At 37.3% G+C, this 67,467-nt stretch overlaps 1 long non-coding RNA gene across 1 annotated transcript; it reads right to left on the minus strand.

Annotated features, from left to right (window-relative positions):
- Nucleotides 1-17,368: 17,368 nt before the first annotated feature.
- LOC138918535 (uncharacterized) lies at nucleotides 17,369-47,015 on the minus strand. The gene is made up of 4 exons (XR_011428008.1): nucleotides 46,956-47,015; nucleotides 43,880-43,918; nucleotides 30,316-30,419; nucleotides 17,369-29,319 (listed from the first exon to the last, which is right to left on the minus strand). It is a non-coding gene; the product is annotated as an uncharacterized lncRNA (long non-coding RNA).
- Between the last annotated feature and the right edge of the window lie 20,452 nt (nucleotides 47,016-67,467).

Consider the following 67,467-nt stretch of genomic DNA (forward strand, 5'->3'; position numbering starts at 1 on the left):
AAGGGTTTTAATCTTAGGCTCAGGCATAATAGCTGATTTGGATCTGAATGTCAACCTGTGCTGTAATCCGAGACTCCTTTGTGAAAGTCCTTGTGGCTTGAAAAGCCTGTTGTTTATAGTTATATTTACAATCTAATAGTTGCTAATTTAATTATTGTAAAAAGAGCAAACCATTTGAGAGGGGCATCCGGGGTCCTTTCTTAATGTAGAAGATGAGGCAGATAGTAGCTGCAGAACAGAAATACAAGCTTGGTCTGAGTAACGGAAAAGGCAAGGTCCTGCATTATTGTGAAGGGTCAGCCCCACAATTGTCCACGTGGCACAGACCAAAGGTTCCTGAGAGGAAATTGCTGGGGCCTGCAAATCCCAGACTCACTTCCTTTCCCCAGAGGTAGGTAGCCTATAGTGGTGCCAACTGTAGTGCCAAACCTGTGGATGCACACCAGAGCCAAAATATTAAGGGAAGATGCTGGGCCCCAGCTCCTGCCGATGCTGAGGGAAGCCACCATTGCTCGGAGCTCCTGAAAAAGCAATGCTGAACAAGCGTTGCTTCCCAGGTTAGAGTGCTAGCAGTGAACGGGCTGACCTTTCGACCTCTCAGAGTTTCCATAATGATGGGCCTTGAGACTCTGAAACACACATCCTTCCAAGTGTGAGGCTCTCCATGTGGTGTCCTTTATGTTCCCTGTGCTTATGCTAGTACCTGTGCAGGTACCAGACAGCCCTGCATGTTTCTATACCTACTAGATCATGGGGAAAAAAAACCCTGAAGCACAAGGATGGTAGCAATTGAACAGATCTCTGGCTCACATTATTAGGAACGAAATGGAGCTCTCTCTTGCTGCCCCTGGAAGCAAAGGTCTGAAACTCTCCTCACTGTAATTGCTGTTTGCTCTGAGATGTATGAACACAAGGATCTGAAATCTTTGACTTTGGAATAGTTGACCAAAACTAGGTTCTGACCACTTTGGGCTAAAGAATAGGGGTCAGGAAATCATGCTGAATGGCTGACAGTGATTGTTGGAAATGGCAGGCGTGGAAATGAAGGAGTAGATTGAGATAATATGAAAGCAGTAATTGCCACTTCTGTTATTCATCACGGTAGCCATCATGTTGGATCTGTGGGGCTGGACCTCACTGCCCACCTGAGGATATGGTGGGCTCCGGACAGGATGCAAAATCTCCTCCAAATTTCAAAGTTACCTTTCCTCCAGGATGGTTCAAAAAGATCGTCTCTCATTTCAGTCTTGCCACAATAAAGATGGAAGCAGAAATGATGCAATGGAAATAATGATTGATCCAAACTATTGGGGGCCAGGGGAAGGTACAAGTAATATAAACCATATTAATGCTATGTCAGGGTCTCCCTACAGTGTTCAAAATGACCAATATTTGCGTTTGTGTATCTATAAGCATTTTTAACTTGGATTTATTTCAGCACATAAAGAAGACATTTGTAAAAAGGAGCTTGTAAGCATGACCAGAAATGAGCAGAAAAAGAATTATAAAGAAATTAATCACAAATCAAGAGTACAAACTTCCTCATTTTTTTCTAGTCATGTTTAATTGTTTGAGTTTGATTTGCAGGAGAATAGGATTGCCTCCGCTTCAAATGGAGTTATTTTCCATATTTTTCTCATTTGATATGATCCTGGGAAAAAACACAGATATCCCTTAAGAGAAAAAAACAATTCACATCATGAAAATGGGCTGCATAAAACTGTAATAAATACATATTCAAGGGCATAAATATGCAGTAACACATTGCAGCTAAAAATCAAGTATGTGGGAGGGTTTCCCCTAGGGAGAGAAATAGGCTGCATCGAAAGCAATTTACCCTTTCCCTGAAGGCCTTGAGTGTCCCACATTCTCAATTCACACAGCCTGCCTTCTGGACCACTTTTGACATTAAGAATTGGTAATATTTTCATGTATTCTTGTTTTCAAACCTTGGTGTCACTTCTAGGCAGGGAGGCTACAAATTTGTATCCCTTAGAGTAACAGCTATTGCCTCACTTTCTCTAAATGCCCAAGACAGTAATTTACATCTTTCTTCTCAGGATGTACAGAATAGATTTTCATCTCCCACTCCAAATCAAGTTTTATCTTTCTATCTGCAGTGACAATTGGAGGAAAGCTAAGATCACTTTGCTTTTCATGTTTTGCTCAAACATAAATCTTGTCGATACCTTTTAAATTACAACTCATATAACAAAACCATTCTTTTGCCATAACTCCATGATACAAGGTCCAATCTCTCTGTCAGACACCAGTTTCTAAGAAATTGCAGTTAGTTGAGAGCTGGGTGAAGAAACTGAGATGCAGGAAGGGCCAAGACCTTTTTACAAAAAGGGCAGAGAACTTTGGTCCCCATCCCAGTAGGATCATGTGAAGATTCATCCTTTCTGTTGCGTCTGCGTCATTTCCTCTGATACTCTGGCTTCTGCCCTAATCCCTGCTTCCCAGACTCCAGCTAAATGAGATGGTTACGTGTTTCCCTTTCCCAGCCAACAGTGAAGTCCAAGTGAATGCCTGGTTCAGAAGCTCCACCTCCCTTCCTAGGATATAAAGTGTTCTAATAATGGAATGGGTCATTTATGTTAGACTCTTAACATAGGGGTTAGCCTCTGTCATCATCACCACTATTGCTATCGTTATTACTCCATAGGTTTGTTGAGTCATTATAGTGTTTATTTTTTAGCTCCTTCTTTTTTCATTCTATTGCATCTTAATCTTAAAATAATCAACCTAATTTTCCTTTTCTTTCAGATTTCCGAAGGGGAGAAAGGACACTTTAAAAGATAACCTACTCTCCTGTTTCATCAGGTCCAACAAAATCCTGCCCTAATTTCAGTTTCTCAATATCTCGTCATTCCACAAGAAATCAGTCTTATCTCTTCACTTGGGAAATACTCATCAATGTGTTCAAATAATGACAGATGGATGGATGCTACAAACAGCTTTAATTTGATCTTAAACATTTTCTCAAAGAAATGAAGCAGAGAAAAAGTAGTAAAAGTAATCAGTAAGTGTAACAATTATGCCCCCAAATTTTCTGTTGCTTAAGTAACAAAGAAACCTAATCCCACAATTTGTTGAGAACTAGTTGTTGAAGGAATAGTTAACAAGCTGAAGGGAGAGTGATCTAGAAGCCAGAGAAAACTTCACCTCTTAAAGATAGAATGTATTATACTTTTACATTTTCGAAGAAACTAATACCGATGGAGTGAACTGGAGTGTAGTCTGCTCAGTCTTTGTCTTATTTAACTGTTATTTAACATAGAATCATGTGGTTGGGCGCCAGTCTCATGTTCTGGTTAATTGCATCATCTTTCAACCCAAACAGGCATAATTTCTACTAGTTTTACCATTGTCTTCAACATTTACTAGCTAATCTTATACAAGCTATGTAACCTCTCTGAGTCTCAGTCTCCTTTTCTGTAACATAAAGATAATAGTAGAATTTACCTTATAAGTCTAATTTAAGAAGAAAATGGAATGTGTGTGAATCATTGAGGGAGATATCTGTTCCATTATAAAGAGTAAATATCATCTATTATTATACTAAGGCTCTTTTTCCATTTTATGAAAATAATCAGGCTAAAATTTTCTCAAATCTACAAAATAGTGAGGTACATAAACAGAACTACATAAAGTTGTTTTAAAAAGAGTTGATCACAAAGATTTGAACTTAGACTTCTCCTTCATTTTTTTTTCCTTTATTTGGATATCAGGATTGGTGTTGATTTAACCATTCTCTTCAGATCATGGCCCATTAAAACCTTACACAATCCCTGTCTTATCTCATTTTATTTTTGATTTTCCCTCTTTGTTCTCCATCCCACTCTCCTTGCTTCCCTGGCTAGCCAATACACACAAACACAGCTGCCTACTCTGTTTGTATGCATTGCTCTTGAAAAGAAATACTCAGTTATTTTGTATATATATCAATCTTAATTTACGCAAATGATATTATACTACAGATCTGAGTCAGTCATATATACTTTACCCAACACTATGTTTATGAAAGCCACTTGTGTTTCTGTGTATACTTCTAGTTCATCGGCTCTGACTGCTGCATAGTGTTCCACACATCTGGAGCATTTTACACATGCCCTTGCCCAAAGATAGTCACCTAAGTAGTTTTCAGTTCCTGCTGCTATCAATTCAGCTACAGTAAACAGATTGTTCATGCTCTCTTATGGGGCTGTAAATGAGTGCTTCCTGGAAGTGGGATTCCTGGGTAAGGAAAGACCATAACTGATTACACTAATATGGCTACTTTGCTTTTAGAGTGATTGTACTATTCCTCACATCCTCCCCAACCACGCCATTACTCAAACATTTCTCATTTTTGCCAATCTAAGTGTAAAGAGCTTTCACATTGCTGTTTTATTCCACTTTCTTCTGACCACCAGTGAACTTGAGTTTCTGTTTACATACTTATCTGCCATTGCTATAGAGTCTTTCTTCCCATTCTTTGCCTATTTTTCAATAGAATTCTTTCCTCATCTCTTATGGATTTACAAGCTTTGCTTGTATACTTGAAATACTAGTTTAGATTTTGTAAATATCTTGTCTTCATTTGTTATCTGTATGTTGACAATATTTATGTTGTTTCCCATTGAGCAGAAGATTTTATTTTTATGTCTCCAATCTATTATTTTCTCTTATGGTTTATGTTGTTGAGTTACTGTTTAAGAAGTACTCTCCCCACCCACAGCCAAAGTCACAAAAATATTTTTCTACATCTTTTTCCTTTAGCTTGTCCAAGGTGAACAAAGCCGGACGCTAGTTAAAGTGATGAGGACAAGTTTTGTCAGTAATACTATTGTTAACGGGGAATGGAACTCCACTTCACTGAAACAGAATGCTGTGGACTGTTTAAAGCCTGGGGTGTTCGAAGGGAAAGACGCTGAGGAACGTGAAGGGGAGTTAGTCCATGTGACTGGGCCACCTGGATTTGTTAATTGGCACTTATCCAGAGGAGAAACAAACTTCTCCTATCTTTATGACAGGAGGCAGTGGTGCCAACTGAAGCAAGAAGCCCTCGGAAGTTAGGCCCTTAACTTCCCACAAGGAGTGGGAGAGAGCCGATTAGCTCCCTGAATGTTTGCAGTCTAAAGAGATGGCTCACAGGTGCTTGAAGAAACAGTTTGGGGTGGTAGTTTTACATAGACAGATATAGGTACATAGATAGATGGATAGATAGAGAGACAGATACATAGATAGATGTTATAAGGAATTAGCTCACTTGATTGTGGAGGTCGAGAAGCCCAAAGATCTATGATGGGTGAGCTGGAGACCCCGGAAAGCCAGTGTGCCATTCCAGTCCAAGTCTGAAGGCCTGAGAACTGTGGGTGCTGATGATGCAAGTTCCAGTCTGAAAGCTGACACGCTCAAGACCTAAGAAGAGTCGATGCTTCAGTCTGAGTCTGAAGGCTAGGAAAAAGAACGTCCTTGCTCAACCAATCAGGTAAGAGAAGTTCCCTCTTATTGGAGGGAAAGTCAACTTTTTTGTTTTATTCTGGCCTTCAACGGATTGGATGAGGCCCACCCACATTAGGGAGGGCAATCTGTTTTACTCAGTCTACTGATTCCAACGTTAATCTCATCTAAACAACACTCTCACAGATACACCGAGAATAATGTTTGACCAAACATCCAGCACCCTACGGTAAAAAATATATATAAAGTCGACACGCAAAATTAACCATCACAGGATCCTATCTGCCTATCACCAGGTTTGGGCTGGAACACACAGTAAATTCTCCTGGCAATGTTGGGCTTTCTCAGCTATGCATTTTAACGGGGGGTTGGGGTCATCTTAAGGACACAGCCTTAGGATGCTAGAAGCCATGGTAAAGTTTGGTCACCTCTTGGTGCAGAGGCTTGGATGGAGTCATGATGTATGTGTCAAAAGTTCTGCAGTTCTCAAGATTTAGAATTGACCTTTCAGATTAATCCACCTGGAATTAATTTTTGTATATTTTAGAATGTAATAACACAATTATTTTTCTCCATAGAGTAGTCCACTTTTCCTAACATCATCTAATCAATGTTCTCTCCCTTCCTCTATTTTGATGCCATCTCCATCATATACATCTCTCTGTTTCTGAATCTCTCTTCTGACTCTTTTTCTGCTGTATTTACCTGTTGCTACACTAGTGCCATGTTTTGTTGTTACATTGGCTTTTTAACATAACTCTGTGGCTATAGGGCAACTATCTTTGTTCTATTTAAAAATTATCTAGTTATTTGTAGACTTTGTTCTGTGTATGGCTTAAAATCAGTGTGTCAAATGTCTGAAAAAAATCTATTGTAAAAGTAGGCACTAGAATGATATTGAAGGTACAGAGTAATGAGAAAACCTGATAATTTTACAACCTAAAATAATGCCATCCATGAAAATGACATAACTCTATATTTTTTCAGGTCTTCTTTTGCTTTTTAATAAATCATCTCTGCAAGAGTCTTGTGAATTCCTTGTTAGTTCAATTCCTAAATACAACATAATTTTTGTTGCTCATATAATTAGTATCTTATTTTTATTATTTTTTAGGTAACTTACATTGCCATTAGAGAAAGTTGAGGATTTTTAACTTTGTCTTGTATCAGTAACTGCAGAACTTTGGTATTAATTCTGAGAATTTGTTCTTCAGTTGTGTTTTATATAGTAATACTCTCATTTCTAATTAATGACATTTTACCCTTACATCCCAAATCCTATCACTACTCCCTTTATCTGCTCTTTTATGTTTATGCTGGTCAAGATTTTCAGTGGTATCTTGACTGGAGCAGTGGTGGGAGATGTGCTTGCCTTGTTCCCAACTTTGAGAGACTGCACGTAAAATCCAACTATTAAGAATGACATTTGATTTAGTTTAGGGTGGGTTTTTTTGTTAGATTAAAAAAGTATCTGGGTGACGGCCCAGTGGCATGATGGTTAAGTTTGCACGCTCCACTTCAGCGGCCCAGTGTTCGCAGGTTTGGATCCTGGGCGTGGACCTATGCTCCACTTATCAAACCATACTGTGGCAGGCGTTCCACATATAAAGTGGAGGAAGATGGGCACAGGTGTTAGCTCAGGGCCAGTCTTCCTCAGCAAAAAAAGGAGGATTGGTGGCAGATGTCAGTGTACGGCTAATCTTCCTCCAAAAAAAAAAATTAGCTGAACTTAGTGCTTTTTCTTCTTCTATTTTTGATATGCCCCCTATTTGATCATGATGTATTATTAAATAATATTTTCTTTATGATTTCACATTTACATGAATAAGTGAAATGAGCCATTTTCTTTCCTTTACTGCCATTATTCTGTTTTGGTATAGTAAAGTTTATTGTAGCCTCATAAGATAATTATAATGTTATTCCCTTTTTTTCACAAACAACTTGTATAAATAAGAGATTTATTAAGTGTGCTTCAAAATTTTGTATAAAACCTCATGGATCTGGAGTTTTGGTGTATGTTGGAGGGTTTTGAAATTTCAATTACCAACTCAGTTTTCTATTCCTCAAAATTTTGGCATTTCATGTATTTTTAAGAAATGTATTTATTTCATTCATGTTTTCACATTTAGTAGAATATAGCTGTCAATAATACTCTTGTCTTTACATTATGGCTGTTATAAATTATATCTTTTTACTCTATGTTGTTTATTTGAACTTTGAAATTTTTTTCACTGTTCTTGAATTGCCTTCCAAAATCCTTCCTGTCTTATTAAATTTTTTAAAGAACCAGCTTTGTGACTTAAAAATATTCTCTACCTGTTCATTTCTGTTTCATTAATTTTTGCCCTTTATGTTTCATTCATCTTGATTCTTAATGTAAATACTCGATGCAGTTGTCTTCAGTCTCTTTTGCTTTTTGAATGAATGTGTTTCAAGCTGCAGCTTTTTCTATTATTATTTCTTTGCAGGTCCCACAAATTTAACACATTACACTTAAATAACACATAATTGTTATTTAATTCCAAGGATTTGCTGCTTCCTTGGTAAGTACTTCTATAGCTCAAGAATTATTAATTCGCTCTTAAAAACTACTCACAATATGTGGGAGTTTTTAAAGTTATATATTTGTTATTAGCTGTTAATTTTATTTATTCTTTGAACATACGGAGGTTTCTTTTTTTTCCAACAAAGTGTTCTCTGTTTGTTAGATATAAAGTTTCATATGTATCCACTGACACACACAGGGAGGAAGGAAAGGAGGGGGGAAGAAGAGGGTGGGAGAAAGGGAGAGAGGGAGGGAGAAAGGAAGGAGAGAGAGGAAGAGAAAAAGAGGAGGGAGAGAAAGAGGCAGTCTCCTTTTCTCCTACTTCAGTTTAGTTAAATGCCACCAGTCCCTCAAGAACACAGTTCAGTTACCATGGTATATTAACTATGAGAACTTGCATAAAGTACAAACCTCAAGGCTAGCTTCTCAATCCATAAATCACTACGTAAATAACAGACACGCAGATCAGTGACCAATCACGTCGCTTCTTTCAAAGCCTGTCGGCGATTGGTCACTGCTTCTCCGTTAGCTCACTCCCAGACAGCAAAGAGTGTGGTTTTGTTGTTTTCTTGTCTCCAAGTGATAAATCTATGTAATAATTTACAAAAATGGATAATCAGAAGAGAGAATTGGGCAACAAAGATAAAAGCACAGCAAAAAAAATGCAAAGAGACGATGCTGGAAGCGAAGTTCAAATGGAACATAAATGGATTATAGTAGAAGTAGCTCCCCATGAGAATGTTGACACTGCCACTGTTTGAGAGACTCTAGATATGATGTCAAAGGAATTTAGTGAAGGCGAACGTTTGGGCGTAAAGAGAAAGGATGACAAAAAGGATGCGGTTGTCCCAGAGGAAGTGATGCCAGAAAGACAACATTAAAGGAACATTGAAAGTGCCAAAGGTAAACTATTGAAACTTCATTCAAACTTAGAAAAGAGGATGGCAGTTCTCTAAAGCATGAAAAAGATGCTTCATCATATCATCAGCTTATACTTTGAGAGGAAGGCAAGCATTGCTCAAATTCTCAAAGGTTACAGAGGAATCATGATTTTTCCCATTAGTAGAGCACTTCGCATGGTTTCAGTTTGCATGATCATTTTCACAGAAAAGCAAAGACTGGCTGTGTGTTTGTGTGTGCGTGCTCATAATATACATCTACAATGTATGTACACATTCTTTCAGCTTATAAATCACATTATTTAAATCTTTGTTGATATTTTTGTCTGCTTGATCTGTCAATTTCTGAGAGGCATATTAAAATTTTGAATTGAAATTTTTGTTTTGTCTTTTTCTCCCTGTTATTCTATCAGCTACGATTCTATATTCTCTACGACTATATTATTGGTGCCTATCGGGTGGTGATTGTTTTATATTCTTGATCTACTTTTTTTCTTTTTAGCAACATAAAATAGACTTTTTTCTCTTATTTTGCTTTACTCCTTATATTCTAGTTTTTATAATATTACATTGCTACCCTATTTATTTCTCTCTTTCAAGTATTTTCACCAAGAGAATTTTCAAACAGGGTCTTTATTTAAAGTTTTTTTAAAGAATTGGTTAAAGGAATTTAAACATCATGAAATGATAGTTTTGCTAGATATAAAATTATAAGTTCAATATATTTTACAGCAATTTGGAAACGTAATCAGCAAATAGTGTTGGTTGGAAATTTAATGCCTCTTCCTTTAGTTGATTAACTCTTCTGGAAATTTTTAGGATTATCTCTATCTATTCTGTACTTAAATTTGATTATAATTTTTCTATATGTGTCTATCCTGTTGGACATTTTGTGACTCCTTTAAATCTGAGCTCTTCCTTTTAAAGCTCCAAAATTAATTCTTTTTTTTCTTCTTCTGTGACAAATGTTTTAATACAGGTTTTATTCATCTTGTTTACTCCAAATCTCTTATTTTTTTTCTTTTACATTTTCTCTTTGTCCCTTCCTGGTGCCTTCTTTGAGATTCCTTCCACCTGATTTTTTAGCTCACTGATTTTTGGTTGTGCCATACTGTTATTTAATCCTTCCATTGATTGTTTATTTCAATTAATATATACTCATATACCCCATATGTCCAATTGGCTTCTCTCTATAATTGTTTATTCCTGTTTCATATTTCCAATATCTTCCTTCATATTTTTGATAGTATTTATTAAGCTAGTTTCAAATTCTCATTCTGTCTTGTCCTTTTATTCTAATTCAGCTGGTTTGGTAATTCCACTTGTTTTCTCTCTTTTGTAATTCTTGTGAGCATCAAATGTCTATTTTCCCTGGGAAAGTAGTATAGGGATATTGGCTTTTTAAGGCCTTGGGGGGGGGATGCTTGGGCCTTTCCTGGTGAGGGAAGGGGTAGGGTACAATGATCTAGATGTCTGTCCCCCATTGCCACTAGGTGAATCTGAATCTCAGACCTCAGTGAATTCTCTGTACCCACACTGCTCCTTTCTAAGAGCTGCCTTCCTAAATGTAATTTTTTGCCCACAGCCTGAAGTTTGAAGGGCAATGTGGAGGAAAGAGGTTCAGGGTTAGGACTTTTTCACTGGACCTGTGCTCATCCACATTCCTCCTTGTCCAGGCTCCATCATCACCCCAGTGTTACACCATGTCAACACCTCTGACTGGCTCTCGTATGCTTCTGTGGTTTTTCGACATAACATTAGGGGCACAGCACAGCATACTCAACCCAGGGGAATGTTAATATCTCCAACCGATTTCCAAAAATTTCCATTAATTTCCTGGGTGCATCAATGACGTGGAGGAGAGAGGCTTTCTGTTTTGTTTGTTTTTTCAATCTCCATAATAAATAGGATGGCCAATTTTCTATTTTTTTCAGGCTAACTTTAATAATTTATGAAAACCTTTTCTCAAATATCAGTATGAAGAAATTCAAGTTCATATATACAACTGCCTACTTAGTTAACATCTTTGCAGAAGATCTCAACCAAGACCAGCTTCTTGGACATGCGACCTATGCAGTCACGAGGGCCCTGTGCTTGATTGAATGTTCTGCTGTCTTCTTGAAATTTAAACAAGGGCCCCACAAGTGATCTAGCCAGTCTTGGTACTGTAAAATGTAACATGCCACATCAACTTTCTTCCCCAAACTTCTCCTTCTCTAGTGGCCCCTGGCTTAGTAAAGGGCAGCTTTTCACCCAGCTCCCCTTGCCAGAGACCCAGGGCTAACCCTTCATGACCCCTGCCTATCTGTCACACCACAGACCACCAATCCTCAAGGATTCTGAACTTTAGTTCTTAAGTATCTCTAGACATCTCCTTTCTAATCTGTTTGCTACCAGCTACATCAAATAACCATCTTCTCTTGTCTGCTTTCCTGCAATAACTCCATCTTCCCAGCTACACTTCTTGTGCTCTCTCTCTCTCCCATATATTGTCTTCCCCAGAGGTGCAATGACCACTGGTCTTCTGGCACCAAGAGGCTTACACTCTATGGAGAATGTAGAAGCAAAAGTAACTGTAAAATAAGATATACTGACATACATGCTAAATAGACAATTAAATAATATGCTGTAGGACCTGAAAGAAAGACATCTCTAATGGGATTGATGGGAGAGGGGTTCAGGCAAGAGAGGATTTTCATTTTAACATTATAAGATTGGGATATATTGATTTTAAAAATGTTTCAAATATTTGATTTAGGCATTATTTTCTCCTAAAGACAAAAAAAAAAATGTCTAATCCAGATTTCCTATTAGTAATGAATTTTGCAGACCCAATACAATTAGTAATGTATCTCCTTCCTCTGGTCTTTCTCCCTATAATTCATCCTTACATTGTTACACACTTTTTCTTTCTAAAATATAGATGATGCCACTCTCCTGCTTAAATGATCCCCAGTGAGTACATGATGAAGTCCATCCTCTTTAAAGTAGCATGTATGTCTTTTCACCAACTGATTCCAGCCTCCTTTCTAGCTTTATTCCCAACTTCCTGTCTGTCCCTCCATGCACACTCTCCATCAACCACTGCCTATGATCGAAGAACGCCTTGCCCATTTCTATGCATTCACTCTCCTTGGTCTATTCTTCAGCCAGGGGCAGCCCTCATACTTTTGTCCACTTGGCTAGCACCTATGGTATTGTAATTTCTTACTCTTGTGACATATAGTCTACTTGCCTTTCTCTTAGCCACCCCTCAGCTCTGCAACCTCCCACCCTAGGAAATAAATTGTTATACTAATGATATCCGTGGTACTATTATAGTACAATCATACCTCAGAGATATTGTGGGTTTGGTTCCAGACCACCACAATAAAGTGAATGTCTCAATAAAGCAAGTCACGCAAATTTTTTATTTTCCCAGTGCATCTAAAAGTGATGTTTACACTATACTGTGGTCTATTTAGTGTGCAATATCATTATGTCTAAAAAAATGATGTATGCATCTTAATTAAAAAATACTTTATTGCTAAAAAATGCTAATCATCAACTCACCGTTCAGTAAGTTGTAACCTTTTGCTGGTGAAGGGTCTTGCCTCCATATTGATGTCTGCCGACTGATCAGGATGGTGGTTGCTGAAGGCTGTGGCAATTTCTTAAAATAAGACAACAATGAAGTTTGCCTCATCAGTCGACTGCCTTTCATGAACGATTTTTCTATAGCATGTGATGCTGTTTGACAGCATTTTACCTAGAGTACAACTTTGAAAATTGGAGTCAGTCCTATCAAACCCTGATACTGCTTTGTCTACTAAGTGTATGTAATATTCTGAATCTTCATTGCAGTAGATTCTATCTCAAGAAACCACTTTCTTTGCTCATTCATAAGAAGCAACTGCTTGTCTCATAATGTTTTATCATGAGATTGCGGCAATTCAGTCACATCTTCAGCCTCCACTTCTAATTCTAGTTTTCTTGCTATTTCCACCACATCTGCAATTATTTCCTCTACTGAAGTCTTGAACCCCTCAAAGTCATCCATGAAAGTTGGAATCAGCTTCTTCCAAACTCCTGTTAATGTTGATATTTTGACATCTTCCTATGAACCATGAATGTTTCTAGTGGCATCTAAAATGGTAAATCTTTTCCAGAATGTTTTCAATTGACTTTGCCCAGATCCATCAGAGGAATTACTATTTATGGCAGCTATAGCCTTACAAAATGTATTTCTTAAATAATAAGACTTGATCCATGGGCTACAGAATGGATACTGGGTTAGTAGGCAGGAAAACAATATTAATCTTGCCATGCATCTCTATCAGAGCTCTTGGGTGACCAGATCATTGTAAATGAGCATTAATATTTTGAAAGGAATTTTTTTTTCTGAACAGTAGTTCTTAACAGTGGGCTTAAAATATGCAGTAAACCATGTTGTAAACAGATCTGCTGTCATACAGGCTTTTGTTGTTTCCCTTATAGAGAACAGGCAGAGGAGATTTAACATAATTCTTAAGGGCTCTAGGATTTTCAGAATGGTAAATGAGCATTGGCTTCAACTCAAAATCATCAGCTGTATTGGCCCGTAATAAGAGAGTCAGCCTGTCCTTTGAAGCTTTGAATACAGGCATCAACTTCTCCTCTCTAAGTATGAAAGTCCTAGATAATATTTTCTTCCAATATAATAATGTTTCATCTACACTGAAAATTTGTTGTCTGTGTGGTCACTTTCATTAATTATGTTAGCTGGATCTAACGCATAACTTGCTGCAGCTTCTACATCAGCACTTGCTGTTTCACCTTGCACTTTTATGTTATGGAGAGAGCTTCTTTTCTTTCTTTCTTTCTTTTTTTTTTTTTTTTGGTGAGGAAGGCTTGGCCCTGACCCATTGCCAATCTTCCTCTTTTTTCTTGAGGAAGATTGTTGCTGAGCTAACATCTGTGCCAATCTCCCTCTATTTTGTATGTGGGATGACACCACAGCATGGCTTGACAAGTAGTGTGTAGGTCCACACCTGGTATCTGAACCTACAAACCCCAGGCAGCCAAAGCAGAGTATGTGAACTTAACCACTACACCACTAGGCCAGCCCTGAGAGTTTCTTTTCTTAAACCTTATGAACCAACCTCTACTAGCTTCAAACTTTTCTTATGCAGCGCCCTCACCTCTTTTAGCCTTCATAGAATGGAAGAGAGTTAGGGCCTTGCTCTGGATTAGGCTTTGGCTTAAGGGAATGTTGTGGTTGGTTTAATCTGTATAGACTATGGAAGCTTTCTCCATATCAGCAATAAGGCTGTTTTGCTTTCTTATCACTTGTGTATTCACTGATGTAGCATTTTTAATCTTCTTCAAGAACTTTCCCTTTGCAGAGCCAGCCCCGCGATCAAGTGTTTAAATTCACGTGCTCCCCTTTGGTTCCCTGGGGTTTCACCGGTTTGGATCCTGGCGCAGACCTAGCACTGCTCATCAAGGCATGCCGAGGCAGTGTCCCACATGGCAGAACTAGAAGGACCTACAACTAGAATATACAACTATGTACTAGTGGGTTTTAGGGAGAAGAAGAAAAAAGAAAGACTGGCAACAGATGTTAGCTCAGGGCTAATCTTTAAAAAAAAAAAAGGAACTTTCCCTTTGCATTCATAACTTGGCTAACTGTTTGGCCCAAGAGGCCTAGCTTTCAGCCTATCGCAGCTTTTGACATGCCGTCCTCACTAAGCATAATCAGCTCTAGCTTTGGGTTTAAAGTGAGAGACGTGTGACTTCCTTTCGCTCAAATACTTGGAAGCCATTGTAGGGTTATTAACTGGCCTGATTTCAATATTGTTGTGTCTCAGGGAATAAGGAAGCCCAAGAAGAGAGAGAGAGAGACAGGGGAACGGCTGGTTGGTGGAGCAATAAGAACACACACAATGATGAAGTTTGTCATCTTATATAGGCGTAGTTTGCAGTGCCCCAAAACAATTACAATAGTAACATCAAACATCTCTGATCACAGATGACCATAACAAATATAATAATAATGAAAAAGTTTGAAATGTTGTGAGAATTACCAAAATGTGACATAGAGACATGAAGGGAGCAAATGCTGTTGAAAAAATGGTGTGATAGAATTGCTTGACACAGGGTTGCCACAAATCTTCAATTTGTAAAAAGAAGGATATCTGCAAAGTGCAATAAAGTGAAGCACAATAAAATGAGATATGACTAAACTGTGTATTGTCGATTTTAAGGTGCACATTTTTGGTACATTGTAACATCTCTGAAATCAGAACGTGTCTTATAACAGCCAAAATGTTATTATTTGGCATAATTTATTTCTCAGTGTCATATACTATAATGGTGCATTTTACAATTGATGGCATTTTAGATTAGATGAAATATGGTAGCTCTTTATTATGAGTCTGTCTCTCCTAGACTGTGAATGCCTTATGTACTGTAATACTCTAATTCACATAATGCATAATACATATGTATTCCATAAATAAAAATTGTCTAATTGAATGGGTGGTACATGCACTAGTGCACAGAGGATAGAAGAAATATCAGAAGACAATATAATTTTGACTGGTGAATTCTGAATACGTCTGTGGATTGTACCAATGTCAATTTCCTAGCTTTGATACTGCACTATAATTATGTAAGATGTCATCATTGGAGAAATACAATTAAGGGTACGTGGGCTCTATCTGTACTATATTTTGCAAATTCCTGTGAATCCAGAATTATTTATACTCTAAAGCCTTTTTTTAGGATTAAATCCACAGAAACCCATTAAAAAGACAAGCTGGTTTTGATACCATTGTGGACTGAAATCAGAATGACACATAACATGCTCAATAACTAGTTGCTATTACAATTTTACTTATTATTGACTTTCCCTTGACCTATCGAAATTACCTTGTTTATGTAACTTGCTAACAGAATTCATGGGGTGGCTATTCAAAGCCTCTTCTTGTTAACAGACATTCACTGGGGCTTGAGCCTATGATTTCTCTGTATCATTCAAAAAATAAAAAATCTTAACCTCACTTTTAATCAAAAAAGTGATCTCGTCTCATTAGTCAAGGTGCACAGTCTGTGTAATAGTTAAAACCCCAAATCTCACTTAATATTAAAGCTTCCCTCACTGGTTGGTTCTGCTGGAGCAGACAAAGAGGGCTGGTGACTTCTTTTCTGTTTACTAAGCTTCTACTCACATCTCTTGCCCTCTTTTCTCAAGACACTTCTGGATTTTCCAGGCTGGCAGGAGAGGCATAGGAGGTAATAGGTAGGAACAAAGTCTTTACTTCACTGGTGCCACAGCAAATGGATGATGGAATCGTCTGGGATTGGAGAGTTTTTAGAGCCAGCACTCTCCGGACTTTGCAAATGGGCAAACCTGACTCTCTTCCTTATAAGCACCTTTGTGTGTGTTTCCCATGTATGGGAGCTTCCTACTAGTTCTCTCGGCAAGGGTAACATCTTCTGCTAAATGCTACATGCAGACAGCCTTCAGTACAGGCCGGGTTCTCTCTCTGTTCTACTGCTTCTTGCCTGTGAGCCCTCAGCAGGGTCAACACCAGCCCCAAACATCAGGATCCTTATCAGTCTCCTCAAATAATCTTCTCAAAGTTCTGCCTCCCGCGAGACTCTTGTCGCGTGTTGGGGGTCAGGAAAATGGAATATATCACACCACTCCAAGATTTTCCAAAGTTAGTAGCCTCTCTACTTTCCAACTTCAACACTTTCATAAATCTGAGGTGACTATTGGCTGAGGCTTACAAAATTGGTGGTCCGCTAGCTCCTTTGCAAGTCCTGCACTGTCCCACTTCAGCTGCCGTCCATGGTATGAAGGCCTCAGCAAAGATGGAGGTAGAAACACTGCCATGTTTACAACCACCTCACGAATTTATTCTATGAAAAAAAGAACACGAAACCTTGGATATCAAGAAACTCTATTGCCATTACCAATGTCTTTTCCAGACGGGTGATTCTTTAAATAATCAGGAACTTAAAAAGATCAAAATCTTTAAGTTTGTTTCCAAATCATGTCATGTATCTGAGACACTTAATCGTTTTAATATGTATTCAAGAACATCTATATTTCTATCAAACAGAACATGAGGAGTCAGGAAATTTCAACTATAAATTAAATAAAGTTACATCAAATAGCATTAATAAATATATATATATGTCTGATAACACAGGTTATTTCTGTAGCTTAGCTGGCATTATACTTTAAGCACTTTTATTAAAGAGACTATATCTTCAACAGTTGTGCTTTTTCAGTATTTTAAGATGTAAATACTAAACATATTAAAAACATGTAAAATAAAATCTATGTGCATTTGAGGATGAGTTTCACATCTAATTCTGCAAAGATAGCAAGGATTGTGTGTGTATATATACACATGTATACATATATATATACAGACATATATGTAGCTATATACAATATGAGCAGACCTTGCTCTAATGTATATTGAATTTTTAAGATATCGTTTTGAAGTGGCTTTGTGTAATTTTGATGATCTTGTTTAATAAGGCATTTAAAAACAAAACAACAAATCTGAATAAAATATCCCCTCTTTAAAGTCTCAGTCAAAGGCTGTACACATGGAAGACTGAAAAATAACCAGCTTTTAAATTCTGTCCTTTCAACAATACAACCGCACTTTCAAATGTGCTTTGTTGTTTTCTTTTAATTCACTAAAATTAATCTTATAGATGTAGATGCCAGATTTGCATTAATTAAAACTCTACTGTAGAAGCCAGGCTTAATTGCAATCAAATTTGCTTAATTATGCATGGCGAGAGATTCCCAAACGAGAAAGGTTTTAGTAAGGATTTTGGTTTTTTGCATTGACAAAATAAATTGAAATTGTCATTTTTTGTGTTTTATGTAACACTTGTAAATAATTTGTGGAGCACCTTAAGTCTTCTATGTAAAGCAATGTTATTGCTTAAGTAATTATAACAATCTGCATTTTTCATTGTTAATTGTGGGTGTCAGACTCATTAATTTTAATTTACAGACTGTAATGAAATTAAGAAAATTTTATGCTGATCTGCTGAAACTTGTCTTACAGGAAGTTGTTTAACACAACTAAAGTTTTGAAAAAGTCAAGGCTCATTTTTGTAATTTGTATTTCAACCAATACAAGCATTCCACAACAGTTTTTCAGTAAAATCTTGCTTCAATACAAAAGCAGATCAACTTTATGAACAATTTGGTTTTTAAACATTTTAAAATGTTTCAAGTACAGCACTAATTAAACGTAAATTTAAATTTAACTTAGAATTAAACCTTTCTTTAAAGAAAATCTGCAAACATTAAAATATAGTTTCAATTCTATTTCATCTGTTTTCTGTAGAAGATAATGTTATGGGGGAGGTGGGAAGACAGACAAAACCAAAAATCAATTTAATCATCCTTAAATCAGTGGATCATCAGTGCACTGACTCACATTTCAATGTGGATCATGCATAGTGTTTTAATCTCAGATATCTGTCATATATCCATAGCTTTAAAAACTGCATCTACAATCTCACTTGATTTTTAAATGTGAATTTAAAACAAAGTAATTCATTTGAATATTAGCAAAGCATACACTTAAATAAGGAAAGTTAATGATAAGGAAAAATGACAAATCTTTTTGATTTTCCTGTTAAGGTGTTACACTTTGCTCTTGAAGCCTGTTTAAACTTTAAGTGGTATAATTATTAATATAAAAATATAATGGAAATAGAAAGTATCTTTCATGCTTCTTTAGTAGCAAGTCAACTCTTAGGGAAATTAGCTAAAGAGCTTTCCCCTCAATTATTATTCATCCAATTAAAAATTCCAAAACAATTACTATAATTCTGCTTAAAACCAAGCATGAAAGTTTGGTAGTCAAATGCGCTTAAAATTGTTGAATGTCTCAAGAAGAAAATGACAAAGCAAAGATCATTCCATAGTTAAGGCTAAACTTTAATTACAGCTCTTTTTAAGTCAGGTTATTCTGAAGAGGTGGAATAAATCATCAAAAGGGTCTTCTTGTCAGTGCGTCACGGCATGTGGTACTCTACAACAAGGTATTGGTGGTGGGTCAAAATCTTTTCCCTTTATTAACTCAACAGGAGACATAATAGAGATAAGGAATGCCTAGGGAAGATACCAAATACACAAATAAATAAGTAGCAAGCGCCTAACAGAATCTTCCGGTAACTCATAAACAATGAGAAGAAGACAATGTGGTTCAATGTTTAACAAACTGACAGTGAAAATTCAGAAGAGCACTTCTTCATCCAAGGCTTTAGTTGGAGGACCACTTTTGCATTTTATTTACCTTGATTAAGCCTCAAAATCTGTTCATTTTGTATTTCTTCACAAAAACATTTAATCGTTATTCCACTTTTTCCATTCTTAATTCTAACCAATTTTCACCAGCCCCTGGGAAACCAAAAGGCTCCACCACCCCAAACAAATTATTTTATGATTTTCTTTGCCTGTCTTTAGGATATCATAAAGAACTTCTTTATTAGAGATGCATTTATATTACCCTGAGAAAAGTAAGATTTTTATATTCTATCATTTTTTTAAAGCCCAGGTACAGTTATACACCAATGCACTAACACAATTTGTTTTCCGCTGCTCTTTGCTCTTTAGAATCATTTTCTCTCTTGATTATATTTTTATCTCTGTTCGTGCTTAAATCTTAATTTTTAGTTTACTCTCTTGTTAGAAAGTGATTTCTTCACTCTCTTGTCTCCCTTATCACTCTGTTCCTAATTCCTAAGCACTTTCTCCAGCCATATTTTCACCCCTTTCTGTTACTCTTTGTTACCATATCCTCTATTCCATTCTGTGTCCCATTTCATCCTGTCCTCTCTGCCCCTGGTTTCACCCAGAGATGCTATTATGGTGATTGATTTACACAGTGCACAACATTCCATAGGTATCATATTGCTATACAACATACACATCCCATACAACAATAAATCTAAAAATAACTAGCAAAAGGAGACATTTAAGTTGAGAGTTAAAAGTGCTAACAGGGTCAACTGGTACAGTCATTGTGTGGATGGTGGTTTCACTACCTTGGAGACAAATGGGCAAAAGCCAATGGAGCTGGACACTCATGATGAAACCAGTAATAAATCAGACACAGAGTATAAGCATGAATCAAATTACTATACTCAAATAAGAGCTAGGCACAGACTTGAAAGGAAAATATGTCATTTTCTTCCCTTTCCCACCATCTCACTTCCATCCATCTTTTGTGTCTCTTACTTGATGCCTGCCTTTCTCGTTCCCGCTCTTATTTTAAGGTTTCCCTTATTCTATAATTTTCTAAAGGAGCAAGATTCATACCCTAATCCTGAAGTGCTTATGCTTCTTATTAAATGTAATTCGATGTGTTAAGATTTCAGTGCTCTAAAGAGTCAGGTGTGTAATGATGAATAACATCTGTATACCTTAAGAAGGGAAAGCCTGTTCACAATTCAGAAATGGGCAGACATAACAGCTAAAGATAATTTGTAATCTTCACATGGACTCTAATAAGAACACTCTATCATTTATAGGAAGATGTTGCTTTTTTGTTCCCTTCTCTTCTGTTCCTAGACTCACATGATGTCAATTGTTCTTTCAATCATTCAGTAACCACCCTCCACTCGGGTGTAGCCACAAGTGCCTCTGTGTTAAACCACCTGTGAGACATATTAAGTACAACCTCAAACAATGCAGCAGAAATATTGATTCGCGGGAAACAATAGCACCAGACAGAATGAACTAGCTGTTCTCTTAAATGGGCCACTCATTTAAGGCCAGAACTCAGGTTGGGTTCAGAGGAGAGGCAAAACAACAAGTGGACTTCGCAAACTTCTGAGCTTTTCTTTAAGCACTTGAAATTTGTCTTTTTATTATGGAAAAATTCAAACATGAAAAAATAGAGACTAGTACAAGGAATGCCATGTACCTATCATGCAGCTTTACCAATTGTGTTTCCTCCCTCTCCCAGAGTCTCCCGCCGCTATGTCTCAGACATATCATATACTCCATAAACCCCAGTGCACCTTTAACCAAGTGGTAGCTTCTCTTTGGTTTAAAAAAGAGCTTTTTTATCTTTCAAATATCAGTAAAAATTTACTATAATGTTGTGTCATTTCAATTAATAAAAAATATTTGTCAGCTGTGTACAAAACCTATGCTGGCCACGTTAGTGAGGATCTGGAGAGTTTCAATGCTCTTTGAAGACTTTTAACCAACACGCTTTTTCAATGCCATCCGTGTCCCCCACCTTCAGAAGTATCTGGTGTCTCTCATTTTGAGTCTATTCAGGGTTCTTTAGCAGAAATTAATGTACATTTGTTGTTTTTTCCCTCTGGTTTAAAAACACAATTATTGTTAATCTGGTATTCTCCAGTCTTCAAAATGCAGTTGGCATCTCTCCTACTGATATATCATTTACATTTTCTTTCTTTTTATAGGATTTTACCTCTTTCATTCTCTCAGTTTAATTTTAGCTAATTTCTGGAATAAATAGGTATGTTCATAATCTAAGCTTGTATGTCCCCACTTTAATGTTTAAGACATTTTTACTTGAGTGTTGATACTTAAAGTTGGTAGCACATTCTGTGTGATAATTGTGGGATTCTGATTGGTAAAGAGGAGAGGACAGAAAAATCAGATTAAAGAACAGGCAGTTAACAAAAATACTGTTTATATCTATATTAGTTTATTCTACATTTGATTTTTTCTTTATATTATACTTTCTTTATATGGATAGTCATTATATACACTATCTCTATATTTTGATTAATAATGCATTTGCAATTGATGGAGAGATAAGGCAGAGAGGAATGGTAACTTTCACATGTCCCCAGTGTAGTTTCATTCTTTTCTGGAAAAATGTCATCTACAAAACATACTGCCTTTTTACACTATTTATAATGAGCCTTTTTCTGCAACATCTGTCTCAGGAAGATGTAAAGTAGGAATCGTGTATGGGTGATATGAAACCATCAGCTGAAAAATGTCGGAAGAAAAACAGATCCTGAGAGAGCAAGCTGTAGTGACCTGTGACTGTATTCAAAACAGTTGAGACTGTGGAGTGATCTATGAAGATTATCTTCTCTCATGTTTTGATCTGGTTGCATTCTAATTGATTTGTTTACAAGTCATAGAAATTAACACTAAGTATGTGAAGGTCCTCAGGAGGGGAATTTAATGGAGGAATACTGGGCAGCTCACAGAAAGAAGATAAGGCTGGAGAACTAGGCTCAGAAACTGGGCAGGAGCAGGGGATCCTCTGGGAGACGGATGCAGGGTCTGCTCACCTTCTCTTCTGGCCAGCATCTCGGGAACAATGGAACTCCAGCCATGTCTCTTTGCATCACCCTGCACGAGTTTCCCAATCCTAAGGGTCCTCTTGGCTACATCCTTGTCTGGTGCCTGCTCTTACCTGTTTCAGCCTGGAAAAGAAGAACTTCCAGGAAGCCCCTCATTTGACGTTACTTGTTTGCCGTATGGGAGAGCATGGAACCCTGATTACGATGCCACAAAGACTCCATACCAGGGAACAGGGTAATTCCCAAAAGGAAACCTGAGCATTGTAAATAAGAGAGAATGGCTGCTGGAAAGGCAAAATAACAAAAGATTACTCCACACCATTATCGTTCTTTTTCTATATAAATCTATTAGTAATCACTGCAAAGATGAGAAAACAGCAGACTTTTATGAATAGAATAGGCAATCAGTTGGATTATTATCTCTCTGTTTTCTTTAAACCTCTTCTGCCTTGAACGACTCCATTCTTAACATTTTGCTAAAATATTACTGTCTTGCTCTCCACAAGAGTGAACCCTCCGCTGTGTAGTCTTTCCCAACTCCGCTTGACCTTCTTCAGTACTCCCTGAAGTACCCTGCACCCCAGACAGTGTATTCATTATATTTGCCATTGAAAATATGTGACCATGAGCAAGCGATGCTGCAGAAGTAGTCAATACAACGTTACATCACTCTTCACTGCATTTATTTTTGTAGCAAGAAAGTACAATATTCAAAATTTAAAAGAAAAAATCCAGGCTAGGAATATGTCCCCCAAACGAGGCATTTCCAAGTGTGAATTGTGATTCCTAATAATAATATCTCATATTTCTAAGTAGATATAACCTTTTATTTGATTATCAGAACAATCATGTGAGCTTGGCATTATCTTCTAGAATAAACAAATGAAGAAAAAGAGGTAGATAAATTAAGTAATATGCCCAAGAATGTACCAAGAGTAAACAAAAGAGCAGGATTCAACTTTAGTTTTCTGAAAGTGGGTTTGATATTTTTTCACCACAGGAGTGAGGAGGAGATGGATGGGAGTGGAAGAAGTTGAACAGGGTCAGTGGTTTGTACCAGAATTATCACTTGAGGTATTTATTCCAAACTATGTATTATATTCATTCATTCAACCCGTATTTATTGAGCCCCTGTGTGGGCCAGGCACTCTTCTAAGTACTGGTGTGTATCTCAGTAAACAACAGTAAACAAATCCCTTCCCTGTGGGAGAAGATGAATGAATAAGTAAATAAAAGATGTGTTATGGTCGAAGGTGATGAGTGCTATAAAAACAAAAATAACAGAGAGGAGACTAGGGAATGTTCAATTGGTGGCTAGTATGAGGGTAGCAATTTTAAATAAAGCAGTCCAAGAAGGCCCCACTGAGAAAGTAGCATTTGCATAATGTCCTCAGAAAGGTGACATGATGATCTACACCTTTGTCTGGGGAAAAGTATTCTACTCAGTGGGAATAGAAGGTACAAAGTCCCTGAGCAGGGGTGTGGTGACGTGTTTGAGCAACAGCAAAGAGGCTGGTGTTGCAGAATCAAAGTGAGGAAGTAGAGCGTATGAGATGAGGTCAGAAACGTAATTGGGGACTAGATCATGTAAGGCCCTAAAACACAATTAAAACCATTTTGGCTTTATCCTTGAAGGTAAGAACCTGAAACCATAAAACTCCTAGAAAAAAATATAGGCAGTACACTCTTTGACATCAGTCTTGGAAGCATCTTTTCAATTACCATGTCTACTGGGACAAAGGAAACAAAAGAAAAAATAAACAAATAGGACTTCATCAGACAAAGAGCTTCTGCAAGGCAAAGGAAATGAAGAACAAAACAAAAAGACAACCCACCAACTGGGAGAGAACGTTTACACATCATATATCTCACAAGGGGCTAATCTCCAAAATATGTAAAGAACTAACACAACTCAACAACAAAAAACAAACAACCCAATCAAAAAATGGGCAGAGGATATGAACAGACATTTTTCCAAAGAAGATATACAGATGGCCGATAGGCTCATGAAAAGATGTTCAACATTACTAATGAACAGCGAAATGCAAATCAAAACTATGCTAAGATATTACCTCACACCTGTTAGAATGGCTATAATCTCCAAGGCAAAAAATAACAAATGTTGGAGAAGATGTGGAGAAAAAGGGAACCCTCATTCACAGCTGGTGAGAATGCAAACTGTTGCAGCCACTCTGGAAAAGAGTATGGAGACTTCTCAAAAAGTTAAAAATAGAAATGCCATACGATCCAGCTATCCCACTACTGAGTATTTATCCAAAGAACTTGAAATCAACAATTCAAAGAGACTTACGCACCCCGATGTTCACTGCAGCATCATTCACAATAGCCAAGATGTGGAAGCAACCCAAGTGTCCACTGACTGATGACTGGATAAAGAAGATATGGTATATATATATACACAATGGAATAATACTGAGCCATAAAAAAGATAAAATCGTCCCATTCATAACAACATGGATAGACCTTGAAGGGCAAAATAAGCCAGACAGAGAAAGACAAACACCATATGATTTCACTCATATGTGGAAGATGGACAAAGAGAACAGTTTAGTGGTTACCAGAGGGGAAGGGGATTGAGGATTGGGCAAAAAGGGTGAAGGAGCACATTTATATGGTGACTGACAAATAAGGAGGTACAACTGAAATTTCACAATGTCATAAACTGTTATGACCTCTATTAAAAAAAAAAATTTTGGCTTTGTTTCTGAGTGAAATGGGAAGTCTTGGAGGGACTTCTCCAACAGTGATATGATTTGACTTTCCTTAAAGGACTATTCTGGTTGCTGCAGTGAGGCAAAGGAGGACTCAGTGAGAAATTTAGGAGGCTACTGTAGTCATCCAGAAAAAAGAAGACGGTGACTCAGATGAGGACAGGAGCACAAAACGTGATGAGAAGTGGTCAGATCCTAACTATATTTTGAAGGCAGTGCCACAGGCTTTGCTGTTATATCGAATGTAGGGTGTGAGAGAAAAGGAGAAGTGGAGCATGACTTCATTGAGATGTCAGTGGAGCAGGTTGCAGGGGTAAACCAAGAGTTTCATTCTGAAAAAGTTAAGTTTGAGAATCTTATTAGATGTCTGAATCTAGATGTTGCAAAGGCAGTTGGACAGTGGAGAAATTAGGTTAAAAAATATATTCAGAAGTTATTTGCATATCGATGGTGTTTAAAGTTGTGTGCTTGAATGAAATATCAAGGGAAAAAACAGATAAAGAAAAGATGGAGTCCAAAGTCTAGCCCCTGGGCAATCCCAGAGCTAAGAGCTCAGGGCCCGGGATGATAGAAGAAACCAGGGGCATGTAGAGTTCTGGAAGTCAAGTGAGGAAGTATGTCAATGAAGAGAAGCAAAGGTCTTTGTTAAATGCCATTGATAAGCTACATAAGAGGATAACTAAAACATTGACAATTCAGATTGAGCAGCATCGGTGACCACAAGAAAAGTAGAGTTGGTGCATGTGTGTTTGGGATGAAGGGTGGGGAGGCTGATTGGAAGAGTTCAAGAAAAAATGGGAAAAGAGAAGTTCGAGACAGAATAGAGTCTACACTTTTACACAGTTTTGTAGTAAAGGGCGTTAGAGATATAGGAAGTATCGTAAAAAGGAAATTGGGAGCAAGAGAAGATAATTTAGTATGGGAGAAATTACAGCACTTTGCTATGCTGAAGGAAGAGGTCCCAGAGAAAAGGAAAAGCACTTGCTACAGAAGAGAGAGGGAGAGTTGGTGCATCAATGTCTTTGGGTAGAAGAGTGCAAACAGAGAAGTGGAGCACGAATCAGGAAAGTAAACAGAGCAAATGGACACAGATACGGAGATGGAGATGGCGGTGGGCTTCAGAAGTTCTACTTGGACTGATTCTATTAACGCAGTGGAATGGGAAGCAGTGTCGTCAGTGGAAATATAGGACGGCTTCTCAGAGAGTGGTTTGTTTAACAAGAGATTACTAGGCTGTTGCTATTACTGTAATGTTGTTATTATTCTAAGAGTCTGAGATATTTGGGAAGTGACTAAGGGAGGGTAGAGAGGAAGATCAGGAGGAGAGTCACCAAACTGAGAGCGAAGCTTTGCCTCCTCCTGCCTTCATTGCCAACTCTCCCTGGGTGATTCGTCCCCCACCCCAAAGCACTCCCACATCTATACCTCAAGAAGGACCACACGATGCTGGAGCACCTCTTCACTTTAAAGGGATCTTGGCAATTATTTTCAGGCTTGATCCCTTCTCACAAGATTTAAACCTGTTTCTCCTGCCTGGAGCACTATTCTCCCAGATCTTGGCATGGATTTCTCATCACTCGGATTTCAGTTCACATATCTTTTTTTCTCAGAGACCACCTCAGACCATCTGCTATGGTCTGAATGTTTGTGTCCCCTCAAAATTCATATGTTGAAATTCTAACTCCCAAAGGTGATGATGTTCATATGTGGGGCTTTTGGGAGGTGCTTAGGTCATGAGGGTGGAGCCCTCTTAAGTGGGATTAGTGCCTTTATAAGAGAGGCTCCAGAGAAGTTTCTAGCCCCTTCCACCGTGTGAGCACACAGCAAGAAGGTGCTGGCTATAAACCAAGAAGAGGCCCTCACCTAACCATGCTGTCACCTTGATCTTGGACTTTCAAGACTCCAGAACTGTGAGAAATAAATTTCTGTTGTTTATGAGCTACACGGTCTGTGCTATTTGGTTATAGCCGACCAAATGGACTAAGATATCATTCTAGCAAAAGCAGCTCATCCCCCTTAATCTCTTTCCACTCCTTAACATTATCATCTTTTTTCTTCATAAAGCTTACCAGAAATTATTATGTGTGTTTTCTTGGTTCGGGTGTTTCCTGTCTATCTCCTTCTACTACAATATAAGCTCCATCTGGGTGGGAACTGAGCCTCTCTTCTTTCCTGCTGTACACCCAGCACCTAAAACAGTTCCTGGCCAAGAGTGGGTGGTCAATAAATACTTGCCAAATAAACTAATGTACAATAACAAGTCTTTTCTGCAATATGTTTGACAGAAGATAATGTCCACAAACGGACATTTATCAGGTGATCACAACTTTATAAGTTATTTTTCTTAATTTTAATAATATGTCTTATTTAACCTAATATACCCAAAGTATTAGTATTTCAACGTGTAATCAATAAAAAATTTTTGTTTTTTATTTTTTTCAGGTGTACCTCATTATATTTCAATTTCTGTGTCATGTTCACCTCCCAAAGACTAACTACCATCCATCACCACACACATATGCCGTGTCAACTCTTTTGCCCTCCTCCCTCCCTCCTTCCCCTCTGGTAACCACTAATCTAATTTCTGTATCTACGTGTTTGTTCATTGTTGTTGCTTTTATCGTCTACTTATGAGTGACACCGTATTTGACTTTCTCTGTCTGACTTATTTCACTTAGCATAATACCGTCAAGGTCCATCCTCATACTCCATTTTCAAACAGATATAATTGTCAGAAAATTCCTGATTGTGTTAAACCTAGATATTCTCCCCCATGACATCTGCTCATTGATCCTGGATCTACCCTTTGAAGGCCTGAAGAAGACATTTAATTTCTTGCCCACATACTTCATCGATGTCCCAGGTCAGGTTCCTTGGGAAGCAGACTCTGAGGTGGAGATGAGGATGCAGGAAGTTTGTGAAGGAGAGCTCTTGGGAATTAACACATGCAGAGGAGTGAAGAAAGCAGGAGGAGGGACAGGCAGAAAAGATGGTCACAACAAAGGCCCAGGTGGTCTCACGGGTTGCCCTGAACCTGGGATGGATCTTCAGATTGTCCCATCTTGAGGCAAGAGGAGCAGGCCTTTGTACCTCGACAGAGAGGCAGAAAAGGCTCAGTTGTCAACACTCAGCAGCTGGGGAATGAATACCTCAGTCCTGAAGGAGAGGATGTGGTAGCTCACAACAACAGCCCCTACAACATATCTGGAGAGAGGTTTTACGTCTTTCGTGAGTAGTTGAGTGCCTACACGCGCGCGCGCACACACACACACACGCCCCAGCTTTACTTTTGCAGTTTTGATACCCTTGAGGATTGGGAGTTGGGAAAATTGTATTCCAGAACTGACTCTGAGGCTAAGCTGTTCAAGTGGGAACAAGTCTCAGAATATCTCTAGGTCTCAGGTTTCTTTTTACATGCAAAATTGGGAGATGGGAGATTTTTAATGAGGTAATTACTAATCTGTATTCCTGTTCTCAAACTTTAGGATGGTTAACAATGTTATGAATTTAGTTTATAAATTATATGACTTATGAGTCATATGTTTTATGCCAAAGTCTTTCTGGTTGCTCTCCTTTGGACACTCCTTGTTGTCACTGAGCATTGGTACCTGGTCCCCTGTCCTGACTTAATCTTAGTGCTTGTATTAGTTTCCTGCAGCTGCTGTAACAAATTACCACAAATTGGTGACATAAGAATTAGGAACATTCTCTCACAGTTATAGAGGCCAGAAGTCCTACATCAGTATCACTGAGCTGGGATCTAGGTGTCTTTAGGGCTGTGCTCCTTCCAGAGGCTCTAGGAAAGAATCTGTCCCTTGCCTTTTCCAGCTTCTAGTGGCTGCTGGCACTCTTTGGCTTGTGGCTGCATCACTCCAATCTTCGCCTCCATCTTCATATCACCTTCTCCTCTTCTGTCTGTGTTCAAATCTCCCTCTTCTTTTCAGGATAGATGTGATTGCATTTAGGGCCCATCCTGATAATCCAGGATAATCTCCCTGTCTCAATATCCTTAGCTTAATCACATCTGCAAAGACCCTGTTATAATATAAGGTAACATTCATAGATTCCAGGGATTAGGATGTTTATATCTTTCAGGGAGGGATAATTTTTCAGGCTACCACAGTGTTCAAGATATCTTTTTGAGGACTGACATCATATTTATTGATTTGTAATTTCTGTAGCAACCTGTACTTGTCAAAATAAACTAGGTTATGCTGTGGCAACAATAACAAAGTCACCTGAAATTTCAGTAGCTTCACATATGAGAGCTTATCTCCCACTTACGTGCGAGTCCAGTGTAGAGGTGAAGATTCTGCTCCACTTCATCCTTCAAGGACTCAGGCACCTTCCATCTTGGGGTTCCACTCTCCATCTGATTCATGATACCCTTTCCATTCAGTTGGCAGATGGGGAAAAGAGAGAGGATCATTCACGCTTGTGAGGTTGTGAGGTGAACACCAGCAGCCTCTGCCATAGCATCTTTTGGCACTTTTTCCATTCTTCCTGTAGAATACTGTATTATTGTTCAAAATATTCATTGTCCCACCCTGGGATGCCCCACCCTTTGGCCTCCCTCCTTGGAGGATGATTGTATGTCTTCACTCTAGAATTCAAGCATGGCCATAAACTTGATTTAGCCAATGAAAGGTAAGTAGAAGTGACAACAGTAGTCAAAAAACTTTGGCCTTGACCAGAACTCAGTCATGTCTCCACTCCTATGTTTAAGGTAGGCCAAACAATGTCTAGCTATAAGATCAGGAAAAAGAGGAGAACACAAATGTTGGTGAACCCTAGCATTCTCTGCACAAAATTAGTCATCTTTTTGATACTTCTGCCCTTCTCCATGTGGGAAATTATAATGTCTTCAAAATATCTGCTGTCCCTCCCTGCAGCTCCCTCCCTTTGGCATCTTTCCTTCAAGGAGGATTATATGTCTTCATCTGGTTGAACTCAGGCATGGCTGTGTAGATTGCTTCGGGCAATGAAATATGAGCAGATGTTACAAGAGTCATTTTAGGAACTAGCACATGGTTCAGCCATTTCTCTTTTCCCTCTGCCATGAGACAAGCAATGTCCCAGATAAAGGCTGCTCCATCTGCCTTGGTCATGGAATATAGAGATCATAGAGCAGAGAAACCTGCAGTCAACCATTAGAACATGTTGAATGAGTTAGAATTTAACCTTTGAAGCTGTAAGCCATTCAAATTTTGGAATCTTTTGTTAATACAACATAAGCTGATAAATTCATTTCATCATTTCTCAGAGTTTATCAATGATAACTCCATGAACTACAGATGATCTAAACTCAAAGAAAATAGCTAGAGCTTTTCTTACAATCTTCTCATCTCACTCACCCATCTTAGATTCCTGAATGTGCCTTTACCTTTCCAGAAGACTTCCATTTTTCTTTCTTTAAATTTTTGTTTCTTTCTTAGTTTTCTTTATCTCTTTCTTCTCTTTCTTTATCCAAGTCACTAAAAGTTTTCTCTGCGCATTTAAGCAAAACAAGAAACTCAAATTTACAAGTTTGTCATTTCTGTATCTAGAATCATTTAATTATGTTAATGCTCTAATTCAATGGTGTGCTAATGCTGGCTCATATTAACTCACAGAATCTATTGTTAATTTTTCAGGAACGTCATGAATGTTTGTTAAACACAGCCAATAGGAAAAATTAATTTGCGTCTATTCTCAATTAGATAAACTATATTTAAAACAAAGGTAATAAATAATCAAAACTCATCATTTCCTAATAATTTCACTAGATTTTACTATTATCAATTCTCTAAAGGTTGTCTATTAGACCTGTATGGAGGAAATAGTATACAGTGATGTGCTACCTCGCGCCTCTTTCAAACTCTGCATTTAGTAATTTCACTTTGGTAGCTTAAAATCAGGTAAGATTGGAGTATTTGCATCATGAAAATCAGTCTACTTTAGAAATCAGAGCTTTTCTTTTCTAACTTTTACCAGCACTCCAATGTACATACTGCTTCTAAAATCACCATAAAAAACTATATAAATTTTAAGTCTAAAACTAAGCAAGGCTTGAGGGGCTGTTTTCATTCTTTCATTTTTTAATTTCTATTTATTTATTTATTTTGAGGAAGACTGGCCCTGAGCTAACATCCGTGCCCATCTTCCTCTACTTTATATGTGGGATGCCTGCCACAGCATGGCTTGATATGTGATGCGTAGGTCCACCCCCAGGATCTGAACCAGCAAACCCTGGGCCACCAAGGCAGAGCACATGAATTCAACTGCTATGTCTACTAGGCCAGCCCCCCCTGGTTTTTATTTTATGTTTTATTTTCAAAGAGTTTTCTTCTTTTTATTTTTATTTTTTGCTGAGGAAAACTTGCCCTGAGCTAACAGCTATGTCAATCTTCCTCTATTTTGTATTTGGGTAGTGGCCACAACATGGCTGACAAGTGATGTAGGTTCATGCCTGGGATCCGAACCCCAAGCTGCCAAAGTGGAGCACGCTGAACTTAACCACTATGCCACGGGGCCAGCCCCTTGAGGGGCTGCTTTTAGAGAAATACATCCTCTTCGCTTTCAGGAGATACTTTCTACATCTTTGTAAAGATATTTGTGGAATACCCATTTTCTCCTTTAAAAACATGTCTGACTTTATGGGAACACTCTGATATAAGAACTACAATGTGAGTTAGATGTAAGTCTGTTAGAATTAATTCACTGCTCAAGAAAAGAGATCAGCAGAAAATAAAGGGAGATAAAATTTGGTAGGCTAATAAGATGACTGAATTTTCTGACAGGATTAATTCATTTGTAATAGCGAAGAGGATCTGGATTACTGAAGGGGCAAGAAGTTTCTGCTCTATAAGAAACTGTTTACATTACCTACACCTATTGCTGTGATTTTAATCTTTGCTTGAAAAAAACTAAAGCTTTCATAGGCTAATCATCTTCCTTATCTTTTTATTCTAGCTAATTAGTAATTATAAATCGCCTATTTTAAAAGAGGATCTAGGACAAAATGAGAATTTTTAAAAAGTTACATCAAGCTGGGCTCAATGCCTGGAAAAATTAAAAATTTAGTTTAACACTCCTGGGATTTCTGTGTGTGTCTATGTGTCTGTGATTGGTTTATTAGACATAACTAATTGAAAAGAAAAGATAAAATAACTGGAAATTAAACCTCAAATAATGTTAGTCAGAGATAAGAAGGTATTTTTTTAATCAAAGTTCAATGGACAGAAAAAAGTCTATCAAGTAACTTAATTCAATGTTTTTTTTTGAGGATATTTAAGGTGTTCAATTTGCCTGCATTTAGCAAATACTAAGAAATACACTTATTAATGGAGTCAGGCATAGAAAAGTTTGCAAGGGAGAGAAAATAGGAGCTAAATAATAAAAGCAAAGAGACAAGCAGAGTATCTAGCAGATGGAGACAGACATAGAGCAGAAAGAGAAAAAGAAAGTGGGGAACATACAGTATTTAAAGGATATTCCAAGGAACACTCTTAGGCTATGAGCATCACAGTAGGTTGTCCTCCTGCCCTTGAGTAATTTGACTAGCCACTATTCTCAGCTGTTTAAGTGTATAATCTTCTCAAAGGCTATCTTTGCTTTTTTTTTACAGTACCTAGTATAGTGCTCTGTTGTCAGTGACACTTCATAATTTATCACCTAGTTAGTTAATATTTATCCTGGAAACTTCACAGGCTCTACTTTGTTTGGATCAAACCAGAAGAGCCAAACCAATGAGAATGCATACCCTAGAACTGATTATCTATGACCACAACAATATATCCATATTAGATGCTTGCCAAAAGAAATTCCACCCAAAAGAGAATCAGCCAGAAGGCAGGGCAGTCCTCCGCTTGGCCTGGGGTCAAAAGGGTTATAGAAGTATAAGAGAACAGTACTGTATAGTATGGTAGTTGTAATATTGTTTTGTTTTTACTTTTCATGCTGTCAATGTAATTTTTTTTGTTTTGTTTTTGGTGAGGAAGATTGACCCTGAGCTAACATCTGTGCTGATATTACTCTATTTTGTGTGTGGGACACTGCTGCAGCATAGCTTGATGAGTGATGTGTAGGTCCAGGCCCGGGATCCAAACCTGTGAACCCCAGGCCAGTGAAGCAGAGTGTGCAAACTTAACCACCACACCTCCAAGATGGCCTCCTGTCTGGAGCCAATTTTGAGGTCCTGGCTGGAGGCCTGACAGTTTTCTCCCTTGAGGAGCTTAGTCCACACCCCAACCACTTCCCACATAGGACTCTCACACCCCAGGGCTGCTAATCACCTAAATCTCCCCAGAGCCAAGTACCAAACAACTAGGGAGAGCACCTATGCTCTGGAGCTGGTGAAATTATTCAAATTAGCCAATCCACAGGGAACCTGAAAACCTAGATCACTCCACCCCACTTGCCACACATAAGCTGCTCCCTACAACCCCAGTTTGCTGTTACCCTGTCCCTGGATGCAAGCCACTGTATGGCCCTGCTTGGAAACTTCCTCTCATTTGGAGCTATAAGCAACAAAAAGTTCTGCCTTTCATCTAACTAAGTGTCATAGTGTTGTATGCTGTCATCGAAAAGAATCGTTAAATCTTATAAAATAGTTGTCACATTTAGATAGAAAAAGATTAAGATAGGGGGCTGGCTCCATGCGGAGTGGGTAAGTTTGCATGCTCCGCTGCAGCGGCCCAGGGTTCAGATCCTGGGCGTGGACATGGCACAGCTTGCCAGGCCACGTTGAGGTGGCATCCCACATCCCACAACTGGAAGGACCTGCAACTAGGATAGACAACTATGTGCAGGGGGTTAGGGAGATAAAGCAGAAAAAAAAAAAAAAGATTGGCAAAAGTTGTTAGCTCAGGTACCAATCTTTAAAAAAAAATTTTTTTAATTTAAGAAAATAAAAAAAAGAAGATTGGCAACAGTTGTTAGTGACCATTCTTAAAAAAAAGAAAAGAAAAAGATTAAGATAAAGGAATAACCAACCAATGACAATGACTACATAAGATAATTTTTTATCAATATATTTTTATCAATATATTTACCAACATAAAAAAACTTAAGCCTTGACAATCAAAGTAGTTAAGAAAATGCTCAGCACGCCACATCCGGTGACATTACTTCTCAGTTCTCTTCTCTCCCCGGAGCCACCAGTCAGAAGAGAAGAATTCCAGAAGGAAGCTATAAAATTGCCCAGATCTCTCATGCTGATCTCTTCACCCTATCTTTAAACTCCCAAAAACCCATCTTAATCTTTCAAGATTTTGAGGGTCAAAGAAGCATTTTGGTCTATTCTGGAAGCTAGAGGTAGGTAACCGTTAGCAATGGGGAAGTAAACCCACCATTATAAAAAAAAATCCCTTAATCTCCCTGAGCATAAGTTCCTCATCTGCAAAACCTGAATAATGGTCTCTAGGTCATGAGATTAATTGAGATGACAGATGTACAGCAGTTAGTCTAGTTCTTGAAACAATAACCTCTAATTCATGGTAGCTGTATGTCAAAATAAAAATTCTGCTACTAAACGCTGCTTAATCCTTCAAGTTATCTTTCATATCTATTTCTACCATTTTAGGCACATGACTCTTATCCTAGCAAATCCTTTTTTCCTGATCAAGTAGTATATAATTCACCCCAATGTCTCCTTCCTTCCGATTATTCTACAGATGACTTCCAGGGATGCTGTTAAAGGAAATACTGATACCCTAGTGCTTCAAGTTCAGACTCTTCTTTCCTCATTTTCAAAGTTTCAGTTTCCTAGGTCCATTCACCCTGCATTTCCTCAGCTACACATCTAGCCAATTGTTCCCAGTCACTGAAACATGCTTCTATTAACTAGAACAACCTAGCTCCCTACCGTGCCCTCAATGTGCCATTCTTAGTCTCACCACTACGCTTTTTCCTGTTCTGCAACACCCTCCTGGGAGCCCCTTTAAAACAAAAGCTTTACTCAGTCTTCAAGCCAGTTCAGTTACATGCGTTCCATAAGACTTTCTTTATCTTTTCAAGGTTATCTCCACTTATCTTTACTTTTCCCTGCCTTCTCTGCACTTGAGTCAGGTTTTATTGATACCATGGAATCTGGAAACTTATTTTATACCCCAAAGAAAATTATAAATATTATTAAGGCAAAAACTATATCATTCAGGGGCTGGCCCCATGGCTGAGTGGTTAAGTTCGCGCGCTCCGCTGCAGGCGGCTCAGTGTTTCGTTGGTTCGAATCCTGGGCGCGGACATGGCACTGCTCATCAAACCACGCTGAGGCAGCGTCCCACATGCCACAACTAGAAGGACCCACAATGAAGAATATACAACTATGTACTGGGGGGCTTTGGGGAGAAAAAGGGAAAATAAAAAATCTTAATAAAAAAAAACTATATCATTCATTTCATTTGGTGGCTTAGCACTTGGAACTAAATGTATTCATTAAAAATTTGATTAACTGAAAATAACATGCCTAAAACAAAAACTGGCGTTTATGGAAGATTTACTTTGCATCCAGCACATACACTTTACACATAATCATTGCCCAGAAGAGCTGTTGTGATGATTATGGATTATCGCCCCTTACAGATGAGAAATCTGTGACTCAGCAATGTTAAGTCACGTGTCCAGGTTTCCAAATATTTCCTGAGAGGCTGCCTCTCTCGCTTGAGTCCTCTTCCAAATACACAACAGTTGACTAGACACATTGGTCTTTCTTCTTTCCTTTGAAGAGTCCAAGTTCATTCCTGTCTCAGAGTCCCTACACTCCTGGTTCCTTCTCCTTCCTCCATATCTTCACATCATTGCCTCCTTCTCATGACGAAGGTTTCCATGCAATGTTCTCTCCTCCGATAGACCTTTCCAGACCACCCGAGCCATAGTGGTCCCCAATTAACCCACCATATCATCCTATTTAATCTTCTTTATAACACTAAGGAAGGCTCCAAATTATCCGTTATTGCTTACTAGGTATAAATAAAATAAAACTCCTGCCATCACAGAAGTCTCTACACTACACTTAGACTACCCAAGCCAAGGTTGGCACTCTGTGTTTAAGGTGTGCTTCTGAAAATTGTGAACCGAAGTCATGGAAGTAGTTAATATCATGTATTTTTAATCGAAAAAGTCCATTAACTCGTTTTTGTTCTATTTGCCTTTTAGCAGTAATATTCCTATTTGCAGTCAAAATAAACGATAAAATCCTTTAGATTATAAAAATTATTATGAGTCATATGAAATTGCTGCCTTTCTTGGTAGAAAATCTTGTAATATTGGCGATTACAAAAGGTTCAGCCAAACTGCCTAGCTTTAGCGACTGGTAATCTTTATACCCCAGTTATAGTTTCCTATACCCCAGATTGCTTTCCCCTGAGTTATCACACTTGAGGAAAAAAATTACCTTCTATAATAGTTTACTTTTCTGAACAGGCTAAAGGTGCTTTCTTCACCATGACAAACAAGTCATGTGCTAAAGAGAATGCTGGTATTCCTTTGCTACATTTTGTGGAAGTATATGTTGTGAAATAGTTAAACATTAGCTTGATTGTGTAGATAAAAAAGGGAAAACACTTTGAAATAGGCATGGTTAATGACTCCTTTTTAAAAGCAAAATCTAACTATAGGCACATACACACTGAGACACAGTGCATCCATCAACCTCAGAAAAAGGTTTCTGGTCTGAGTATTGACATGCAAGATAGTGGCAGAGCTCAAGATAATGGAGCAGCTTTATTCCTAGAGTGATGTTCTTAACCAGGACTTCATTGATGTGTGTGAGGTTTCCTGAGAGAAAAGAACAAATCAAAAATGATTGGATTTCTGGGGGTCACAGGGGACTTATTTTTTCCCAGATAAATTATGTGGAATTTTCCTACAGGTCACTAGAATCTCACTGATTCTAACTTCAAATCTCTCTAAATTATTCGTGTGTGTCATCCAATTTGTGGATTATTTGTAGCATTCTTTTTCATTCTTGCCTAGTATTTACCCACCAACTGACCCACTTGAACCAACCCCCTTTCCTGGTTACCCATCAACATGGACTCAGAGAATAGCGGCTTAAGTAAATCCAAATTAAGAAGGCAAATCTTCCCAATTTAAAAGTCGGATAACACACTCCAAAATATTTTGAAATCTTATATCATGTTAGATTATTTGTGACTCTTCATACCTTTCCTGGGGTGTGATTTGCCATCTTTATTTGGATGTTTGATTCAACATTCCAAACGTTTATCACCTTCAAAGAATTCCATGTGAACTTGAGATACATTTCAGAGAGGTATCACAGCATAAGTTTAATGTTACTAGGTTTAAATTATAGTTATGGTTTGCTGAAACAGAACAGTAAGCTTCTCCACCCATCAGTTTTATATAAATCAGACCTAATATTTTTAATAAAAGCCACTGAACATGAATAATATTGCCAAGAACTGCATTTAAGAAGTAAAAACACCTAAAAAAGAAAAAAGAAACTAGCACTGATTAAATCACAGTTCACTGAATGTTAGACTTCTCCTTATAACAAGCAGGAAGCATTCTTTCCAATTCACAGAATACTTTCAGCTTTAGGTACTTCTGGAGCTTTTCCTCCATCTAGGTTTTCATATCTTTGAATTTAGAAAGCCTGGCACTGGCCCGGTTTTTCTTGCTCAGCTAGCAGCTAATACGAACATCTTCCTGAGGAGGAATCTTTATAGGTTGAATGTTTTCAAAGCCCCCTCAGGGACCTGGCCTGGGAAAGAGAGAAATGTGTGGTACTGCTTGTAGGGAACAAGAAGAGAAATGCATTTGTAGTGGAGCTTGGTGTTTCATCAGGAAGACTATTGGCAATGCTAGGAAGATCTGGGGGAAATATACAAGTTTTGTGAAGCCATGTGCTGTGTTCTGTGTTGCCATGAGCTAAATAGTGCCCCTCCCTCCAAAACTCATGTGTTGAAGTCCTAAGCCCCAGCACATAAGAATGTGACCTCAATTAGAGATAGGCTTTTTAAAGGAGTAATCAAGTTAAAATGAGGTCATTACAGTGGGACTAATCCAACATGACTGGTTTCCTTTTAAAAAAGGAAAAATTTGGACACAGAGATACATACAGGGAGAATGCCATGTGTACTTGAAGATGGCCATCTACAGATCCTTCCCTCACAACCTTCAGAAGGAACCAAGGCTGCTGACACCTTAAATGTCAGCTCTGCCCCTTGTAAGTTACTTAAAGTTCTGAGCCACAGTTTTATGATGTGTAAAATAGAGATAGAACTTGCTGAAAAAGTCTCTGTTATTAAATAAGAGGAGTAGAAAAACAAGCCAAACAACACTACAATGAAGCAACCAGCCAAATCCAAAATGTGAGATCCCCTACAGGGTAAATGGCCCAGTTTCCTTAACAAATAAATGGCATAGAAAAGGTCAGAGTGACACTTAAAGATAAAAACAAACAAACAAAAACAATACAAAACTCAATATGTATACCAATCAGATGCTCTGTGTGCAACTTCTTTAGATTCTGATTTAAGCAAGCCAACTGTAAAAAGATTTTTTAGATAATTGGGGAAATTTGAACAAAACTGGATATTAGGTAGGTCTTATTAACATCCTAGCAGATTTGGGGGGTGTGGTGGTTGTGTGTAATTGCTATGGTCTGAACGTGTCCCCTCCAAATTCACCTGATACAATTCTAATGGCCAAGGTGATGGTATTAGGAGGTGGGGCCTTTGGGAGGTGATTAGGGCATGAGGGTGGAGCCCTTATGAAGGAGATTAGTGTCCTTATAAAAGAAGCTCCAGAGAGATCCCTCACCCTACTTCCACTGTGTGAGGATGCAAGGAGAAGTTTACAACCTGGAGGACGGCTCTCACCAGAACCAGACCATCCTGGCACTCTGATCTCAGACTGCCAGCCTCCAAAACTCTGAGAAGTAAATTTCTGTTGTTTATAAGCTCCCTAGTCTGTGGTATTTTGTTAGAGCTGCCTGTAATAATGGCGTATGGCTACTTTTCCCAAAGGTACTTATATGTTATAAACATTCCGTAGCATTTGTATGAAATATCAGGGATTTGTTTTAATATATTCCAGGAAAAAATATGAAAATGTAGTTGTCACTGAATCAGCAAAGTGCTGATACTTATTGAAGTTGAGTGATGAATATATGGAGAATCGTTATATTGTTTTCTCTCCCTTTGTGTATATTCAAAATTTTCCATAATAAAAGGTCTTAAATATCATTTTACAGATATTTACTAGAAACTTGTTAAATTCAAGTTTTCTTCTCTTCTGATACGTTTGTTTTTGGATCAGAAGATAGTTTTTCATTTCTATTAAATAAAAGAGGAGAATCTTTCCTAGCAAATCAAGTTTTTGCTTAACACCCTATAGAATGGCCCACTGAGTAACCACCACAGTTGCACATCAAAGTTTTTCAAATGCCTTAACAAGAAAGTTTCTCAAAACAAATTCATATGGGCAAATATGACCCCAAAATGAGAAAGGTTTTCATCCACACAGTAGAAATTTCAAACATGTTCTGCTCTGGATAATGTAAAAGGGAAGGCCTAGGACATGCACACATGAAGGGGTTCTAGCTTACTTTCTTATGAAAGAGAAATGTGCCCAGGAGATAAGTGGAGGGGACTCTGACAAAGGTCCGTGAGCTCCCTGACACCCTTGGGGAATAAAGGCAGGCCACACAGAAACAGCAACAAAACCAGATAACTTTCTAACCTCTGACCTTACAAAGAATATACTGTGTTAGGAAAGAGGTAAAAAAAGTCTCTGTGACCGTGCATTGGGTACATGACTTTCAAAATTAACCGTACATTCTATAACTAAAGAAGTAATATATTCTGAGTATAGAAAATTTGGAAAGGTATACATGGTTATAAAAAAAGAAGTAAAAGTCACTATAATTTTGTATCCTAGAAATAACCACAAGTGACATTTTATGGATATTACTTTCAGGCTTTCTCTTTATATATATGTATAGAGATAAAATATATAAAACTCCTTTTCAATAAAATTCAGATTGTACTGCAGAGGAAATTTATATATTGCAGTTAAAAACCAATTTTTAATGACTGCATAGTATTCCTTTGTTAAAATAATGTAGAATAGAGAGCAGAGAAAGATGTGAGTTGAGCACATGTATAATTGACTCCACAATCACCAACTACCACACCCCCTTTCTAAAAGAAATGAATTTTTATAACCAAAAGGAGAGGAGGAACGGTATCAACACTAGGAACTAGAAAAGAGAGTTATGAAAATGACAGAAACTTCAAGAAATTTCTTCTAGACATAATGTAGGCATTAGCAGATTAAGGAAGACCAAGCAAAGATGATTCATCACAGAAAGTTAGGGCTGGGGATCCGGGGCCTCCTAAACACTCCTGGCCTGAGAGGGGCAGAGCCAGGCTCTGAGCAGGACAAAAACATTTCCAGATGAAAGTCCTATGGATAAACAAAACTCCAGGGGAGATTCCAGGGCAGTGGTGCAGTGGGATAAAGATCAGAAATAATGTGACAATTGTGGCTGGGGCATCCCCAGAGGACATTTCCCATGCCACGACTGTGCTCAGCAGATGAACACCTAGCTCTCTTCTGCTCTTGTTAAGTAGTTGATTGTGAATTAGCCTTAGGATCTCATGCTTGAGATCTTAGATAGATGTCCATCTGCATCTAAACAGAAATGAGGAAATCCAACAACAATCTTCCCACTGTTGCCAGAGAAAACGCCATGCTTGGTCACAACTCTCACCATTTAAGGAGTAAGTATGACATAGATATAGATCACAAGGCCTATACAATAAATCTGTAACAGAAGTGGAGTAGACCAGATCAGAGGCAGACAATATTATTATAATACCTAATGCAAAAAAATTTCAGATAGAAGCTGAAAAAGACATTGCTTCTATAAAATAAAGATGCAAATTGAGATGAAAAGCCAAAGGACAGAGATAAAAGGAACCAGTTAACTGATTAGCAGAAGTCAAAGGAAGGCATGAGAGATCAGGAACCACTTGAAAGGAGACCAGTAATTATGGAATGTCAATACTTAATTCACTAAAATTTGTAGTGTTTCATAACTTGTAAAGAACAAAACTAACTGTGCTAAAAATCAAATGTGGAATTTAGCCTTGAAAAAATCTCCCAGAATACAGTGGAAAGGAAAGACCAAGGACGATGATTAGGGAGATTGAACTAACAATGAAGACCCCAGATGCTGGTAATTTGTGATCTTGAAGTGGAAACCAGTACAAATGGAAAATAATCCACATCTAAGGACATAGTGGACAAAAACACATCCAAGTTGAAGAAAATTCTGAATCACAAATGCAAGAACTTGTAGTGAATCAAAAAAATAATCATCAGAAAGGAACCAATACTTATAAATGGCCTGGTGAAATTATTAAACTTAAAAGGAAACTGAGCTTATAATCCTTAAGGTAGAAAACAACACTTAGAGAGAATGACCTATCACACCAACCACAAACATCTTTGCGACAATATGTGCACGTAGATGAGAATTGAGTATTGAGAAGAAGCTGGGATCCAAGATTTAGACATTTATGCAAGCTCATTCACATGCAAAAGAACAGCAAGACAGTCTCAGATATCAATGATTCAGGGCATGTCCTACCTGAGTTCTCTCCCTATAAGAAGTAGCTAGAGCATTTCTCCAGAAAACTGAGAAACAACTCAAAAATAGTGACCCTAATAAAAAAGTCACTTTGGAAGGACCAGTGGTGAGCAATGGATCTTTAGAAATGCTCCTTGAAATGCCCTCCTTGCTCAGCCTCGCAACATCACCACTTTTTGGGTTTCTTCACACTCTCTGTTGATGGCTCTACCTCCACCTGACCTTTCAATATTGGAGCTGTTTGTATGTAATTCTCAGTCCTCATCTGTTTACCCTCCACACTCCTGTCTTATATGGTCATACCCATTCCTGTAATTTTAAAGACCTTGTGTATACTTTGACTGCCAGGCTATATCTCCAGTGAACTCTAGACTCATCAATCCAACTGCTAGTCAACATCATCTCAGCTCAGATAACTCACATGCATCTCAAACTTAACATGTTTCAAGGAAATTTTCCTTCTATGCTATTCCACTTCTAGACTTCTCTAACTCAGTGAAAACTACCACTAAGATGCTAAACCAGAAACCTAGGAGACGTCCTTTATTCCTCCCTTTATTTCTTTCGAAACTCCCCCATCACAGCCCATATTCAATCCATTAACCAATCTTTTCCACTCTATATCCAACATTGCATCCTGAAACTGTCCACTCCTCTCCATCTCCAGGGCCACTGCTTTTATTCAAGCTGCCATCACCTGTCACTTTGACTACTCCAACAGCTTCCCAGCTAGTCTCCCTATTTCTACCTAAAAGTCTGTTAATATATTCTCGCAAAAGTAATATATTTTAAACTCAAATTGGATAATTTCATTTACCTGGTTAAAATTCTTCAATGGCTTTCATTGCCTTATGTATAAGAGTCAAATCCATAAGAAAGGCCCACAGGGCCCTATATGATCTGCTGCAATCTCTACCTCCACCTCAGCTAATGCCTCTCTATATCACTGCTCACCGGGCTCCAGTCTCTGTGGCTCTCACCACTCCCAGAACATGTCAGGTCCTGTTCCTGCTTTAGAACAGAAATTGAACAAGTTTTATTGGGCCCAGTGTGCTCTGTCCCAAAGCTGGGCACAGTTGCTTCCTTATACAACACGGGCACTTACCCCACTGCCATTTCCTATCCCAATACCCTACTCTTTCTCTTAGTGGCCCTTCCACCAATTGGAATTATTTTGATTATTCATGTTTTATTTGTTTTCCACCAGCCTCCACCAGGAAAATAAAAGCTTCCTGAGGACAGGACCTATAGGCCTGTCTTTTTCATCACTTCATCCCCAGGGGCTGAGCACATTGGAGTGGTCAATGTATATGTGTTAAAATAACAAATTGAATGAACGAGTGTTGAAAATGTAATTGCAAAACCGAATGTGTAGATGTATAGTAAGACAGCTGGAGTCCTAATCATGGCTTCGCCACATACTAGTTGGTGTCCTTTAGAAAGTTAATGTAACTCACTGTACCTCAGTTTTCTCATCTATAAAATAAGGGAAATAATAACACTTTCCTTCTAAGATTGTGAAGATTAAATGAAACCGTGTGGGTAATGGGCTTAGTATGCAGTAAGGTGCTCAATAAATTTTAGCCATTTTCAATTATTATGATGGTATTAATTAACAGCAACCATTAGAAAACAAAAAGCTTACTCTAAAATCTGAGATCAAAACTGACGAAAAAGACTAGGCGTGATAGTAGGGAGTATGATATAACTCATGGTTTCAACAGAATTTGGTTTTATCTTGAAGAAGACGAACTGAAAAATATTTTTGAATATGTATTTTAATTAAAGTAAATGATATAATTATGAACAGTATAGAGGGAGCAGACAAAACAATTAATGCTACTTTCTCTGATCACAATGCAATACCACAAAAATATTAAAATCAAAAATAACTTGAAATAATTCAACTGCATGGGAATTAAGAAACAATCTTCTAAAGAATACTCAGAGAAAAAAATTGAAATAATTAGAAATTAATTACAATAATAATACTATATACAAAAGCATTTTACAATGCTAGTATTACCCAATGAAGAAAATCTCAGGGAAAGAAAACTGTAGACAAAACTCACTTAGGAATATGAATGTAAGACATCCTTAAAAAAATTTACAAGTTGATTCCAGCAATATTTTAAAAAGGCAATACACTGTGACCAAGTAAGGATTATTTCCAAACTGCAAAGATGGTTTGATCTTAGGAAGTCTAGTAATAGAATTCATCATATTAAAATGCCAATGGATAAAATTGATATTTTATGAATAGATACACAAAAGGGATTTAATAAATTTCTACAAAATTTGGAATAAAAAAGTCTTAATAAAATAAGAACAGGATACACTTTCTTACCATGATTTGAAAATGTGTCACAAACCAACATCCAGGATCCTGTCGAATGATAGAAAGCAGAGTCATCTCTATGAGAACCAAAACAATACAAGTATACGTGATAACATCATTCTGGAAGTACAAGCAGTGAAATCATCAAGCAGGGGAAAAACTGATCAATATTAGAGATGAGGCAGTAAATCTATCATTATGATAGTCTATTTGGACAATGCAAGAAGAAACAAAATTTGACTACAGCTATTAGAGAAGTTCAAAAATATAACCAGTTACAGAATTAACAAACACAGCACAATTCTTTTCCTAGATAATAATGACCCTTGAAAATCTGGAAATGGAAAATGATTCCATTCACAAACCAACCAAAATATAAAATGCTCAGGGGAAAATATTTGACATATGGCATCTTTATGAAGAAAACTACAAAATTTTACTGATGAACACAAAAGAAGATGTGAATAAATTGAGACATTATGTATCTGGATATGAAACCCCAATATTGAAGAGACTTCAGGTCTCTCAAAATTAATGTGTAAATATAACAAAATCATGCGCAATTTAGCATAATAGTTAAATGCACAGGCTTTGGAGACATTGAGTTAGAATCCCATTTCTACCTCTTACTAGCTGTGAGATCTTGGACAAGTTATCTAACCTCTCTGAGCTTATTTACTTAGCTTGAAAATAGTCAGAAAGAAATACCCAGCTTGTAGAATTGTGTGGAGATTAAATAAGACAATGCACATAAAATCTTTAGCATTGCGTCTGCACTCTATTTGGAGATTAACAGTGTTGATTATTTTTAATTATTATTATTTCACTCTGAGCCAGAGATCTTAAACATTTTCTGTAAAGGGCTAGGTAGTAAATATTGGAGGTTTTGAGGCCATGAAATCCATTTCATATGCTTTTCTTTGTTGTTTGTTTGTTTATTTACAACCCTTTAAAAATGTAAAAGATTGTGGGGCTGGGCCTGTGGCATAGCAGTTAAGTCTGGTGTGTTCCATTTCAGTGGTCCAAGAGCTGCAGGTTCAGATCCTGGGTGTGGATCTACACCACTAGTCAAGCCTTGCTGTGGTGGCAATCCACATATAAAAAGTGGAGTAAGATTGACACAGATGCACAGATGTTAGCTCTGAGCAAATCTTCTTCACCCCCCAAAAAAGTAAAAAATCATTTCTAACAAGGATCTATACAAAAAACTGGTCATGAGCCAGATTTGGCTTGTGGGCTATTGTTTGTGGACCTATGTTCTAAACAAGCAAAACAAATATAATCTCACTAATAATCACAGAAATGCAAATCAAATGCAAGCTATCAAGCGGGTAAAGATTTTTTTAAAAAAATACCCACTATTTATGAAGATATGAGGAACTGGGCACTCACATACACTGCTGGTGAATTTATGACTGGTGGCAAATTTGGGGCATCAAAAGCCTTAAAAATATGCATATTCCTTCACTAAGAAATTCTGTTTCAACGAATATTTCCTAAAGAAATAATTGGAGACATTCTCATATGTTTGAACAAGGATGCTTATCACAGGGATAGTTATAATGTTGAAAAAGCAGTAACTACTTAAACGTCTAACCATAAAGGATTGGTTAAAAAGGTACAGTGCCTCTATGGAATAGAATAATATGCAAGTATTAAAAATAAGCATGGTTTGTATACTGTCTTTTTCAATTGAAAAACAGGAGACTAAAATTGTGTCATCATCAATGACTCATACAAGGGAGCTGGTGGAAAAGCTAGGTAAATAACTCTGCATTTGGAAAACGTCACCCTGGGATGACACTATGTCTCTTAGTAAAAGGCTGGGCATCACCTTCAGTGGACACAACAGAAGAAATAAACAACCACAAAGTAGAATGATGACAGTCTACCAGGAACAAATTCCTTCATTTTTAGGCATGTGATTTTTCAAAGTCTTTTTTAAATTTTGAGATCCAATGTAATTTTTTTTTTCAAATTTCCTTGTTATCTTTAAAGACTTAACAGTCCATTTCAGGCTAGTGAAAAACAAATGGAATTTACGGAATAGCATTATCCTTTTCTAGGAAGGTCCTTCAGTTGTCTAATTCCTTTATGCACAATGTATGCTCTGAACCTTGGGTTTGGGTGAGATTTCTTCAAGACTGGAAAAACTATGAAGTAAGGAAAAATTTATCGCCGCTTATTCTAATGACCTCATTGCTTTTTGGCATGATTTTCTTGGACTACACCCATTTTCTACCCAAAAAAGGCCCTCAAGTCTTTATTCTGCAGTCTGTACCCAGCTGCTCAGAAGTCCTCAATTGAGAACTAGCCTATATATTTTATTGTCAAATGAATCCATGCCACTGCAGACAAGTAGCATGTTACTTCTTCAAGGTAACTGGTAAGATTTTTAACTGTTGGCCTCCAGGGACAAAGGACTCACGTAAAGCAATGTCCTTGTTCAATAGTTGGATTGGAGGCACCTTGGCAGGCCGGTAGAATAGAATCTCTAAAGAGCCTTTAATGCGGGATGCCTATATGGAAAGCTTCATTGTAGAGAAATCCACATTCAGGTATTATTAGTGAAATTAATAGCATTCAAAGATCTTATACCAATGTATATCTTAATAGGCATCTCTGCAACCTATACCTTGCCCTGAATAACCAGGTAAAGTTGTAGCTGAAATTTCACGTTCAGATTGCCTGTGAAATTTTATAGCTACTCCATCATTTCCTTCTTTAAAGTCCTAGTATTTGCTGGGTTTGTTCTCAGTTTTCTTTTCGGAGAGATCCCCACATTCTTCTTCGCCTTCCCCGTCCCCCTTCCCCCCACCTCCCGGAGCTCAGCCCAATGTAACCAAGGAGAAAACAGAGACACCAGGCACCTAGGAATTTTTTTTTAAATCCGTCTATCTTATGATTCAAAAGAATAAGAATTCCAGATTAATGCAAGGGCGGGTGGTGGAGGCAGGGTGACAGTAGGAAAAAAGGAAAGGAAAAAAAGAATGCAAAATGAGCAAACAGAAGTGGTAAAGCTGCAAGACCTTTGGTATAATTCTTTGATGAGCAATTGTATGCGTGACCTTCACAGGAAACTTACCTATTTCATGATTTGTTGACAGGCTGGTGTGTGACATTTTGACTACAGGACCTAGTTACGTTGTGAAAAGAGGAAGGTACCCTTTAGGTGAGGAATATAAACAAATGTCTTCCACTCAGACATTTTTGAAAGAGCTCAAGAGACTCCTGCTAAAGTGCATGAGGATGACATCCTGTAGCAGCTTTTGAAAAGAAAGGTATTTTAGAACCTATGAGCTTGCTGCTAAATCATTTTTTCAGATTTAAGTAGGAAAAAATAGTGGATACAATTTGATCAGTGAGTATGAGAATTAGAGAAACGCAGCTACTCTAAATGAAGAGACTTTGGAAAGCAAAAAGGCAAAAGGAATATGAACGAAATTTTTAAATTTCAACCTGTTTTTCAAATACATAGAAATACCCTTGAAATTTCTAATGCAGAATAAAGATAGCAAAGGGAGATTGATGTTTCTACGCATCTTTACCATAAAGGACACTTGGAATGCTCCCACTTCAAACATACTGTTTAAGAAAAACCACAATATTTGACAGAGATTGAAATCTCTAAGGAGAAAGTTATGAAACATCTTGAGAAAATTCAGGCTCACTTGAACAGCAGGAGTAGATGACATTTAGCAATTAACTCTGAGGAAATAAAGAAATGTGCAATAGCAAAAATGCTGATAGGTTTTGCATAAAACAGAGTAATCTATTTTGGCCTTGAACAGCTGTTAAAAGTTCCTTCAAAGTCACTAACTAGCAAAAAGCCAAAAATTCCTTTCTATTATCTATGTGCTTCTTATGGAAAAAAAAGAAAGAAGAAGAAGAAGAAAGGGTGAACTTCACACTTTACAGCAATTTGTTAAAGGAGAAAAAAAGAGATATTTTTCTTAGAGAGTCAAATTTTAACAAAAGATCCTAGAGAAGACTTTGTGGGCATGGCTTTGGGTCTTTCTTCTCCAGAAGTAAAGGCACTTGATGGATAATTCTCTCCGGCACATAAACCTTTCCTTGAATGATCAAGTCCTGGAAAATGAACATCCTGGACATTTATGAATGAGATGCTCTAATGGGCATCTCAAATTGTCCTGCTAAATATTTTATCTTATATAAAAGGAAATTCATTAAAAGTATGTTAGGCATTCTTTTATTAGAATAATGTTGGATAGTTGATAACAAAGTGCTATACTTTAAACGATTTAAATTCTTTTATTGCTCTTTACAAGCCAAAAGTCATTATCAATGGGCTGAGGGTTCCATTTAATCACAAGTAAATATAGTACAGCAATTACAAGCATCAGAGAAAGGTTAAGATTCAGACAGAGGCCCACAAAAAGTTTCCGATTCTGAAAAGTTAGTATGTACTCTAAAGATTTTTAAAGTATTTTGGTAAAAACCATTTCATTGTGGAATTTGAAAAATTTTCTTCATGTGTCTTTGTAAATATTGCTGACAGGGTTAGTTACGGATTTTAACAATCAAAGGTGTGTTTGTTGCCTGTAAATATGAATAAAAGTATAGCTTTACATTTATAATCAATGCAAATTAACCGTTATTTCCTTCTATGGTTAGACTACCAACCGTGTGGAGTTAAACCAGGATTGATCCAAGAAGGGCAAATCGCGAGCTTTGTTAGGCATGAATAAAATTTAAAAGATTATTTTAATAAAGCATCTATATCAGATTACTCCATTCCATGCTGGGCTTACCTATTCAAAATGCCAACTCTCTACTCTCCACCTAGCTTCCTTTCAAAACTATCTCAAGTTCACCCTTCAATTCACAATGATCTCTCCTTTCTCTGAAGCCAGGGCACTTAAAATTTATAGCACTCATTTGGTAATTAATCATGTAATGACCCGTGATATTTCTTTAATTGATATTATTTAATATCTCTCTCATTCTATCTCTCTCCTTTCCACCTTCCCCCACCCCTGTCTTTTTCTCTCTCTCCAACTTTCTCTCTTTTCCTTGTCTTTTAAACCATGTTTTAAGCTTTTATGGGAGTAAGCATGTGGTAAACTGCCACATTATGACACATTAATTCATGGCACACAACACTGTGTCCTGCATCCAGTAAGTGCTCAATAAAAGTTTGTTGACTTAAAAAGTGAATTTTAAAACTAAACCTTATATTGGAGGCCTGGCAGGTATCTGCAAATAATTAATTAAATTGACAAGCTGTGATTGAAGAATGGGAGGTGGTAGGTAGCTAGACAGTAGGGTGTAGCAAGGCTTGGCAATCTTTCAGATATGTTGTGCCAAATCTTCATTCATCCACTCCTTCCCAAGGTCAGACGCATAGCAACTCCTTTGGGAGAAGGAAGCATGGCAGATTCTCACAGATCATTCACGCACCTCCCTGAACAGAGGCCACTGCAGCATGACACAGTGTCTCAGCAGAGGAACGCCAAGAACATGAAGGACAAAAACTTCACATGCCTTACACTCCTGAAATCACTATGGAGGGAGAAGAGGAAGTTAGGTTTCTTCCTATATCTCTGTGTTCCTTTTAACATCTGAGCACTGGAAAAGCCAGAATCTTAATTATCAGCTAAGCAAGGACAGGAGTTTTCATTTACAACCAAGTGAGAGGAAGACAAGGTACTTGGAGGAACGAAGAGGGTGTCCAAGAAAAGTCTGGTATCCGATAGACTTACTTCTTTTTTCACTTTTTACTCGTAACAGCGAAACAATCTTAGACATAAAAAACAAAAGATTTAGGAAAGTTTGAGAGTTTTACACCAGATATATCAAATAGAATAAAGAGAAACAGGACGGACTGGCAGTGGAAAAGTAAAACCTTCCCAAAACCTTTAGTGCTCCTAGCTCAGCCATGGGATATATTTCTGCTTTGCAAGATGTTAAAAGTTAGAGAAATGGAAAACCTCATTGAAAGATTCACTGGTAATTTAGTCACAAACGGTGGTCAAATTTAAGAACATGGCGGAATATCAGACTCTCCATATTCACCTTCCAGAATGCTATGTAGATTCCGATAGAAGATTTTCAGTCAAATGCTTGTGATTTTTAATATAAGTTGGAAACCATTGGAAATCACTCTAGTTTTCTGAGGAAGAGAGAAAAGAGCCAAAACTATAATTTTGGAACAATGATTATTGAATGTAGGACTATGTAGCATTATATAATTATATAACTTTGTTCATGACTTCTTTGAAAACAAAAAAGGCACTTACCAAAATATTTAACATAGAATTTCAAAGGATTTAAAGACGCACATGTGTGAAATCCATAGCAGTCAATAAACATCAGACTAAAAATTCGTTTTGCAGATAGAAAGACCAGCTTCATGGAAGCTGGTGGAAAGCCATTGAAGTTCACCGGACATGGTATCTTTTCTCTATCAAAGATACGGCCATGATGCTGTAGTTATTAGAAATGCTGTAGATGCAGTAAGCTTACTTTGACTGAATATGGTTATAGTTGGCAGAATAATGGCCTCCCAAAGACGTTTACATCCTAATTCCCAGAACCTGTGTATATGTTATTTTACCTGGCAAAGGAGAATTAAGGTTGCAGATGGAATTAAGTGTGCTAATCAGCTGACCTTCAGATGGGGAGATTATCCTGGATTGTTTAGGTGGGCCCAACGTTAACACAAGGGTCTTCATAAGTGAAAGACAAAGAGGAGGCAAGAGAATCAGTGTCAGAGTGATGCAGTGTGAGAAAACCTCGACTGGCCATTGCTCTCTTTGAGATGGAAGGAGGACACAAGACGAGGAGTGCAGGTGGCTGCTAGAATCTGCAGGAGGTAAGGAAATATTAGCCTAGAGAGACCCATTTCAGACTTCTGCCCTCAAGAACTATAAGATAATAAATTTGTGTTGTTTAAGCCAGTAAGTATGTGGTAAATTTTTACAGCAGCAATAGGAAACTAATACAATACCCAAGAGGAAGAGAAGTAGAAAATTCTCATTTGACTGCTAGCCTGGGAAGCCAGAGAAATTAGTATATAAGTCTTTTCCTGGAAGAGTTCAAAGCAAGTAGAGCAGATCACCATTCCAGAACTCTAGGAGGATATGATCTGAAACCTGTTCATTAGAAAGAAAAAGTTGGGCCAACCCAGTGCTGTAGTGGTTAAGTTCATACGCTCCACATTGGTGGCCAAGGGTTGGCAGGTTTGGATCCCAGGCACACACCTATACTCCACTCATCAAGCCATACTGTGGCAACATCCCACATACAAAATAGAGGAAGATCAGCACAGATTTTAGCTCAGCGAAAATCTTCCTCAAGCAAAAAGAGGAAGATTGGCAACGGTTGTTAGCTCAGGGCCAATCTTCCTCACCAAAAAAAAAGAAAGAAAGAAAGAAAGAAAGAAAAAGTTAAATATAAGTACGTAAATAAACAAATCCAGGATCAATCAATAGCACACTTCAATAAATACTTATTAAACACCGTCAGCCTGTAATTCAGGGTAAAGTGCGTAAGACCAGTGTAGGAAGGAAAGTCCTCCCTGAGTTTCAGGAAGAGGCTTGGCCTGAAAGCTTCTTTCTGGTGGCAGAAAAGAAAAAGCAAAGAGAGAAAACAAGATGAAAAAGTGACTGGTTCCCATTTGTAGCTACTCTCTTCTGCAGGTCCACATATCAGCTGATTTTCCATCAAAGCTAAGATACTCTACTATAGATATGGCTGTAGTAAGAACCAGAGCAATTTCTCTTATGAAAGAATGTATTTCCCATAAACGTAGATAGAAATCCTGGAAGTAGTTTTCTATATTACTTGGTTCGTTTTTCCTCACACATCAGTCTTCTTCGTATCCTCCTTTATCTTTGCAGGACTAAACCTGACATTGGTAACTACATCAGGAGGTTCTAATACGCAAGCAAAACATATTGCTTTCCCAAAAATCCATCAACAAACACTAAGCATCAAGGACAGATTTTTTTTTCCCTATAAGTTTTGAGGACCACCTACAACAGCCATGACAGCTGCGCTAATCGAAAAAGCAAACGAGGCCACAAAGGGCCGTTCTTTGACCATGTAATCAATTTTCCACTCAATGCATTGTTCATTCTTGGAGACTTTAATGCCAGAATTGATTTTAACAGCCATTATAGAAATACTTAAGTCAAAGGGCTTGCAACCTTTTTTAGCATGACCAATGGAATTTTTTAAATAGATATGTGAATAAATCATTGAGTATGATTCATATGCTTTTTTAAAAAGGTTCTTTGAGTCACTGTCCAGACACATTCTTTACAAGTAGTCAAGTGAACTAAGTAAAACCCCATACTGAGAAATAGTGCATTAGCTCAGTTTATGCTTATAAAATTATATTTGAAGCATTTGTATACCATTTTCAGCAGCTCCCAGAAAAGCCAATAGGTACTCAGCCTATAATGGATGATCAGTGTTCAAAATGAAATCTGAGGAAGAAGTTGTGTAAGCAGTCCTGATGACAAAATGTGACCTTAATTTGTGTGCAAGGCAGACATTTAAAACTCCCAGAATGAGGAGAGATGATAAAGAAATAACTAATTGCTGCTCAAGGTCACCAAGTTGGGAGTTCTTCCATGTGAAATAAAATGTTGAGAGAATCACTTAAGTGACTTCATGTATTTTTCAAACACGCGAAGAGCAAGATAAACTAACGAAAATCCTTTGCTCATTCATATATCTTCTGATAAGAGTTACTTAGGACATCCCACATCTGGAAATGGAAATGTACATAAAATGAAATCAAGCCATAATTAAGGTAAAGAACAAGCAATCTATTAGAAAAGGATGCAGACTGGCAGACACTTTACATGTGAAATCTTTTTATAACTGATAATAGAGCTTTTAATTTGTATTCTCACGGTAGACAAATTTCTGATAAATTAGTGTGTATTTAGTCGTAACAAAAAAAAGGTTACCCAATAAGAAATTATTTTGTCCAGAATTTTACAACTATGTTGAGTTCATCTTGAACTAAAATGACATAGAATTTAAACCACATGATTGGAATATTGATAGCTAAATCTCGTGATTAGGGTCCCTCTATCGTACTGTCTTACAGCCATTCACCAGCTTCTAAAAAACCTTTGATCCTCCATTCTGCTTATACCAAGGCTCAAATGTTGTCCTCATAGGATGTATGCACAAAGTTTGTTTAGCAGGCAGTTCTTGTTCATGGAGTGAACAATGCTGTTAAGCACAAGCAGGCATCCATCAGCATTCTCAGCACCACACCTATTCTTAAGGAGATGTCTTCATGTGTGATAGGGTGCCTAAGTGACACAGGCATGACATCTGCGTTAGCAATCAGCATTTATCTGGAGTTCTGCATGCACCATAAAGCAGAGCTTTAATTCCATTTTTGGTTTCAACTAGGGACAAAGAAGGTGGGCAAAGGATGATGTCTTTTCTCATCTTTGTTCAGTGTTAATGCTGAGCACCATTCATTCATCTTTCAGCTGAATATGCCGTCTTTCTAGGTTTCCTATTCAATAAAAACAAGGCAGAGAATATTTCCAGTATAAAATAATTTCAGTTTCATTCCAGGGAAATCTAGAGTTAAATCCCCTAAAAATATGCGTTCTTAACATCTGCATAATCCCATGGGGGGAAAAACAGTATATTTATTGATTTAATGATCAATAAAAACTCACAAGTTGAATGCACTATGAACTTGCATCTGATATTGTGAAAGTTACTGATATTAAAAGTGCATTAAAAGTCATTTATGGAAGATATTGAATGAAAATTCAAGGAAGAAAATAGTTCAAATTATTTTCTCTTTGAAGATCAAGAGAATAAGTCAGCTTGACGGATAATATTAGATGATTTAGAGTCATGAAAAAGATCTATTAGAGCATGCATTAAAAATGGCATTACCCCCCTCCATGGGGCCCTGACTGACACAGGAAGCAATCTCAAGCTAGAAAATCTCAGGACTCTTCAGGGAGTTTATTTGGTAATTTGTAGTCTCATCTCTGATTCTGTAAATGAAAGACATTTAGAAGCTGCCTAATCTTCATTTGGGACAAAGTGTGGCCTTCAAAAATCAAACACACCTTTTTCTTCTACAGTATTCCCTTTGTACTCTGAGGGTCATTTTCACCCTTAAGGGCAAAGCGTACTTTTGAGTTCATCTACATAATATTAAATGTAGTTTCAGCCGTGTAAATATTAACAGCATTGCTAAAACTATTTCGTAGATCTCTGAAGTATCTCAATGGCCACAATGCACATTTCTGCAATGGGCAGACATATTTTGAGTAGAATGGTTATGTGCTTTTGTCCTTATATCATCTTAAAAATGATTTTCGTACACTGACCCACAGTGTATAAGCTTCAACAAATACTAGAAATTTTAAGATTATGGATGTGGAGAATATTCAGGATAGTTATCAAGAGGGTTTTCAAAAAGCCCTTGTCAGCCAGGTGAATAGAAATTGAATATCTTATTGCTAAATAAGAAAACTCAAACATCAGTGATGTGTAAACCAAGTTTAAGGTATCTGAGCCTTTTCTATGAGCAGGTAAATGCCCAACTTTTCTCTGACAAGCTTGCCTGTATTAGTGTTCCCTGCATTGACAAGGCCAAATAATAGTATGTTACCTGAGCTACTGTTAAGAAATGAAGAACAGTTAAGGATATACAGGCAACACTCTGACCCTTAATTTATACCTCAAGTTGACTCTACACTTCTGACCCTTTAGTAAACAAATTCTACAGTCAAGATTACTCCATTACAAACCTAACCTCCTTTGGTTAATAAAATTTCGTGTTCAATAATAATTGCTTTGTGATGTTTTCTATCTTATAAGCACTTTCCTTACACAATATTTTTAATCCTCACGACTCTGTGAGATATGCATCTATTATCACCATCGTTCCCGTTGTGCAAATGACGACACTGAAGCACAGAGAGGTTAAATAACTTGCCACAATCTCACAGCCAGTAGGTGGTAAAGCTGCAATTCCGACCCCGCATGTCGAGCTTCTGCGTCCTGCCTCTTACCCACAGTGCTGTCCTGCCTCGGAGCTTTCTTTCTTTTACTGGCCAGTCTTTCTTCTACTTTTGCTCTCAGGGTTATATAAGACTGTATAAATATTGGTTAACTTCCAAAGGAGACTGCATTAATAAGCACCTAGTTCAGACTCCTTCCCCAGATCCCAAAGTGCTCTCTACCACCAGGAACAGACTACTTCCCTTCGCTCCTTTCTTGCTTAATCAAGCATATCACTCACTTAAGTACATCTTACCTTTGCCCCGTATGAGCTTGGCTTTGAAAGAAATAACATTTGCTGGTATATAATCCAACAAATATGAATAGAAACTAAAACATATGGTTTCCTGTCCTTGTAATTTGTATTTTAGTTTGAGTCTAGAAGGAATAAGGAGATTTGTTCCTTTCCCTTTCTTGTGGCTCTCAGTTTAAAGTAATCTTCTGTGTTTCAAATAGTTAACTGGATTCCCATGCCCCAACTTGGAGTGAGCAGGTCAGGGTAGAGAGGGAGTTATTTCCGAAGGCTGCCCAGCGGCTGCGTGACACCGCAATCCAGAAGGGTCTCTTTATTTTTCCCCTTTCTGACCAAGTGCGTCCCTTCCTCCCTGGGATGCCAGGAGAAGGAGAAATGGCGAACAGCCATAGCTTCTGGCACACACCCAGGCTGAGTAAAGCCTAAAGGGTCGGATCTTTAAATCAGCAGCGAACAGTGCCCTCTGGGGCAAGCATCACTAGTAATGCAAAAACTCCAGCTACTTTGGAAAACTGTTTAGGAGAACAAATGCTGCACGCCAACAGCGGGAGCCAGTGTGGGCAACCTGACTTCTCCTACCCGGTCCAGCCCCACCTGCTCGCCTCCAGCTCTCCATCCTCATAATGAACTCTTTCCCTGTCCCATCCCTCTCATCCCTCAACCAAATGTTTGCCCTTGTCATGCTTTTTCCTTCAGTCCATGAGACACAGGGAGCACCAAAAACGTGTAAATCACCAGAGCAGGAAATCAACAAGTATTTTGTCCATAGAAGTTGGTAGTTAATAATTATTGAAAATGTTATTGTGAAGAGGTGTAGCTTTATGCCCCATGAGATGGGAGGCAGAGACTGTGGGTCCTCTACCTGTTGGGCCAGAGGGCAGCCAGGTTAAAAGAGCACTTCCCTCAGAGCAGGGCGGAGGACTGATGGCCAAGGAATCGTTCCAGGTATATAAACAGTGCCTTGCACAATAGCCCTGGGACGCCCTGCCAGAGCATCAGAGTGGGAGGGTAATCACATTGAGTTGCTGAACATGGCTGAATCCCCAAACAGGCCCTCAGCCATCCTCATGGAGAGCGACTTCTTGTGCTCGTCAGCATCCAGTCCTCATTTGTTCAAACCAGCAAAAGCTAACCCGCACTGATAGAAAAGGAATATTTGTCCCTTCCTAAAATAATTGACTACCATTCATTAAATATTTCCAAGATTTTTTGTGTGTGTGTGAGGAAGATTGGCCCTGAGCTAACATCTGTTACCAATCTTCCTCTTTTTTTCTTTTTCTTTTTTCTCCCCAAAGCCCCAGTACCTAGTAGTATATCTTAGTTGTCCTTCTAGTTCTTCTATGTGGGATGCCACCTCGGCTTGATGAGCAGCATGCAGGTCTGCATCTAGGATCTGAACCTGTGAACCCCGGACCCCACGAACTCAACCACTACCCGCCGGGCTGAACCACCAAGATGTATTTTAAAAAGGAGTCTAAATTGACCTCTCCTGCAAAATAGAAATTTCTGTAAGAAATATGTAAATGGGATCATATTTTTAAAACTTAGTGTCTCTTGAGTTTCAGCTTTGCTGCCTTAGTCTTTCAATGTAAACTATTTCTCATTAGTGTACGAACCCCTTTGATATGAAAGTGCTTGACAAACTAAAGGAAAGAATTATTGTATTAAAGAACCACAAGCACAGAAAGCATTTTAATAATAAAACGTTAGACTCTTAAGTAAAGGCTTGTTACAGGAGGAAGTAAAATATGTTTAATTTTTCTATTGTTTTCTAAAAATAATAAGCAATTTTGGTTGAAAGATATCTTCTCTGAAATGCCTATAATATTTTTTACTAGCATTGCTTGCTTTTCTTTTGGTGAAGAAGATTGGCCCTTGAGCTAACATCTGCTGCCATTCTTCCTCTTTTTTGCTTGAGGAAGATTCACCTGAGCTAAAATCTCTGCCAATCTTCCTCTATTTTGTATGTGGGATGCTGCCACAACATGGCTTGATGCATGGTGTGTAGGTCTGCGCTGGGGATCCAAACCCACAAACCCAGGCCACTGAAGCAGAGCACACCGAACTTAACCACTATGTCATGGGGCCTGTCCCAAGCATTGCCTGCTTTTTGCTTCAGCATATCCATTTCCTCATACATTAGATTATTAGTATTCATTAAATTACTAGGCAAATTTTATATGAATTTTTCAGTTTATTTCTTAAGTATTTGGGCAAAATCATATAACATCTATCCTAACTACCCTATACAATAGAAATTACGTGAAAAACATTGAGTTGAAAGAAAAGACATCATAAATTTAAATTATAATCACAATGTAAATTGTGATTAATTCAATTTGGAATATAATGTGATAGTTGTGAAAAGTATAAAGTACACGATCTTTCATCTGAAAACATTCTCTTGAATTTATGAAATAGTCAAATTAAGAATTCATCTAATTGTATATTTGTTTTCTTCATTATACTTTTCTAAATTGTCCAACTTTTATAAAGCATAAATGCTTTACTTCTAATTTGAAAAAATTAACATTATAAAAAAATCAAACAAATAAATCCTCTGCAATATACCTGCTGCCTTTGAAAAGTTTGGCAAAGAAAATCCAAATTCACATTCAGAGACCACCTCTGGGTAATATACATATTTTTTCTCACATACGGTATATGTAGTAATAATAGAAACATATCTCCCGCTTTCATCATCTTACTAAACTTGGTGGTACAATTCCAGCCACATTCCCTAATTAATTGCACAAGTTTGTGCAAACCTTCCTTTGCTATGATTTCTTATTCTGAATAGCAGGCTCTCTTTAACCTTCCCTGATCCTAGGCTGTGAACAGTTGCCTTGATTATTATGACTGCCTCATAACAGAATCCACACAAAACCTGAGTTGACGGGTGGCTTGCCTCAGTTTCGTATCTATTTACATTTATTCCTCCAACCTGGATTTCCAAGGAAAGTAAAGGTAGAAGTCACCCCAAACTTGAAATTGCCCTACCATTTCCTATTATTCAAATAATTTGAAAACAAATATTCAACGAGGAATTTTGCTTATAACAAAATGGTAGAAAACACAAATAAATAGCTAACTATCTAGTTCAGCCTTCAATTTGCTTTCTATTTTAACTCTTTCATAGGGACCCATTTCCAGCCCCTATTCTAAAAAGCAAGCAGCAAAATACAGATATCTCATCTCCATTTTAAATAAACAAACAGCTTTGCTTTCTCTCTTATCGTCAACTGTTTCTTTAAGTTCATCAATGGGTTCTGACTTTCCTCCTTTGTACACTTATCAAAATTGCAAAGGGATTCTCTTCTGATGCAGACTGCCATCACATGTCACTATCATTGACGCAGGATTCTATACAAGTAGTTGGCATCCAGAACAGCTTTCCATATCTTTCCACTTCATCAAATCTCCATCATTTTCTAATCACACATGAGAGCATCTTTTTTCCATCTCAACTATTAAATTTTCTTTTCTTCTGTTCATATTTAATTCCAATATTATTTTAACTTTGAAATGTTGGCAGTTGTAGCATGCATATAAAAAGCTATGTAAATGAAGCATTATTGTGTAGATAATACATGTGAATAACCGTGCAGTAGCTATGAAGCCAAACCAGAGATGCGTGCAAGGGCACACTACACAAAAAGAGTGGGGAGTGTCCATCCTGCCTAACTTCTGATTGACAGCTCCACTCTGCAAGTTGCCTTTACCTGTGTAGATGAACATTGCTGGACGACAAAAAGAAAGTTATTTTGATGATACATACGCAAATATTCAAAATGGAAGTGCTTGAAACACACCATTGCCCAAACCAACAAATTCCCCTCTGGAATAAAAGTTTTCAGCAACCCTATCAACTGCTTTGTTATTATGCTAAATCATTTCTGCTACTTTCTACTGGATCAGTTAAAATCACTTTCATTTTTACCTAGCCAGCAAATTTTAGCTTCTCTTTGCAAATGAAACACCATCTATTTGACCTCATAAGAACAGTATCATGCAAGTTTTGGAGTAGATAACTTTCTAATGTTAATGATAGGAGACCTAGATTTCTGATTGATCCTAAGCTTTATTTAGTGAAAATATACACTTGTATTGGAATATGAGGACTTATCAAATGCTGAATTAAGTATTTCAACATAAATCTGTGTTTGCTGTCTCAAAGTGTTAGAAATTCTTACCCCTTTACTTATATGGGTGCCATAAATTTTACTTTGAAATGTACAGGTACTCTCTTTTTCATACAAATGAGGTCATTATTGATTGGCCTAGGAAATGGACTCTAGAGTGTTCATTTAAACTCCATTCCCTTAGGAAATTAACATTTTCATAATAATAAAAATAAAATAAAATATTTTAAATACAGAATTGTATGTTTCATCTCCTCTCTGTTTTTTTCTGAAACTCTATTGGATAGCCTAACAGCTGGCTTTAGTTTTTTAAAAAAAATAAGATGCCTGGGGTCAAAAAAATCAATTTTGGAAGTAGCAATATCAATTTCCTTGGCAGAATTGCTGAAGAGAGTTTTTATTGACTGTGAATCTAAGTTACTAAGAAAAATTAGTGATATTAGCAAATGGTTGTACTATGCGACGCCCTACGATAGAACAACAATGGCTCATCGTTCACAGATGGATGTGAAAAACAATTTTGAACAGTCTGAAATGATATGCAATGTTCCTTACCTTTTTGACTTTGAAAAACCTCAAATGACTTAAAAATTTATTCAACCTCTTTACCACTACCCTGAGTTGAAGGTATTCTTCTCCATTTCTTAAAGAAAGAAAAAGATCCGAGACTACTACATTAGGAACCAAACGAAAATGTTCTTCCTTTCCTCTTCCCATTTCACCAGGGCATGCTGATATTAGCTGGACCAGTGAACTTCCTCTGAGGCTCTTCACTTAGATTCTTTGTATGTAAGAACCTGAGTTATGGGAAAGCTTTGCTCTAATGGGAATCACTTGGCTTACTATTATTCTACATGAATTTACTTGGCGCCATCGGTGTGCCAGCTGATGGAAACCTCTTTTTGCGCGGAGTTATCCATCTCCACCAGATGGACAGTTTTTTATTGTTCTTTATCCTTTCTTTCCCAGTCTTCCAACATTATTTTCATTCACTCTCTGGATTTCCAACTTCGTTATCAAATTCTCTATGAAAACATTCCTTTAGGAATGGAAATGTTATCCAGTGAACATTTCAGGATATTCTCTTTGAAGCACTTCTGAAATGCCTGCCATGCCATGATGGACCGCAGTCAATCTGTTCCGCACTATTGTCGAGCTTGACATCAGAACAAGATTGACCATGCTACTTCTCATCCTAGGCTCCTTCAGTGACTCTCTGTTACACTTAGGATAGAGTGCCAAACTTGTTGCTATAAAATGAAAGGCCATTCAAAACATGACCTCCTATTACTCCTGATTTATATTGTACAATCATTTCTTTTTGCATCTTAATTTCCATAGGTTACTATCTGTAGCTATTTGAAATTATCAGCACTCCAGGCTATGTGCCCATATGCTGTTTCCTATATGTAGAACGCCCTCCAGGAGTTCCCTCCTCACCAATCACATCATAATTTTTTAAATAACTTATATGAATTAGCTTAAAGATTCTACTCAGAGGTCGCCAGATAATGGCAACCTTAACTGATTCTTCTTCACAAGGTGCAGTTACTCACTCCCTCTTCATAGTCACACAAGAATGTATTACTCAAAATTACTCTTGGAATTTTGATTGCAATTATTGAATGTGTTGATCTCTCATATTTTATTGTGATCTCTATTAAGTCATTTATCTATATTCTTTGGCAGGTAGCACAGTGTTAGGCACAGAATAACCACACGATTCTTGGTGGAAGGTGGGAATCTGACATGCTAACATTATTCGTAGACCGCAAGTTCTGCTGCCAAATCATTGTTCTTAATTCCTTTCTTCCTTTGGTCAACAAATACGTATCGAGTGAAAATTTACAAAAGATAGTACTTTGTTCTTTCATTGATAAATATTTAACCCCTTTATACCACTCCTACATTCCTTCCCTCATAGCACTAATTTTTAGTCTTTCTGTTGGTTACTTTTATAACATTAAATAATAGGCAAATAGCTTGACTTCTTGATTCATGAGTAAGCCAATTCCCTGACTCCCTCCAGTGAAAGATAAGGACTCCAGGGCCCCCCTTTCTTTACCTGTAACTTTTCTTTCCTCTTTTCAACTCCCAAATTCAGCCATATGTGCTTACCCTTAATAAGAGTAATAGCATTTATGTTCTGTACTGTAAAACACAATTATGTCCCTCAGTATTTTTTGCATATACAAAATATCAATGGTTGTATTGTTATGAGTATGTAAATATTATGTACTACATAACCAGGAATGTACTATAATTACATTTCCTTTTGTGTACAGATTTATCGTTTTTCTTTGTTTTATTGGATTCTGTGTTACTTGGGAGTTTTTTTTCTGGAATTTCTGGAGTTTTCTGGAGTTGTTTTTTTCTTGTATTGACTGTCTTTATTGTGACGTTAAATTGTTCTGAATTCCCAAGGAAATATTAAATCCCTGGGATGCCCTTTTTTTTCCCAGAAGCTCCTCCGCAGTCCTGTTCCTATCTGGACTCATCGCTTTCCAGGCACACTGCACCATTGATGTCTTCAGTCAATCCTTCAAAACGCTCCTGGATTCTGTCTCGTCCTCTTTCCTGGTTTAAATGGCCAGAGTATATCTTCCAGTAGCGTCTAAAGTAAAGGAGATAAAGCTGCATGCCTTCCGGACATGAAAATATATCTCTTTTAGCTTCCAGTTTGATCAACAGATTGACTGGGTATTTAATTCTAAAGCAAAATCATTATTTCTCAAACCTTCAAAGGTATTGCTGTATTAATGTCTACCATCTAATTATACAGATGTGCAGTTGCTGCTAATCTGTTATTTGCTGCTTTCTGTCTGAACCGTTTGCTTCTTTTAAGAAGCTTTTAGTCATTACATTATCCTTGGTGTTGTGAAAACTTCACAATTATGGGTCTAGTTATTTTTTTTTTCACACATTATGTTAGGGATTGATCCTTCTGTTTAAGGAAACTGGCTTTCATTATATCTTTGATGGTGCTATTTGTTGAATGCTGACCCACCTGTATTGATTTTATATGTATTTTCTCTCTTATCTAATCTTTCCTCTCTTTGCCCTTTTAATCTACTTTCTGAGTGATTTCCTTGTCTTTATTTGTCAAATCTTGTACTAAAATTCTAATTTCTGTAACTGTATGGCATTTTGAAGATCTCTTCATTTACAGCCACCAATTTGAAGAATATTAAATAATCGGGAAATGAATCTAGTTAAATGTTACCACTAGAGTGTAATAAAACATTACAATATCTTATATAGAATAAGAAAATTTCTCAAACTTCAAATAAGTATAAGTAGAATGATCATCAACCATACTGATTACTTTTTGATTTGGTAGTACGAAATAGCAATGGACTAATGAAGTAAAATTAAAATCAGAATAGTTTAGCCTTATAATCAGAACTGTAATGCAGAAAATACATTGGGAATATGTTTTTACTATCAAATTTATTTTCTTCACCTAAAAAGTAAAAAGTAAATTTGTACAGTCCATAACTTATGGGAAAATCAATTTATTTCTATTTCTGGGGAATTAAACATAAAGAAATTATGTCTTCATCTTTATTTCACTTAAACTACATTATTGTACAATTACCAAGCTTATAAAACTTTAAAAATCTCATATTTACCAAACAGGTGACACTGTTTGGATTTTAAACTAGTATTAAGTTAGAAAAGGGTTTAAAATTCTACTGACTTGGGAGCTAAAATTTTTCTGATGTTTCATTATGTAGTTATGCATATCCAATTTATATTCTACAATAAGAAATCCATTCAAAACTACCTTTATTTCCTTGTTTACTTTGTACCTGTTTACGAATTTGCCTTTTCTCAAGAAGATTTTAAGTGTGTCAAATCAGAGAAACAAAAGGAAGTTAATTAGATTATTATTCAAGCTAGGTGCCCAAAAGTAGACACTGATTTTTTTTTAATTATATTCAGTGCAAAAATAGATAATGCGATCCCTATTTACAGTGGTTCATCTTGGCCTTTAATCATTTGTTTATCCACGAGACTATTGATTGCTGCTCCAGCAAGGAGAACAGCAGTGGCACAGGAATAAGAAGGGAAGCAGTGTAATTCTGTGCTGTTGGCTGTTCCCAGCGACGAAACTATAATTCACAAAGTGATAGATAACAGAAGGTAATTTTATGGTTACTAAGAATGAGTTTGCATTTGTTTGTGTAGTTACTATATAAATTTATAGATGCATTTTGTTTGTATCGCATTTTAAATTTTAGTAGCTGAGCAGGAAGAGGATTGAAGTAGTGCAAGGAGTCTGCTCATGAACTCCTTCTTCAGCAGCCACTTGTAAAGGTGGACTGTAATTCAACATGAAATAGGTTCAGAATGTTCCCACAAACTCATTATAAATCAAGCTGCTTCGAAGGTATGGTGTTATTAAGTTTGTTTTTTGATTTTCTCTTGCCCTTCCTCCATCATCTTATCTAGAGAAAGAGTTTAAAGGCAGGAAAAGTAATTCAGCAAGGACCCACTTTTAGTGGCTGAAATAAAAAGAGTCTTGTTAGATACATTTCACTAAGCCATAAATGCAGTTGCAAGAGCCAGGGATTTTTTTTTTCCATATCATTGACTGACTTTGTCATCTGCTATCTGGCCAAAGTTTGATTATGAGGTGGTTAATTTATAGCACAAAGTCAGGCATGTGTTGTGGAATCTATAGATGACTGTCACGGGAGTCCAACTAAGTGATGACCCTCAGCTGATTCCGGTAATGATGACACTGGTTGTCTCTTTTGTATTAAGTCCAGCTAAAACATGTCAAGAGTTATAAAGTTTACTTTCTTGTCTTTGCATAGATGCTAGAAACTCATGTTAATATACACCGTTATGTTTTTTATGTCATGGGAAACTTCAGGTCTTATTTACATTAAGTAGAATTGAACCTGGTAAGGGCAGTCGCAAATCTACATTGAGAGAATTATACCTACGTTATACTGGTAGATCCTTTCAAGTCTGTGAATTGCTTGAGGACAAGGAGTTATACCTCATGCATTATAGTGGCCGGCACCTAGTTGTTTTTCAATGTATGTATATTGAACAGGACTGGAGTAAAACTTTGAGAAACTTGTATATAATGAATGGTTTTCCCTGATGCTTCTTAAATTCTCAATGCACGTTCTACCTAGTGAACAAACTATTTTCTCAGTCTGAGTTGTTCTCCACGATTAGTCATCCTGGAAATTGGTTCCCCCTAGATCTTGCAATCCTGTGCCATAACTTGGCATAAAATAGGCACTATATAATTGTCTACCAGACAAAGAAGAAGAAATGTGAAACATTTGGTAGCCATAAAGTATCAGAAGTCTAAAAAATTAGAATATTAGAGAATTATATAAGGTAAAAGCTATCTTCATTTGACACATGTAATTCTAATTATTGCCCATTCAGCTAATTATTTAAACACTCTATAAAAGTAGATCTGAAAACATTCCTAACTTCAGCATGCAAAGCCTAAAAAAGATCAAATAAATAGGCAAGAGACTTTACATAGAGATCTGAAGAATAAAAGTGATACATTAATGCAAAATATTATTGGGGAAAGCTTTGTGCTTAATCAAATTAAACTAATTGAATACACATTTATTGAGTGAATATTATACCTTAGCCTGTGCTACATTCTTTAGGACATTTTTAAGAAGTGATGCAGCATTCCATGTTTCTAGAGACTTTTAATGTAGCTGTAAGGAAACAATCTAATGAAGCAACTGGAGATCAATGACAGATGAAACTATGATGTAGCCAAATGGAACTAATCATTCTTCTCTAAATATATTCAACATTTTCTACCTCTTTACAACTATGTATAATATTCCCTGTGCCTGGATTGCCTTTGCATCCATTTCTGCACATTCCAAGTCTACTCTTCCTCCCAGGCCCAGTTATGCTCCCTTTTTCTGAAGCCATTCCTAGTCACACTGTGTCCGACCTCCACGTTGTCACCATACTTTGACCTATAACACACGCTTAGCATAGTCTCCTTTATATCACAGATTTGCACATTGACTCTTCATGTCTGGATTGAAAGCTCTTTAAGGATCAGGACTTAGGCATTTAAAAATCTTGAACAGTGTCTGACACATGAAAAATACTCAATAACAAATTTTTTCCTTCTACTTTTCTGATTTCTCTCCTTTACTCCCTTCAGTGTTTCAAATTTAGTAGGTATTTTGAAATAACTGATGTTGAATCATATATAACATCATACTTATATTGGGTATGCTAGAAGTTTGAAAATTAATATGGAAGAGAAAGATAGGAGTTGCAATAATTAAAGATCACTTCATAAAGAGTCCAACTTTCTTCAGCCACAATTTAGGGAAAAATAGAGGATATACAGAGGTGACTTGAGGAATAATAAACAGGATTTTCAAAAACAGGAGGGTATTTGTGCAGAGGACTGGCAGGCCAGCATCATTTAATATTGCGTTTTGAAAAGTCATCAGAAATATGACTGGGAGACGGAATGAGGTGGATGTCGGAGGAAACTGATAGCTGGGCACAGAGCTTTAAATACAGAGGAAATAGAAAGATACCATAATCTCAAGATCAGAGGAGAGAGAGAGAGAAATCAGGATTTGAGGAAGCTTACTCTGACAGCAGAGTACAGCATAGAATAGAAAAAAATAGATAGGATAAGACCAGCTAAAAGGGTGCTATGGTAATTAAGAATGAAATAGTGGATTTCTAAATTAGGGTTATAACCACATAAATGGAGAGTTTGGAGAAGAGTCTGAAACATGAGATAAATGGAATATGAGATAAACATACGAGATGAGGACTTTTTGACTCTGTATATAGAGCAGCCAGGAAATATCATGTTAAAATTTTTACCGGGCTGACACAGTTTTGCCAAATTTTATTTTGCCAAGTAAGAACATTAAAATAATAAAGCAACACCTACCACTGCCATGTTTTCATGAAAAAGATCTTTTAACACTAAAATGCAGTAAGGACTTTCCGCATCCTCTCCTACAGGTCTCTCCTCCTGGTTTTGATTGCTCTGGAGTGACCCACCTACTCTTTGAAATTCACTCATCCTTCACGACCGCCTTGAGACTCACTTCTCCATAGAGATTTTCACGATAACCACAGGTAGAAACAGTCAAATGTGCTTATTTGCCCCATTATGCATATCACATTCTTCCTCATATTAAATATATTTATTTTCATAATTGGTTCTTTTATTACAATGTAAGTTCTTTAAGAACATTCACCTTACATTATTCCTCCTCACCCAGCTGGAACAAAGTAGGTGCTCAACAGTTGAAAAAGACAAAAAGGTCAACAATGACTGAAGAGCTTCTGACGTCAGAGACTGAAAGCAGTGGTGGCATGGAAAGAAAGCAGAAGAGGAGTTGGTTTAGAGAAGAGGTGACAATGGTCCATTTTTGATATGTTGGATTTCAAGATATGGAATAATAATTGGAATAATTATGGGAAAGATTAATAATTTGGGCCATGAGTGAAATTTTAGAAGTTGAGCTATATTAAGGAGCTATCTGCATAGATGGGATTATTGACATAGATAATATCTTGGTGGAATAGGACTAAACAGAAGAAAATAAAATGTAGTAAGAATTTTGGAGACCACTGTGAACCAGTGGGGAGAAAGATGAAGAGAAACTGGTGAAAGATATGGGAAAGAGGGAGGTAGTGGGAGATCAGCAAAAGGTGTTGTCCTAGAAGCCAACGAAGGACTGAACTTCAAAAGCTGGAGGTCAGCAGTTAAATGCTGAAGAGAGCTGCCCTTCGTGATTTGTACATGCAACCCTGATAAACAAAATAAACAGTACTAAAACTGACTGCAAAGACTGACTTACAGCTGCCATTAAGTTATGTCCTTGAGAGAAAAAATCAAGTAAGAATACATTGTTTGTTGGGATGTTAAAGAAAAGAAACATCTACACCACAGCTACAAATTTTGGAGCATATGCTTCACAACAGTATGTCAGTGAAAATAGTTCATCAAGAGAAATTATATATAATTCTGGTTCAATGTACATAAATTTATTTTTCATTCCATTTTTAATGAATTCACATTAGAGAGGTTCTTTTGAAGTCATAATGTGTTATTTTTTAATAATTTATTTCTGAACTTTAAAAATTAATAATATTTGCACAGGGCCATTTTATAATCACAATATGGTACTTCA

The sequence above is a fragment of the Equus caballus genome, chromosome 17, assembly GCF_041296265.1.
Source record: "Equus caballus isolate H_3958 breed thoroughbred chromosome 17, TB-T2T, whole genome shotgun sequence".
Classification (NCBI taxonomy): Eukaryota; Metazoa; Chordata; class Mammalia; order Perissodactyla; family Equidae; genus Equus; species Equus caballus.